Genomic DNA, 72089 nt, shown 5'->3' with positions numbered 1-72089 from the left:
CATTCAAAAGAATCTAATTGAATATAATCGAATCAAATCGAATTGAAGCAAATCGAATCGAATCAAATCGAAAAGAATCGAATTGAATAGAAAAAATCAAAGCGAATCGAAAACAATCGAATTGAATCGAAAAGAATCGAATCGAAAATTATCAAATCGAAAGAATCAAATACAATTGAATCGAAAAGAATCGAATTGAAAAGAATAGAATCGAATTGAAAAAATGGAATCGAATTGAATCGTATTCAAAAGAATCGAATCGAAAAGAATCAATTCTAATCGAATCATAAAAAATCGAATGGAATTGAATCGAAAAGAATAGAATTGAAATGAAAAGAATCAAATCGAATCGATTCAAAAATAATCAAATCAAATCGAATAAAAAAAGTCGAATAGGTCGAATCGAAAAGATTCGAATCAAATCGAATTGAAAAGAATCGAAACAAATCGAATTGAAAAAAATAGTATTGAATCAAATTGAAAGAATCAAATAGAATCGAATCAAATGGAAAAGAATCAAATCGAATCGAATCAAAAAGAATCAAATCAAATTGAATCGAATGGAATAGAATCATATCGAAAAGAATTGAATCGAATAGAATTGAATAGAAAAATTGAATCGAATGGAATCGAATTGAACAGAATCAAAGCGAAGTGAATTGAATCGAAAAGAGTTGAATCGAATCAAAAAGCATAGAACCGAAAAGAATCAAATCGAATCAAATCGAATCGAATCCAATCGAAAACAATCGAATCGAATTGAAAAGAATCAAATTGAATTGAATCGAATCGAACCGAAAAGAAACGAATCGAATCTAATAAAAAAGAATTGAATCGAATCGAATTGAAAAGAGTCGAATCAAATCGAACCAAAAATAATCGAATCGCATCGAATTGAATCGAAAAGAATCTAATCGAATCGATTTGAAGTGAAAAGAATCGAATCGAATCGAATCTAATTAAAAAGAATCGATTCGAATCGAATCGATTCGAAAAGGAAAGAATCGAATTAATCGAATCGCTGCAAAAATAATCAAATAGAATCAAAAAGAATCAAATCGAATCGAATTGAATCAAAAAGAATCACATCGAATCAAAGCAAAAAGAATCCAATCGAATCTAATCAAAAAGAAATGAAACGAATCAAATCGAACTCAAAAGAATCAAATGGAATCAAAAAGAATCGAATCGAATCAAACGAAAAGAATTGAATCGCATCAAAGAGAAAAGAATCGAATTGAAAAAAATTGAGTCGAACGAATCTAAAAGATTTGTATTGAATCGAAAAGAATCAAATTGAAACAAATTGAATCGAAAGAATTGAATTGAATGGAATCGAATCGAAAAGAATCGAAGCGAAAAGAATCAAATCAAAAAGAATTGAATTGAATCAAATTGAAAAGAATCAAATCAAAACGAATCAAATCAAATAGAAAAGAATGGAATCGAATCGAATTGAATCAAAAAGAATTGAATCGAATCGAACAAAAAGAATCGAAAAGAATCGAATCGAAATGAATCTAATCCAATAGGAAAGAATCAAATTGAATCGAATTGAATTGGAATCAAATTGAACAGTATCAAATCGAAATGAATCGAATCGAATCAAATAGAAAAGAATCGTATTGAAAAGAATCGAATCGAATCGAAAAGAATTGAATCGAATCGAAAAGAATCGAACCGATTTGAATCGAATGGAATCAAAACCAATCAAATCGAACAGTATACAATGAATCGAAAAGAATCGAATTGAATCAAATCGAAAAGATTCGAATCGAGAAGTATCGAATCAAAACGAAAAGAATCGAATAAAAAAAAAACGAATTGAAAAGAATCTCATCGAATCGAATCGAAAAAATCAAATAGAATCGAATCAAATTGAAAAGAATCAAATCAAATAGAATCAAAAAGAATCGAATCAAAAAGTATCAAATAAAAAAATTGAATCGAATCAAATTGAGGCGAATCTAAAAGAATCGAATCGTATCAAGTCAAATCGAAAAGAATCGATTCGAATCGAAAAGAATAGAATAGAATAAAAAAGAATCGAATCGAAAAGAAACGAATCGAATCGTATCGAATAGAAAAGAATCGAATCGAAAAGAATCCAATCGAAATGAAAAGAAAAGAAACAAATCGAATCGAATCGAATCGAATCTAAAAGAATTGAATCGAATCGAATCGTATTGAATCGAATTGAAAAGAATCGAATGGAATCAAATCGAAAAGAATCAAATCGAATCGAATTGAATCAAAAGGAATCGAATCAAATCGAATCAAAAAGAAACAAATCGATTCGAATCTAATCGAATCGAATCAAAAAGAATTAAATCGAATCAAAACCAATCCTAAGGAATCGAATAGAATGGAATCGAAAAGAATCGAATTGAATCGATCGAATCGAAAAGAATCGAATCGAATCAAATCAAATCAAAAAGAATCGAATAGGGATCCCTGGGTGGCGCAGCGGTTTGGCGCCTGCCTTCGGCCCAGGGCGCGATCCTGGAGACCCGGGATCGAATCCCACGTCGGGCTCCCGGTGCATGGAGCCTGCTTCTCTCTCTGCCTGTGTCTCTGCCTCTCTCTCTCTCTCTCTCTGTGACTATCATAAATAAATAAAAATTAAAAAAAAAAGAATCGAATATACTCGAATGACTTTGAAAAGAATCGAATCAAATCGAAAAGAATCGAATCGATTCATATCGAATCGAATCGAATCGAAAAGAAATAAATTGAATCAAAACCAATCCTAAGGAATCGAATAGAATCGAATCGAAAAGAAACAAATTGAATCGAATCGAATCAAATCAAATCAAAAAGAATAGAATCGAAAAGAATCGAATCGAATCGAAAAGAATCGAACCGAATCAAATCGAATTGAAAAGAAACGCATTGAATCGAATCGAAAAGAATCCATTCAAATCCAATTGAAAAGAATCGAATCAAATCAAAAAGAATCAAATTGAATCGAAAAGAATCATATCAAATCGAATTGAAAAGAATCGAATTGAATCGAAAAGAATCAAATCTAATCAAATCTAAAAGAATCAAATCAAATCGAATTCAATCTAATCGAATCGAAAAGAATCGAATCGAATCGAATCGAAACGAATCAAATCAAATTGAAAAGTAATGAATCGAAAAGAATGAAATCGAAAAGAATAGAATCGAATCAAAAAGAAATGAATCGAATCGAATCGATAAGAATCATATCGAATCGAGATCGAATCGAATCGAATGAATTTGAAAAGAATAGAATCGAATTGAAAAACTCGAATCGAATCTAATCGAATCAAAAAGAATCCAATCGAATCAAATTGAATCGAAAAGAATCGAATCGAATCAAAAGCAATCAAATCGAATAAAAAAACAAATCGAATCGAATCGAAAAGAATCAAATTGAATCGAAAAAATTTGAATCCAATCAAATCTAAAAGAATTGAATGGAATGGAATTGAATCGAATCAAATTGAATATAATCGAATCGAATTGAAAAGGATCAAATCTAATCGATTCAAATCGAATCAAATCAAATGAAATCGAAAAGAATCAGATCAAAAAGAATAGAATCGAATAAAAACAATCGAATCGAATAGAATCGAAAAGAATCAAATTGAATCGAGAAGATCAAATCGAATCGAATCAATTTGAAGAGAATCGAATTGAATTGAAAAAATCAAATCGAATCTGATTGAATCGACAAGAATCCAATCGAATCAAATCGAATTGAAAAGAATCAAATTGAATCGAAATCAATCGAATCGAAAAGAATCGAATCAAATCGAATCGAAAAGAATCGAATTGAATCGAAAAGAATCAAGTCGAATCTAATCTAAAAGAATCTAATCGAATCGAATTGAATCTAATCTAAACGAATCGAATCGAAAAGAATTGAATCAAATCAAATCGAAAAGTAACGAATCAAAAAGAATGAAATCAAAAAGAATAGAATCGAATCAAAAAGAATCGAATAGAATAGCATCGATAAGAATCATATCGAATCGAGAAGATCGAATCGAATCGAATCAATTTGAAAAGAATAGAATCGAATTGAAAAAATCGAATCGAATCTAATCCAATCGACAAGAATCCAATGGAATCAAATCGAATCGAAAAGAATCCAATCGAATCAAATCGAATCGAAAAGAATCGAATCGAATCGAAAGGAATCGAATCGAATAAAAAAAATGAATCGAATCGAATCAAAAAGAATCAAATTGTATCGAAAAAATTTGAATCGAATCAAATCTAAAAGAATCGAATGGAATGGAATCGAATTGAATCGAAAATAATCAAATCGAATCGATTTTAATCGAATCGAATCAAATCGAATGAAATCGAAAAGAATCGAATTGAAAAGAATCAGATTGAAAAGAATAGAATTGAATAAAAACAATCGAATTGAATAGAATCGAATCGAAAAGAATCAAATCGAATCAAGAAGATCGAATCAAATCGAATGAATTTGAAGAGAATCGAATCGAATTGAAAAGAATCAAATCAAATTGAAATCAATCGAATCGAATCGAAAAGAATCGAATCGAAACGAAAAGAATCGAATCGAATCGAATCGAAAAGAATCAAATCGAATTGAATCGAGTTGAGTCGAAAAGAATCGAATCGAGAAGATCGAATCAAATCGAATCCATTTGAAGAGAATCGAATCAAATTGAAAAAATCGAATCGAATTTAATCTAATTGACAAGAATCCAATCGAATCAAATCGAATTGAAAAGAATCAAATAGAATTGAAAGGAATCGAATTGAATCGAAAAGAAACCAATTGAATTGAATCGAAATGAATCGAATCGAATCGAAAAGAATCGAATCGAATCAGGACGAAAAGAATCAAATTGAAACGAAAAGAATCGAATCGAATCGAATAGAAAAGAATCGAATCGAATTGAATTGAATCGAAAAGAATCAAATCGAACAGTATCGAATCAAATCGAAAAGAATCGAATCTAATCAAATCGAAAAGAATCGAAGTGAAAAGAATGGAATCGAAACGAAAACAATCGAATACAATCTAATCAAATAGAAAAGAATCGAATCGAATCGAAAAGAATTGAATCGAATCTAATTGAAAAGAATCGTATCGAATCGAATCGAAAAGAATCGAATGAATCGAATCACATCGAAAAGAGTCGAAACGAATCGAAAAGAATCGAATCGAATCATATCGAATTAAAAAGAATCGAATCGAATATAATCGAAAAGAATCGAATAGAATCGAATCAAAAACAATCGAATCGAATCGAAATGAATCGAGTAGAATCAAATCGAATGGAAGGGAAAAGAATCAAATCGAAAAGAATAGAAACGAATAGAATTGAATCGAATCGAATTGAATAGAAAAGAATAGAATCAAATCGAATAGAATTGAATCGAAAAGATATGAATCGAATTGATCGAAACAAGAAAAAACGAATCGAATCGAAAAGAATCAAATCAAAATGAATCGAAAATAATCGAATCGAATCGATTCGAATCGAATCGTATCGAATTGAATCAAAAAGGATCGAATCGAATTGAGTCTAATCGAATCGAAAAGAATCAAATAGATTCGAATCGAATTGAATCGAAAAGAATCAAATCGAACAGTATCGAATCGAATCCAAAAGAATCGAATTGAATCAAATCGAAAAGAATCGAATCGAAACGAAAAGAATCGAATCGAATCGAAAAGAATCAAATCAATTCGAATGGAGTTGAAAAGAATTGAATCGAAAAGAATCGAATTGAATTGAAAAGAATCGAATCGAAAGTATCGAATCGAATCCAAAAGAATTGAATCGAATCAAATGGAAAATAATCAAATCGAAAAGAATCGAATCGAATCGATCAAAAAAATCGAATTGAATAGAATAGAAAAGAATTGAATCGAATTGAATCGAATCGAATCGAAATGAAAAGAATCGCATCCAATGAAATCGAAAAGAATTGAATAGAAATGAAGCAAAAAGGATCTAATCGAATAAAAAAGAATCGAATTGAATCGAATTAAATCGAAAAGAATCGAAGCGAATCGAATCGAAAAGAATCGAATCGAAAAGAATCGATCAAAAAATCGAATTGAATAGAATAGAAAAGAATTGAATCGAATCAAGGGAAACGAATCAAATAGAAAAGAATTGAATCGAATTGAATAGAATCGAATTGACTCGCATCGAATTGAATAGAAAAGAGTCGAATCGAATCGAATAGAAAAGAATCAAATCTAATTGCATAGAATAGAAAATAATTGAATCAAATCATATCGAATTGAATAGAAAAGAATCGAATCAAATGGAATCTAATTGAATAGAAAAGAATCGAATCGAATCGAATAGAAAAGAATCGAATAGAATTGAATCTAATGGAAAAGAATTGAATCGAATCGAATAGAAAAGAATCTAATCGAATCAAATAGAATAGAAAAGAATCGAATCGAATCAAATCAAATACATTCGAATAGAATAGAATAGAAAAATATCGAATAGAATAGAATAGAATACATTCGAATAGAATAGAAAAGAATAGAATAGAATAGAAAAGAATCGTATCGAATTGAATAGAATAGAAAAGAATCTAATCGAATCGAATAGAAAAGAATCGATTCGAATTTAATCAAATCGTATAGAATAGAAAAAATCTAATCGAATCGAATCAAATCGTATCAAATAGAAAAGAATTGAATTGAATCGAATGGAATAGAAGAGAAAAGAATGGAATCGAATCAAATCGATCCGAATAGAAATGAATCAAATTGATTCGAATAGAAAAGAATCGAATTGAATCGAATAGAATAGAATAGAAAAGAATCTAATCGAATCAAATTGAATAAAATAGAAAAGAATCGAATCGAATAGAAAAAAATCTAATCGAATCGAATCAAATAGAAAATAATCGAATCACAAAGAATCGAATCGAAAAGAATCGAATAGAATTGAATCACCGGCGCTCCAGGACTTCCTGATCCCAAATCCCTGGGTCTGTCTGCCAACAGACGCTGCCACCAGAGGTCATTTGCAATTGCTCCCTTAGGAGCTCTGGGGAAGGAGGAAGGATCTAGATAGGATGGGACCGGACCCGTTGAGGCCCAGACAATTAAGGCCATTCCACTTTAAGTTCAGCGTTAGCACATGTCCAGCCATCCCAGGCCCCTGCTAAGAAGAGCTGAAACTTACATTACTTCAGTTACAGGAAAATAACAAAAGTTTACAGCTTAATGTCCTAGAAAGCCCCACATTAGCATAAGAACTGAGCCCAGGCCAAGGGCAAGAAGCCCCTATTAGAATGAGAACAGAGCTCAATGCCCTTGAAGGCCCCATATCAAAATGTAAACAGAACTTGAGGAATTGCTCCAGCCCTCCTGGAGGTCCCCGAGACCAGCCCTTAAAACTAAGCTAAAACCCACCTGGGGTCCAAGTCCCTGCTCTGCTGTGTCGGGTGCACTTGGACGCAAGCTCTAGGCTGTAAATCAACCCTCGTGTGTTTGCATCCGTGTCGGCTCCTTAGTGGTTTCTAGGATTCGCAATCTTGGGCACAACACCCCCATGTCCCCTCCCACCCAGGCTGACCCTCAGTCACCTCCCTGCCCACAGCAGCTGGGCACAGGCCCTCACACAGGTCCCACCAGCACGGTGGGCACTCCCGCCATACCTGGACTCCCAGGGGAAGGAAGGAGGTTTCGGCAGGACACACTCCCATGGTGGCCCCAGGGCTCCCTGCCCAGGATGGCAGCTGGTGACAGGTCGGGGTCTGTGTCCCTGACGCGGGCTCCTCGTCCCCGGTTTTCCCGCAGAAAATGAAGGAGGCCCTGGTCTCCACCAGCGACATCACACAGATAGACCGGGACCTCAACAGGACGTTCAGCAGCCATATCATGTTTTGGGACTGCTACAGGGTCCGGTGAGGCTGAGGGGCCAGGGGGGATCCGACCCCGGGGGGAGGCCCGGGGGCTTCTGGGTAGGGAACAGGGGGCTTCTGAGGCCGGGGGAAGCAACAGTAACCAACAACACACGACTGTATGGTAGGGTGCTGGGGATGACCCCCGTGCCCCCACTCCCAGGATCTCAGTGATAAGGAGGTCACTAGGATGGGGCCTCCAGGGATTGACATGTGATCCGAACCCCTAAGGGATGAGGAACGGCCCCCTGAAAAGCAGGGGGCTGGATTGGGGGCCGTGGGGGGCAGTAACAGGACCTGGGGGCCAGGCGGCATGGCCGTGGCTGGATCAGGACACACATCAATCCGATTAGGGTCGGATGGGTCAGGGTGACACCCACCCTTGGTGCTTTATATATTTCTAAATTCTATGCATTTTATTTGAGACAATTTGCAATTTGTAAACATACATAGTATCATGGGCCCCAGATAATGCCCCCGGTCCAGCCAGGGCCCTGCACTGCCCACACGGGGCCCCAGGGGCAGGTGTCACAGCAAACCCCAGACTGGGGTCGCCTTTATCTGTAGACGTCTCCGTGTGCATCTTAGAGAAAGAGGATGCCCTGTGTCCGCAGGCCCCCCACGCCATCCCCCTCATTCCCCACCCCCACATCATCCCCCTACATCATCATCCTCCATGGCATCCCCCCTACACCATCCCCCTCACACCCACACAGCCCCACACGATCCCCACCCACACTATACCCCAAACCATCCCTCCTACACCATCCCCCACACTCCACCACCATCATACCCCTGCCCCCACACCATCCACCCCCACACCATTGGCCCCCAACAAGGACCCAGTGCAGCTGCCCCTGTGGGACATGCTCAGCCTCCCTGTGGTTCTCTGGATACCCTGCTCCCATCAGAAGCACTGGTGTTCCATAGAGTACCCAGGGGTTGCAGGAGGCAGGGAGCCCCCGACAGGGTGGGTGCAGGTGGGTGGAGCAGAGGATGCACTGTGCCCTGCCTCCTCCCACTGTCCCTACTGGAGGGCAGCACACCCTGCACAGGACACCAGACCCTAACCCAGAGGGACCTGGGCTGGCCTTGCCCTGGGCTCTGTGGGGGCTGGGATGATTTGAGCCCCCCCAGGCCCAACACAAAGACTAATGGGATCCACCCCCCATGGCCCTGGCCAGGCCTGGATTCTGGCCCCAGGCTGAGGGAGCCCTCTCACAGCTGGATGTGGCCTCCTGGGCCCTGGGTGTGCCCCACAGATCCAGGTCGCTGACCTAGGGCAGCCCTGGGGATCCCGGGACACCCCAGGCTGGGGAGAGCAGGGATAGGCCGGTGGGCCCCACCCACACCCACACCAGGAGGCAGGCTCCTCCAGGTTCTGGGGCCCCAGGGGGCTCGAGGCCGGGATCCAGATGCCCTGTGGACCCCAGCACAGGAGTCCATGAGCTGCAGGTCCAGGTCAGCTCTGCTGTCCTCAGAACCGTCTCTCAAGCTGAAACCTCAGGACACACGCCCCCACCCGGAGTCCACAAATGCTTCCAGGTGGGGGACTCCAGCACCAGCAACCCCACTCCGGTGATTCTTGCCCTCCCTTAAAGGACAGAAAGGTCTCCCTCCCCAGGGAAAGGTGCGCCCCCTCAGCTCTGAGCCCGTTTGCTGTAGAAAGTCCTTAAAGTGTTGTGGTGTGAAAATGCACAGCCAACACATTTCTGTGTCTCCCAGAACTCTGTGCACGGGGCATGGAGAGACCCCCAGAGAGGAGGAGGGGGCGCCACCCAGGCCCCAACAAGCCCCTACAGGGGCACCGCCAGGCACACACAGCTGACGTCCCCACGTGCCTATCAGGGGCCGCCAGATGCCAGGGTCAGGACCCCACAGAATTTACTGTGACTCAGCCTGTGCCCTGCAGGCCAGGAGGGGCTGGGACAGAGTGACAGCCAGGGAGCCTCAGGTCACCAGGGTCTGTGCAAAGCGACCTGGGAGGTCTGTGCTCCCTCTGTCAAGGGGGCCGGGGCTGGCCGGGTTCCGGGGCACTTCCTCCCCTCCCCGAATCCCCGTGCCTGTATTCCTGGGGCACAGAGGGCCTGCAGGGCAGTCAGCGTGACCCTGGAAGGTGTTGGGGCCAGGCGGGAAGGGAAACTCCTCAAGATGGCGGATACGCTAAAATGGCTGAAGTTCCTGTCACCACCTCCACTTGGGATGACAGCTTGAGCAGACCCTTACACCTCTCCTTTGGACTTCCTCAACCGAACCCAATGCCCTTCAAACCCCAGAGGAGGAAGTCACCTTTGACTGGTCGAATTGCAATCCTTCCTTTGCATAGTGAGGGTCACTCTGACTGGTTGGATTGCAATCCTTCCTTTGCATATGAGCCGACCAATAGGAAACCGTTCTGCCTTACAACGTTATGTAAACCCCCTACCACCTTGTCTTGGCGCGACTTCCTCGACTCACTCTCTTTCCCCCGTGAGTCGTGGAACCTCGCCCGAGGGTGCCTGCAATAAAATCTGTTCTTGGACCCTCGCTTGCCTTGGCGGTCTCATTTCCGTCTAGTTACTAAAAAAACTTAACATTTGGTGCCGAAACCCGGGAGGAGATCGAGCCCCTGCAACAGCACGGAGGCTCTCTCCTCTTCCGTCGGACTGGAACTCCGCTCTCTTTCTCTGCTGGGGTCACCGGACTCCTTGCGGTGAGTGTTCCCTGGTTTCCGACCCTCTCCCGGGGCGCCCTGTCCTAATCGCGGCCGCGTCAGGGCAAACCCTCCTCCGCCACCTGGTGGCTCCGCGGTTCCGGGGAGTAAAGGAGACGTCCTTATTCCACGGTGACCACTTCTGTAAGCAGCAGCTCAATTCACAGTCGAGGGGACGCCCTCCTCCAAGTCTTGAGCTGATACGGGAAGGAGCCATGGGAACCTCCCAGTCCAAATTCGATTCCAAAACGCCTTTAGGATGCCTACTGGCTAATCTCCGAACTCTGGAGTTAGACCAGGACTTACGAAGGCGACGCCTTATCCATTACTGTACCGTCGCTTGGCCTCAATATCGGCTGAATAACCAAGCGCAATGGCCACCTGAAGGCACTTTTGATTATCAGATACTTACGGACCTTGATAATCTCTGTAGACGCCAAGGCAAATGGTCTGAGGTGCCCTATGTCCAGGCTTTCTGGACCCTGCGCTCCAGACCAGAACTCTGCTCTAGCTGCTCAACCTTTCAGGTACTCCTAGCCCGCTCTCCCCCGCCGACTCTTCCCCACTCCACCTCTAGAGACTCCAACTTGGCCCCTCCATCCCCCCTCGTGGAGCCTCCTGAAGATCTCTCCAGGCCCCCTGTAAGGGCCCCACACCTGTCTCCTCCTCCCTACCAACCCGCTCCCCAACAACCTGTGTCCCCGACTCCTTCCTCAATCTCCGAAACTCCAGGCCCAGGCCCAGCCTCGAGCATACCCTCTCCAACCGTTCCTCTCCTCCCAGCCCCAGAACCTCAACCACCTTCCAGCCCCCTCCCTTCTCCTCCTATCTCTGCCCGTACCAGATCCAAAAACTCTTCCCCGGACCTGGTCTGCCCCTTGAGGGAGGTTGCAGGGGCTGAAGGGGTTGTCCGAGTCCATGCGCCCTTTTCTCTACAAGACCTATCCCAAATAGAAAAATGCTTAGGTTCCTTTTCGGCCAATCCGGACAACTACATCAAGGAATTCCAATACTTGGCGCAGGCCTATGACCTAACCTGGCATGACTTACATGTCATCCAGACCACCACCCTCACCACTGAGGAGAGGGAACGTATCCAGGCTGCTGCCCGGGGACACGCTGATCAGGTCCACCTGACCGACGCCACAATGGCGGTCGGTGCTCAGGCGGTCCCCGCCGTAGAGCCAGGCTGGGATTACCAAGACGGCCAAGATGGCCGCCGGCGCCGCGACCACATGGTCCGATGTCTCATCGCTGGCGTGCGGGCGGCCTCTAATAAGGCCGTAAATTATGACAAGATCAGAGAAATCATACAGGCCCCTGACGAAAACCCGGCTATATTCCTTAACCGGCTGACCGAGGCATTAATTCAGTACACTCGCTTGGACCCGGCCTGTCCCGCGGGGGCCACGGTTCTAGCCACACATTTTATCTCTCAGTCAGCCCCAGATATCCGCAAAAAATTAAAGAAAGTCGAGGAAGGCCCTCAGACCCCCATCTCTGACCTAGTGAGAATGGCATTTAAGGTCTTTAACTCCCGTGAGGAAGCCGCAGAGCTGAAGCGACAGGCCAGACTCCAGCAGAAGGTCCAGCTACAAACCCAGGCCTTGGTAGCAGCCCTGCGGCCGGCCGGCTCCAGGAGCCAGCAGAGAGGGGGACCCACCCGCACCCCTCCGGGGGCCTGCTTCAAATGCGGGACTGAAGGCCATTGGGCCCGTCAGTGCCCCACCCCGAGGGCACCAACTCGACCATGCCCTCTCTGCCATTTGATGGGCCACTGGAAACCCGACTGCCCTAGCCTCAGGGAATCCTCGGCGCCTCAACGCGGGGGAAGACCCGAGACGGTGAGTCCAGCCTTCCAACTGCTCGGGCTGGAGGAGACTGACGGAGCCCAGCCTCGGCCGCCCCTCTCACCCAGGCCGAGCCCAGGGTCATGCTCCAGGTAGCGGGTAAGTCCAGCTCCTTTCTGCTGGATACGGGGGCTACCTATTCTGTTCTGCCTTCCTACGCGGGACCTACTCAACCCTCACCAGTCGCTGTTATGGGGATCGACGGGAACTCCTCCACTCCTAGGGCCACACCTCCCCTTACTTGTAGCCTGGATGGGTTCCCCTTCTCTCACTCATTCCTGGTGATTCCCTCATGCCCAGTGCCCCTGCTGGGTAGGGATATCCTCCAAAAGCTAGGGGCAACTATTCATTTGTCCCCCTCTCCTCCCTCCTCACCCTCAGCTCGTCTCATCCTATATCTCTCCACTCCATCTACTCCTACTCCGGATCAATTACCCTTCGTGAACCCCCAAGTATGGGATACCTCGGAACCTGTAGTGGCCTCCCACCACCCTCCCGTCAAAATAAAACTCAAGGACGGTTCCAAGTTCCCCTCTAGACCCCAGTTCCCTATCTCCCTCCTCCATCGCCTCGGCCTCAAACCGATCATAGAACGACTAAAGCGTCAGGGACTTCTGATTCCCATAAGCTCTCCCTGTAACTCCCCCATCCTGCCGGTCCGTAAACCCTCCGGAGCTTATCGATTGGTTCAGGACCTCCGACTCATTAATGAGGCAATAGTCCCTCTCCATCCAGTGGTTCCTAACCCTTATACCCTGCTATCCCATATCCCTCCAAGCACCACTCACTTTACGGTGTTGGACCTGAAGGATGCCTTTTTTACTATTCCCCTACACCCCGATTCCTACTTTCTTTTCGCCTTCACCTGGGAAGACCCAGACACACATACCTCTGGACAATTAACCTGGACTGTCCTACCCCAGGGGTTCCGGGACAGCCCCCATATTTTTGGTCAGGCCTTGGCTGCGGATTTACAACAATGCCTCCTTAAGGCTAGTACCTTACTACAATATGTAGACGACCTCCTCCTCTGCAGCCCTGCCCTCACCATCTCCCAGGATGACACCACCTCCCTACTTAACTTCCTAGGGAGCAAAGGGTATCGGGTCACACCCTCTAAGGCACAACTCTGCACCCCTTCGGTCACTTATCTGGGAATCCACCTGACCCCCACCTCTAAATCTCTTACCGGAGACCGTATCCGCCTCCTACGAGAGCTCCAACCCCCTCAGACGGCAGATGAAATACTTTCCTTCCTCGGGTTGGCTGGCTTCTTTAGACACTGGATTCCAAACTTTTCTATTTTGGCCCGCCCCTTATACCAAGCGGCAAAGGACACTCCCCAGGGTCCTCTCACTGATCCCTCTTCGGTCCGCCGCCTGTTTTCCAAGTTAAGAGACTGTCTCACCGCTGGGCCGATACTAACTTTGCCTGACCCTTCAAAACCATTCCACCTTTACACTGAGGAGCGGTCGGGTTCAGCTACTGGCCTTTTGGCCCAACCGGTTGGACCTACTTACCGGATTATAGCCTATCTATCTAAGCAGCTAGACAGCACCGCCCGCGGATGGCAGCCCTGCCTTAGGGCGCTCGCAGCTGCTGCCTCCTTAACTAAGGAGGCTCTCAAATTGACTTTGGGACAACCCCTCGTGGTTTACTCCCCCCATCGACTTGGGGATCTTCTTAGCCACCGATCCCTGGCCCACCTAACCCCCTCTCGTCTCCAACTCTTCCATCTGCTATTCATCGAAAACCCTCAAATCTCCCTCTCTACCTCTCCCCGCTTAAATCCTGCAACTCTGTTGCCTACACCTTCGCCTACCTCTGAACCCACTCACTCCTGCCCGCAGCTCATAGAGGATCTCACCCCTCCCCATCCTGGACTCTCTGATCAGCCATTATCCAACCCTGACCGTATACTCTTTGTAGATGGCAGCTCCTTCCTGGCTGCGGATGGTCGGAGACACGCCGCCTATGCTGTAGTCACCCCAGAGACGGTAGTGGAGACAGTCCCCCTCCCAAATGGGACTACTTCCCAAAGGGCTGAACTTATAGCTCTCACCAGGGCTCTACATCTATCTAAGGGACAACGAGTCACCATCTACACCGACTCAAAATATGCCTATCTCATCGTTCATACTCATTCCGTCCTCTGGCAGGAGCGGGGATTTTTAACCACCAAGGGGACGCCTATAGTAAATGGACCTCTCATTGCCAAATTGCTTGAGGCCCTTAGTCTGCCCACTGAGGTTGCAATCGTTCACTGTAGGGGCCATCAGACTTCTAAAGACATGGTCTCCATAGGAAATAATAAGGCCGACTCAGTGGCCAGGGAAACGGCCTTAAGTAACCCAATATCTCCCATCCTCTTCCTTAATACCCCTCATCGACCTTTCTACTCTATAAAGGAAACTCAAGCCCTCCAGGCCCTGGGAGGAAAGGCAGAAAGTAAAGGATGGATTTACATCCAAGGGAAGATTGCCCTCCCAGAAAACCTGGCCCATACCCTAATTACTGATATCCACCAATCTCTCCATATTGGCCCAAGGGCACTGAACCAGTTTCTCCAGCCCCTGTTTTACTATCCATCCCTACCTAAGGTGATTGAGGCTGTCCATAGGGCTTGTAAAACCTGCTCGGCCGTAAATGCACAGGGAGGAATCCGCAGGCCGGGGCCTAACCATCAGCTCCGAGGCCATCAGCCCGGTGAAGACTGGCAGCTGGACTTCACTCACATGCCCCGCCATAAAGCCTTTCGTTATCTACTGACTTTGGTTGATACTTTTACAGGATGGATTGAGGCATACCCCACAGCCAGAGAGACTGCAGATGTGGTGGCCACAATCCTCATCGAGCACATCATCCCGAGGTTTGGGTTACCCCGGACCCTACAGTCAGACAACGGGCCGGCATTTATCTCCAGTGTGACCCAACAGGTGGCCGAGAGCCTCAACATTACCTGGAAGCTGCACATCCCCTACCACCCTCAGTCTTCGGGTAAGGTGGAAAGGGCCAACGGGCTACTTAAGGCTCAACTCACTAAACTTACCCTGGAGACTCACCTGTCGTGGCCCACACTGTTACCTATAGCTCTCACCAGACTCCGGGCGTCCCCCTGAGGACCATCAGGTTTGAGTCCCTTTGAGTTACTGTATGGTCGGCCCTTCCTTATCAACCACAACCTCCCGGCCATTCCTCCACCTCTTTTATCCTATCTGCCTTACCTTACCCTCCTCCGGGCCCTCTTGAGAGCCCATGCCGATGCTGTCATTCCGGCCCCGACCGACAGTGCCTCCAAGGAAGCCTCTCCACGAGACTTATCCCCAGGGGACCAGGTCCTTCTCAGAAATCTGCAGCCAGGCTCCCTGCAGACCCGATGGACCGGACCTCACATGGTCATCCTCACCACCCCAACCGCGGCAAAATTTCTGGGACATACCGCATGGGTGCACATCAACAACCTTAAACGGGCACCCACAGGTATCGAATGAACCTCCCAGATGGTGGGACCCACCAAACTCCGCCTGGCTAGGGCTCCTTCTCATACTTCTCCTGAGCCCCCCGATCCAAGCGGTAGAATGTGATTGCATGAAAGGCAGCGGTACCTCGCGCTACTTTTCATCTTATACCCACATGCCCAGAACTTGTTACTCAGGGAAGACACCCATCACCTGTACTTCAAGACATGCCGAAGGAACCTTTTGGATGTCTGAACTTTCTCAAACCAGCCGATCCCCTTGCAGCCGGTACCCCAAGACTGGAACGCCTGCAAGAACTCACCCGGGTATCCGTCAACCAACTTTTACTTCACCCATACTCTCGCCTGCCCACATCCGACTACCCCTACAACGACGCCCCACCGTCAGCAGGAAGTAGCCAGAGCAGAGTCGACGCCCCGACACCATTATATAAAACAAAAGGTCGGAATGTTGGGGCCAGGCGGGAAGGGAAACTCCTCAAGATGGCGGATACGCCAAAATGGCTGAAGTTCCTGTCACCACCTCCACTTGGGATGACAGCTTGAGCAGACCCTTACACCTCTCCTTTGGACTTCCTCAACCGAACCCAATGCCCTTCAAACCCCAGAGGAGGAAGTCACCTTTGACTGGTCGAATTGCAATCCTTCCTTTGCATAGTGAGGGTCACTCTGACTGGTTGGATTGCAATCCTTCCTTTGCATATGAGCCAACCAATAGGAAACCGTTCTGCCTTACAACGTTATGTAAACCCCCTACCACCTTGTCTTGGCGCGACTTCCTCGACTCACTCTCTTTCCCCCGTGAGTCGTGGAACCTCGCCCGAGGGTGCCTGCAATAAAATCTGTTCTTGGACCCTCGCTTGCCTTGGCGGTCTCATTTCCGTCTAGTTACTAAAAAAAACTTAACAGAAGGGATGTCAGGACAGCAAGCCCTTGTGTTGCGCCCAAGATTGCAAATCTGAGAAACCACCGAGGAGCCGACACCAATGCAAACACACGAGGGATTATTTACAAGCTCGGGCTTGGGTCCAAGTGCACCTGACACAGCGGAGCAGGGACTTGGACCCTGAGACTAAGAGGCGTAGCAGCTTTATAGGGGTCAGTGGCCCATGGGATACACAGAAAGCTGCAGTCATGTCGGTCCACACGCAGGTGGCCGATTGAATTACACCTTACCCTATAGTATCCATTTGAGCTGGCCTATTACTTTGGTCAGAATTGCGCGCAGTTTTGTGGGGCACAAAGCAGGGTTACATTGTTATGAGCCGATTTCCGATTAGGGTGTGCCCAGCAGCTTGACTAGGGTGGGGCAGCACCTTAAGCAATAAGCAGGTCATGTGGGTGTCATACGGGAGGGGGTGGGTGTAGCACAAAATGGAATCAGTCCTGCTCTTCTTGTCCAGGGGTAGGGGAGTTTTGTTAAATTTCCTGGGTCTCACACTTGCAGCTCATGCACCTGGGCCACCCTCACCAGGTGGACTCAGCCTGCACACATTGTGGTGCTGGATCTCTCACACCAGCATGTGGAGGGCACCCTCCTCACCCTAGTGAGTAGGGGTTGGGTGAGCACGGGGCTCGGCCTGAAAGCCAGGCAGCACAGGGGACCAAGGAACCCCAGCCCCGTCCCCACCCTGACTCCCACACACAGGCAGCCCGAGGGCTCCCCGCCATGGGCAGCCGGCTCCTCAGAAGCTCCCCCCAGGGTGGCCCCGAGGTCTGGCCCCCTGCTGGAGAGGCATTGGGGAGAAGAGAAGCAGCCGGCACTCGGTGGGACCCACTGCTGGACATGGGAATGTGGCCGAGCCAGACATTCCAGCTCAGCTGACCCTGCAGCAGAAAGTCACTGCATGAGCGAGCCCCGGGTCGGCCAGGAGAGCCCAGCTAGCCGCCCAGCGCCAGCACCAGAAATGATGTTGTGCCAACCATTTCGTCGTTTGGGTGACCCAGCCAGAGGATCAGATAGCTGCACGTGATAGCTGCATGTGATAGACACACACCCCTAAACCAACAAAAGTCGGAATCCCCCCAATGTTGTCAAACAGCAGCTGGATGGTTACATACACGATGCTGTGGTCCCCAATAGGATACATGGAAGACGCTATAAACCACGACTGCAGAGGTACTGGAGGCACAGAGATGTGTCTGCTGGGTTCCAACAAGGAGCACAGAGGGGCAGGAAGCATCCTATGGAGGGGGAACCCATCCTAGGAAAGGACACCAGGTCCCTGTGAAGGCTACAGATGGTGAAGATCTGTCCTCCTCTCTTTCAGCTTCTGGTTTTCCTCCTAAATGCCATTTTCCTCAATCATAATAGCAAAAATTTATTTTATGTTTTTAAATTTCTTTTTATTGGAGTCCAATTTGTATGAATTCTTTCTTCAGCAAGGGTGTCATTCAGGATAGAAGGAGAGATAAAGAGTTTCCCAGACAGGCAAAATATAAAGGAGTTCATGACCACTAAACCAGGCCAGTAAGAAATTTTAAGAGGACTCTTCTAGGGTGGGTGGAAAAGAGACCAAAAGCAACAAAGACTAGAAAGGACCAGAGAACATCACCAAAAACAACAACTCTACCTAACACAGAGGCATTAAGTTCATATCTTTCAATAATCACTCTGAATGCTGATAGACTAAATGCTCCAGTCAAAAGATATAGGGTATCAGAGTGGCTTAAAAAACATGATCCAGGATGCCTGGGTGGCTCAGGGGTTGAGCCTCTGCCTTTGACTCAGGGTGTGATCCTGGAGTCTGGGATCGAGTCCCATATTGGGCTCCTGGTGGGGAGCCTGCTTCTCTCTCTGCCTAATTTTCTGCCTCTCTCTCTCTCTCTCTCTCTTTCACTCTCTCATAAATAAAATCATTATTAAAAAAACAAGATTCATCTGTATGCTGCCTACAAGATGCTCACCTTAGACCTATAGACACCAGCAGATTGAAAGTCAGGGGATGGAAAATCATCTATCATGCTAATGGACATCAAAAGAAAGCTGGAGGACCCATACTTATATCATAAAAACTAGATTTGAAACCAAACCCTGGGGGACACCTGGTGCCTCAGTGGTTAGCATGTGCCTTTGGCTCAGGGTGTGATACTGGGATCCCAGGATCGAGTCCCATATCGGCCTCCCTTTGGGGAGCCTGCCTCTCCCTCTGCCTATGTTTCTGCCTCTGCTTCTCTGTGTATCTCTCATGAATAAATAAATAAAATATTTAAATTTCAAAAAAGAAAGAACAAATACTGTAAGAAGAGATGAAGAAAGGCATTATTTCATAATTAAAAAGACTCTTTATCAATATCAAACAACTAAATATTTATGCTGCCAACATGGGTGTACCGAAATATAGAAACCAATTAACAACAAATGTAAGGGAACTCACTGATAATAATACAATGACAGAGGATTTTAACACCCACTTATGGCAATGGACCAATCGTCTATGCAGAAAATCAACAAGGATACAATAGCCTTGACACACTGGACCACAGGGACACAACAGATATAGACAGAACATTTCGTCGTAAAGCAGAATACACATTCCTTTCAAGTGCGCATGGGACATTCTCCAGAACAGATCATATCATGGGCCACAAATCAGCCCTCAACAGGTACAACAGGTACAAGAAGGTTGATATCACACCCTGTACATTTTTGGACCACGACGCCATGAAACTTGAAGTCGACAGTGAGAAAAAATTTGGACAGACCAAAAATACGTGGAGATTATGAACATCCTACTAGAGAATGAATGGAGCAACCAGGATATTAAAGAGGAAATTTAAAACAAATGAAAATGAAAACATGTTTCTCCAAACCTCTAGGATGTAGCAACAGCAGTCCTAAGAGGGAAGTACATAGCAATACAGGCCTAGCTCAAGAAACAAGAAGTCTCCAATACACAACCTAACCCTACACCTAAAGGAGCTGGAAAAGGAATAGCAAACAAAGCCTAAAGCCTACAGAAGAAGGGAAAAAATAAAGATGAGAGCAGAAATAAACAATACAGAAACAACAAAACAGTAGAATGGAATAACGAAAATAAGAGCTGGTTCTTCAAAATAATTAATAAAATGGATCATTCCCTAGGCAGCCTTATCAACGAGAAAAGAGAAAAGATCTAAAAAAAATAAAATCACAAATGAGAGAAGAGAGATCACAATCAAAACCAGAAAAATAAGACAATCATAAGGGAATACTATGAAAGATTATACGCTAACAAACTGGGAGACCTGGAAGAAATGGAAAAATCCCTAGAAATGTGCAAATGAGCAAAACTGAAATAGGAAGAAATAGAAAATGTGAAGAGACCCATAACTAGCTAAGGAATTGAATCAGCAAGGCACCTGGGTGCCTCAGTGGTTGAGCATCTGCTTTGGCTCAGGTCATGATCCCGGGGTCCTGGGGGATCAAGTCCCACATCAGGCTCCCCGAATGGAGCCTCATTTTCCCTCTGCCTATACCTCTGCCTCTATGTGTCTCTCATGAATACATAAATAAAATCTTTAAAAAAGAAAAAAGATAAAAAGATGAGAAAGGACCCAAATAAAATCACAAATGAGAAAAGAGAAATAACAACCAACACTAGAGAAATACAACCGTTGATAAAAGAACATTATGAAAAATTATATGCCAGCAACCTAGAACCTGGAAGAAATAGATCAATTCCTAGAAATATATAACATAGCAAAAATGAAAAATGAAGAAATAAGAAACTTGAACAGACAGACAACCAGCAGAGAAATTGAATCAGCAATCAAGAATCTCCCAACAGGAGATGCTTAGATCAATAGCACAGAATGGAAGTCAAAAGAAGATACAAACCTGTAACTCTATGATCCATTAATCGACAACAAGGCAGGAAGGAATATCCAATGGCACAAAGACAGTCTCTTCAACAAACCCTAACCCTGACCCCAGGATAAGAACAAATGGTGTTGGGAAAACCAGGCAGCCACATGCAGAAGAATGAAACTGGACCACTTTCTTATACCATATATATAAAAAATAAATTCAAAATGGATGAAAGACCTAAATGTGAGGCCTGAAACCATAAAAAGAAGAAAAGATAGGCAGCAACGTCTTTGACATTGCCCATTGGATCTTCTTTCTAGATATGCCCCTGAGGTGAGGGAAACAAAAGCAAAAATACTATTGGGACTTCATCAAATTGAAAAGCTTCCGCAAAGTGAAGGAAACAACCAAAGCTCAAAGTCAACATACAAAATGAGAGGAGATATTTGTAAACAACACATCCAATAAAGAATTAGTATCCAAAATACATAAAGCAAATATAAATCTCAGCATCCTAAACACAAATTATCCAACTGCAGATGGGCAGAAGACGTAAATGGACTTTGTCTCTGACAAGACATCCAGATGGCCGCCAGACACACGGAAAGACACTCAGCGTCACCCATCATCAGGGAAACGCAAACCAAAACCACAATGAGATGTCACCTGACAGCCGTCAGAATGGCTAAAATTAACAACACAAGAAACAACAGGTGTTGGTGAGGCTATGGAGAAGGGGGAGCCCCCTTACACTCCTGGTGGGCATGCAAACAGGTGCAGCCACTGTGGAAAACAGTGTGGAGGGTCCTCAAGAAGTTAAAAGTAGAGCTACCCTACGATTCCAAAATTGCACAGCTAGGTATTTACCCCGAGGAAACAAAAGTAGTTTAGTAGATTCGAAGAGGGACACGCAGCCCAGTGTTCGTAGCAGCGTTATCAACAAGAGCCAAACTGTGGATACAGCCCAGATGTCCATCGACAGATGAATTGGCAGAGAGGATGTGGTAAATACACACACTGTGACATCACTCGGTCATCACAAGGGATGAAATGAAGCCATTTACAATGACGTGGGAGAAGTGGAAGGGACTTATGCTAAATGAACTCAGTCAGTCAGAGAAAGATACCAAATACCATACAATTGCATTCACATGGGAATTTTAAGAAACCAAACAAACTGGGAAAGCGGTGGAGGCGGGGGGATGAGAGAAGCAAACCAAGAAACACACTCTTAACCACAGAGAATAAACTAATCAATACCAGAGGAAGGTGGGGTAATGGGGAACCAGGGGATGGGGATAGTGGAGGGCACCTGTAACCAGTACCAGGCGTTGTATCCAAGGGTTGAATCACTATGTGGTAAACCTGAAACTATATCATACTATGTTTACAAACAGGAATTCAAGTAAAACTTTAATTGGTAGTATTGATGAAACATGTGCGCACAAGAGATAAAATCAGGAAGGCAACTGAAAATCCAAATAAAGAGTATTTAGAGCCACAAATCCCCTCCTTAGCTCAGCTCGGGTGAAGCCTGCCATGTCTATTCTCACCCCAGCAGAAGCCTGGATTTTGATTCTCTGGGGAGGCCACTGACTTGGTGGAGTCAGGCTATCTTTGAACCCAAAACCTAAATAGAGGGCATAAAACTAAACTGCCCAAGATACTAGAGTCCCAGTGCAGGCACATGCCAAGACCCAAACTCTAACCATACACAGACATAAACCTAACCCTACATTTAAGCCTAATGTTAACCTAACCCTTAAACAAGTCCTATCACTAATCGAAAACCAAACACAAACCCCAAGACCGAAACACATTCACTGAACCTTCCTGCCAACCCTCACCCTAACTCCTAAACCTATTCTAAACCCTTAACCCTGACCCCTACCTTAAATCTAACCCTAACCTCTAACCCTAACCTTAACTTGATGTCCTCAAATCCTATTCCTAAACTTAACCTGTACCCTAACCCTAACCCTCTAATACTAACCCTATCTCATGCCCCAAACTGTACCCTAACCCGTACCCTAAAACTAACCCCTAACCCACTCCCTAACCCTATCTCTTACCCTTTTCCAAAACCGTACCCTGACCCTGACCTGACCCTAACCCTAACCCCTAACCAAACACTAACCCTAACCCTAGCCCTAACCCCTATCCTAACCCTAACCTTTGCCCTAACCCTAAACCTAGTCCTAACTTTAACCCTAACCCCTAACCCTAACCCCTAACCCTAACTGCAAACCTAAGCCCAACCCTAACTCTAACCATAACCCTAACCCCCAACTCCTAACCTCCAGCCCTAATCCCTAAAGCCTAAACCCTAACCCTAACTCTAAATCCTGTCTTTAATGCTAACCCCTTTCCCTAATCCCTAACCCCCATCTAATTCCTAACCACGACCCTTACCCTTTTCCTTCACCCTAACCTCTAATCCATAACCATAAGCATAATCACTAACCCCTAACATCTCACCTAAACCTAACCACCAACTGCCTCCCCTCCCCTGACCCTAACATTCATTCTACCCATTCACTTACCTGGTGGTTGTGAGTAGTCCCTTCTGATGTGGATGTGGCCCCCAACGGCGCCTCCAGAGTCCTCCAAAGAACCAACTCCTATTTTTGTTGATCTGTTCCACACTTCTTTTGGTCTCAATTTCCTTGAGTTCTGCTCGAATCTTAATTAACTCTCTTCTTCTGCTGGGTGTAGGATCTATTTGCTGTTTTTTCTCTAGCTCCTTCAGGTGTAAGGTTAGCTTTTGTATTTGAATTATTTCCAGTTTTAAATGGATGCTTGTATTGCGATGTATTTCCTCCCCCAGGACTGCTTTTGCTGCATCCCAAAGATTTTGAACGGTTGTATCTTCATTCTCAGTAGTTTCCATGAATCTTTTTAATTCTTCCTTAATTTCCTAGTTGACCCTTTCATCTTTTAGCAGGATGGTCCTTCACCTCCACGTGTTTGAGGTCCTTCCAAACTTCTTGTTGTGATTTAGTTCTAATTTCAAGGCATTATGGTCTGAGAATATGCAGGGGACGATCCCAATCTTTTGGTATCGGTTCAGACCCTATTTGTGACCCAGTATGTGGTCTATTCTGGAGAAAGTTCCATGTGCACTTGAGAAGAATGTGCATTCAGTTGAGTTTGGATGTAAAGTTCTGTAGATATCTGTGAAATCCATCTGGTCCAGTGTATCATTTGAAGCTCTCATTTCTTTGGAGATTTTGTGTTTAGAAGACCTATCAAGTGTAGAAAGCACTAGATTGAAGTCACCAAGTATAAGTGTATTATTATCTAAGGATGTCTTAACTTTCATTATTAATTGATTGATATATTTGGCAGCTCCCATATTCGGGGCATATATATTGAGTATTGTTACGTCCTCTTGTTGGATAGATTTTTTAAGTATGATATAGTGTCCCTCTTCATCTATCACTATAGTCTTCGGGGTAAATTTTAGTTTATCTGATATGAGGATGGCTGCCCCTGCTTTCTTTTGAGGACCATTTGAATGGTAAATGGTTCTCCAACCTTTTATTTTCAGGCTCTAGGTGTCCTTCTGTCTAAAATGAGTCTCTTGTAGACAGCAAATAGATGGGTCCTGCTTTTTTATCCAGTCTGACACCCTGCGCCTTTTGATGGGGTCATTAAGCCCGTTCACGTTCAGAGTTACTATCGAAAGATATGAGTTTAGGGTCATCATGATATCTATTCAGTCCTTGTTTTTGTGGATTGTTGCACTGAACTTCTTCTTAAAGGGGAATTTTAAGAGTCCCCCTTAAAATTTCTTGCAGAGCTGGTTTGGAGGTCACATATTCTTTCAGTTCCTGCCTGTCTTGGAAGCTCTTTATCTATCCTTCCATTTTGAATGAGAGCCTTGCTGGATGAAGTATTCTTGGTTGCATGTTCTTCTCATTTAGGACCCTGAATATATCCTGCCAGCCCTTTCTGTCCTGCCAGGTCTCCGTGGACAGGGCTGCTGTTACCCTAACACCCCTCCCCATAAAATCAGGGATTTCTTGTGTCTTGCTGCTTTAAGGATCTTCTCTTTATCTTTGGAATTTGCAAGTTTCACTATTAAATGTCAAGGTGTTGAACAGTTTTTATTGATTTTAGGGGGTGGATCTCTCTATTTCCTGGATCTGAATGCCTGTTTCCCTTCCCAGATTAGTAAAGTTTTCAGCTATGATTTGTTCATATACATATTCTGGCCCTCTGTCCCTTTCGGCGCCCTCGGGAACACCAATTAAATGTAGGTTTTTCTTCCTCAGGCTGTCGTTTATTTCCCTTAATCTATCCTCTTGGTCTTTTAATTGTTTGTCTCTTTTTCCCTCAGTTTTCCTCTTTGCCATCAATTTGTCTTCTATATCACTCACTCTTTCTTCCACCTCGTTAAGCTTCATCGTTAGGACTTCTAGTTTGGATTGCATCTCACTCAATTGATTTTTAATTTCTGTCTGATTGGATCTAAATTCTGCAGTCATGAAGTCTCTTGAGTCTTTTATGCTCTTTTCTAGAGCCACCAATAGCTTTATTATAGTGCCTCTGAATTGGCTTTCTGACATTGAATTGTAATCCAGATTTTGTAACACTGTGGGAGAGAGGACTGTTTCTGATTCTTTCTTTTGAGGTGAGGTTTTCCTTCTATTCATTTTGCTCAGTGCAGAGTGGCCAAAAACAAGTTGTACTGGGAAAAGGAGAAAAAGAGAGAGAAAGAAGGAAAGAAAAGAGAAAATGAAAAAGGAAGAAAAAAATAGAAGAAAAAGAGAAAGAAAAAAAGAAAGGGAAAAAAGGGTGGGGGAAGCAAACAGAAATAAAAAAGCAAAACAAACAAACAAACAAACAAACAAACAAAAAACACCGGGGAATATCTTCTGATTCTGTGTACTTTATGTCCCTTGACTTCCCCTGGATCTTCTCCGTCAGCTGGTCTTCTCGGGGAGGGGCCTGTTGTGCTGATTTTCAGGTGTTAGCACTTGGGGGAAATGCTCAGCCCCCTGCATAGTGCAGGGCTCAGTGGGGATTGTTGTTTACCCCGTGAGGCCCCAGGAGGACAACCACAGTGGCGGCGGCCAGCTCTGGAGCCCTGGATTCAGCTCCCACAGTAACTACGGAGCTCTCCATCTGCAGGGGTCTGGAAGCTCCGGGGCAGGGCCGCTGATCTGCTCAGCTCAGGGCAGGAACTTCCTTGCTGTCCTGGGCCCTCCTGGCCTCTGCCGGTCCCGGAGGAAGATCGGATCCTGGGCTGTGTCCCCCCATGCCTGGGTTCCAGGGCCTGCGCTGTTGGATTCACGCTCCAGGCCATGCAGTCTCCTCCGCAGAGCACCCGCCCGAGCCCCTCCAAGCTGCTCCTAGGTCCAGTTGTGTGCCTGCTGCAGCCTGTTAGGGAGCTCAGCCGCAGGGTGTGGCACGCTCTCCCTGGGGCACAGGTGTCAGTGTCCCGGGGGAGCCTGAGGGCATCCCCACATGTCTGGGGTCCTGGTCTAACTCCCTGCCAGAGCCTTTCCACCCGGGAAGATTGGTGAAGCTCCTGCTTCTCTGGGACGGAGTTTCCTTTCCTGGGGGCACTCGCCTCTGCCTTACCCCGGCTCCTTGTGGGACCCCTTCGCCTCGGATGCCTTTTGTTTCTTTATTTCTATTTTCCCCGTCTTCCTACCTTGATAGAAGCGCTCACTCTTCTCACTGTAGCATTCCAGCTGTTCTCTCTTTAAATATCAGGCCAAATTCATAGGTTTTCAGGATGATTTGAAGGTTATCTAGGTAATTTGGTGGGGACAGGTGATTTGGGGACCCTTCTCTTCCCCCAAATTGCCCCTCTTCTGCAGATGGAGTTTTGAACATATTCACTAGTGATGTTTGTCAGAAGCTCATGTGATGCAACCAGAAAAATGCAGGCTTGGAAGGTATGTCTCCAGGTGCAGTAGAGCAGTATTCATGGAACCTCCTCACTGAGAATGCTCCTACATTCTCTCACCAATAAGTACGCAGCTAGTTGAAAGATAGCTTAACCCCTAACCCTAACCCTAAGCCGTAACCCTCCCTCTACCCCTACCCTCACCCTAACCCTACCCCTAACCCTACACCTAACCCTACCCTAACCCCTATCCCTAACCCAAAAACCTAACCCTAAACCCAACAAATAACACTAACAACCCAAACCCTAACAACAGTAACCCTAACCCTAACCCTAACAACCCTAAACCTAACCCTAACAACCCTAAACCTAACCCTAACCCTAACAACCCTAAACCTAACCCTATCCTCTAACCCCTGAAACTAACCCTGCTGCTAACCCTAACCCCTAATCTTACCCTACCCCTCCCTCTACCTCTAACCCTCACCCTAACCCTAACCCCTAACCCTAACACCTAACCCTACCCTAACCCCTATCCCTAACCTGAAAACCTAACCCTAAACCTAACAAATAACCCTAACAACCCAAACACTAACAACCCTAAACCTAACCCTAACCCTAACCCTAACAACCCTAAACCTAACCCTAACCCTAACCCCTAACCCTAAAACTAACCCTAAGGCTAATCCTAAGCCCTAACCCTAACCACCTAACACTAATCCTACCCCTAAGTCCTAACCCTAATCCTAACCCAACCCTAACCCTAACCCTAAACCTAAACCCTAACCGTAACCATAACCATAACCCTTAACTCTCACCCTAACCCTCACCCTAACCCCTAACCATAACATCTAACCTTACCCTAACCCCTACCCCTAACCCGAAAACCTAACCCTACCGCAACAAATAACCCTAATAGCCCTAACCCTAAACCTAACCCTAACAACCCTAAGCCTAACCTTAACAACCCTACCCTAAACCTTGCCTTATCTAACCCCTTAACCCTAATCTCCTAACCCTAAGCACCTAATTCTAACAATCCTAGCCCTAACCCTAACAACCCTACCCCTAACCCTAAACCTAACAACCCTAAGCCTAACCTTAACAACCCTACCCTAAACCTAACCCTAACACTCTAACCCTAACCCTAATCTCCTAACCCTAACCCTAACACCCTAACCCTAACCCTAACACCCTAACCCTAACAACCCTAACCCTAAAAATCCTAACCCTAAACCCTGACCCTAACCCCCAAACTCTAACCCTAAACCTTAACCCTAACCTCTAACCCTAACCCTAACCCATACCCTAACCTGTACCCTGACCCGTACCCTAACCCTAACCTGAACGCTAACCCCTAACCCCTAACCCGTACCCTAACCATAACCCTATGCCTAACCCTAACCCATACCCTAACCCATACCCTAATCCCTAACCCTAACCCTAAGCCTAGCCCAAACCCCTAGCCCTAACCCTAACCCATAACCCTAACCCTGCCTTAACCCCTAACCCTAAACTCTAACCCTATCTCTGACTCTAGCTCTAACCCTATTCCCTCCCCCTATCCCCTAACCCTCAACCCTATAAGCTATCTGGAACATAACCCTAATCCAGACCCTAACTCAGTTTCCTAGTCCCTAATACCGACCTTAACTCCTAACTCTTGTCCCTTACCCCATCCCTCACCCTAACCAGTAACTCGTACACATAAGCATGATCACTAATCCATAACATCTAACCTAACTCTAACCACCTATTGCTCACCTTAAACCCTAACCCTATCTCAATTCTCCCCGTTCACTTACCTTGTCGTTCTGAGTAGCCCTGCTGAGGTGGATGTGACTCTGAACAGCGCCTCCAGGGTCCTCCAGCGGGTCCTGAGGAAGCCGGACTCCTGTCATGGCGGACGTGGCCCCATGTCTTCCTGAGTCATAGACAGCGGGTCCTGAGGACGAGAGGGGTCCTGTCACTGTGGACTATGCCTCACATCCTCCAGAAGCCTCCCCACGGGTCCTGAGGAGGCCAGGCTCCTGTCAGCGTGGACGCAGCCCCACTTCATCCCGAAAACTCACCACGGGTCCTGAGGAGGCCCAGGGGCTCCTGTCAGTGAGGACGCGGCCCCAAGTCCTCCTCAGGCCTCCAGAGTGCAGACGGGCTCCTGTTAGTGCAGACGGACGAGGCCTCCTGTACACGCGCGCCCTCTGGTCCGGGCCTGGGCTGGCGTGGGAGCACCGCCTCCTGCATGGCCTCCTGTAGCGCCTGAGCCTAACATGTCTTCATGTTAATTTTTAGAAGATTTACTTGAGAGAGGGTGCAGCGGGGAGGGGCGGTGGGAGAGGGGGAACCTGGAGGGGACTCCTCACCCACCGGAGCCCGAGCCCCACACGAGGCTCCACGCCATAACCTCAAGATCCTGACCTGAGCCAAACTAAAGAGTTGACGTGGAACTGACTGAACCACCCAGGAGCCCCTCAAATGTTCTTAAATGCAACCCCATGCTGTGAACTCTGGGAGTCGGGGGAACATCTGTGACCCCCCAGTCTGCCTAGAAGGGCGGAAGGCCCGTAGGGCCCGAGGATGGGAACTGAGGATGTGGGAGGGTGCCTGCATCCCCTTCCCACCAGGCGTGGGGACAGGACCCTCCCCCGGGACCCTCAGCCTTCAAGGTGAAGGGCTAAGTGCTGTTTGGACCCCGCCCGCCCACAGTCATGATGCGGGACCCCACTGTGGGCGGAACTGTGCCGCCCCAGGGTTCCACCGCTGCCTGGCGCCCACTGTGCGTCCGCAGACCTTTGGAAGCACTCGTGCTTTGGATCTGGCTCACAGCGACCCGACTCTCCCGCTCTCCCCAGTACCCTAGTACTTCCGCTCTCCCCAGTACCCCAGTACCCCAACTCTCCCCAGTACCCCAACTCTCCCACTCTCCCCAGTACCCCAGTACTCCCACTCTCCCCAGTTCCCCAACTCTCTCACTCTCCCCAGTACCCCGGTGCATAAAGAGGAGGCGCTCACACAGTGATAGGTCACAGGTGAGTGGCTACTGATGCCTGCACAGGTGATTGGCCGCTGATGCCTGCTCCCCGCAGGCCTCTCTGGGCCTGTGGGTCCGGGTGGGGGTGCTGGCCTCCCGGGCTGGGGTCCAAAACACCCCGACCCCAATGCGATGACCATGAGCAGCTCCTGCAGCCCTTCCACAGCCCCACGAGGTGAGGGCAGCCCCCTAAGACCCCATCTAGGGAAGGAGGCTGCAGCTGGAGTTCGACAGCTCCCCTGGGACCCCCGCTCCCCTGTAAGGCCTGTGCTATGCAGGGATGCAGGGAGACCCAATATATGACCTTTCCAGCCCGTCCTAGACGCATGGACCCCGACAGGGGTGATACCCCCCGCCCCACCCTGTGGTCAGGGGAGGACGGTCAGGGCCTGCTGGGTCCCCCTGGCCTGTGAGCAGGCTTGCTCTTCACGCACTGGAACGTGGAGTCCCTCGTGCTCCCCCCAGACCCCCCTCAGGCTATTCACCCATCCTTGCCCTCAGGATGGGGAGTTTGGTCGCACTCTTGCTGGCATCAGGTTTTAATTTTGATGAAGTCCAGTCCGTTGCTTTCTCCCCCTGGTTGTTGTGTTTGTGGAATCTAAGAGAAACCTTCGATATCCCCCGGGCTGGGAGACATCACCCCGAGCATCAGATCGGCAGTTCACCAGAGCCTCCTGGGTCCCCCACCCGTGTGCTCCTGATACCAGAGTGGGAGCGCTCTGTGATCCCAGCATGACAGTGTGTCCTGGGACAGTGGCTAGGAAGGTGGACTGTAGGTGGGCGAGTGACAGACAGGCAGTGAGGGCCTATATGTGATGTTCCAGCCCAGCCTGTGCCCCTTGGGGTTATGGGGTTGTCTCCAGCTCTGGTCAGACAGAGGGGGACCTGCCCATAGGGAGCACCCTGACCCATGTGTCCTCGGAAGGTTTTCATGCACCGTCATTCTTGGATGTGTTTGGATTGCAGCACCATGCAGGAGGACTCGGAGACCCTGCTGGCCTTGCAAAGGGCCAATATCATGGCCCAGTACTATCAGGTGAGGGCCAGAAGGGACCATAGACACTACACACCCACGAGAGGGGGGAACCATACCTGCAAGAGCAGGGGAGGCCCAGGAGAGGATCAGAGCCAAGGATGAGCCAGGTCAGCCCAGACAAGGACTATAGTCACCAGGAACAAGTGAAACCCTGGGGATGGTCCCGGTGTCAGTAGTAACTAAGAGTCCATCCTGGATCCTAGTCATTGGTAGCTGAGGAGCCCAGTCACCAGGTATGGTGAGACCCAGGTGGGGACCACAGTCACCAGGTCCAGATGAAGTCCACAGCTACCATGTGCAGGTGAGGCCCAGGTGGGGACCAGAGTCACCAGGTCCAGGTGAGGTCAAGGTGGAGACCACAGTCACCAGGTCCAGGTGAAGCCAAGGTGGGGACTACAGTTGCCAGGTCCACATGAGGCCCAGATGGGGACCAGAGTCACTAGGCCCAGGTGAGGCCCAGTGGGGACTAGAGCCACCAGGTCTGGGTGAGGCCCATGTGGGGAACACACTCACTAGATCCAGGTGAGGCACAGGTGAGGAACACAGTCACCATGTCCAGGTAAGTCCAAGCAGAGGACCAGAGTCACTAGGCCCAGGTGAGGCCCAGGTGGGGACCAGAGTCACCAGGTACAGGTGAGGCCAGGTGAAGACCAAAGTTAACAGATCCAGGTGTGTCCCAGGTGGGGAACAGAGAAATCTTGTCCTGATGATGCCTAGATAGGTACCAGAGACACCGAGTCCAGGTGAGGCCCAGGTGGGGACCAGTTACCAGATCCAGGTGAGGCCAAGCTGAGGACCAGAGTCACCAGGTCCCAGTAAGACTCAGGTGAGGCCCAGGTGGGGATCAGAGTCATCAGGTCCAGGTGAGGCCCAGGTGGGGACCACAGTCACCAGGTCCAGGTGGGGACCAGAGTCACCGGGGCCAGGTGAGGCACAGATGGTGACCAGAGTCACCAGGTCCAGGTGAGGACCAGGTAAGGACCAGATTCACCAGGTCCAAGTGAGGCCCGCATGTTTACCTAAGCCACCAGGTATGGGTGAGGCTCTGGTGGGGACCAGAATCACCAGGTCCAGGTGAGGTGCAGGTGGCAACCACCCTCACCAGGTCCAGGTGAGGCCCTTGTGGGGACCAGAGTCATCAGGTACATGAGTAGCTAGAAACACTACAGCCACCAGGTCCACATGAGGTCCATGTGGGAACGAGAGTCACCAGTTACAGGTGAGGCTCAGGTGGGGACCAGATTCACCAGGTCCAGGTGAGACCCAGGTGGGAACCAGTGTCACCATGTCCAGGTGTGGCCCAGGTGAAGACCAGAGTTAACAGGTCCAGGTGGTCCCAGTTAGGGAACAGTGTAACCATGTTCTGATGCTACCCAGGTGGGTACCAGAGACACCAGGTCCAGGTGAGGCCCAGGTGGGGACCAGAGACATGAGGTCCAGGTGAGGTCCTGGTGGGATCCACAGTCACCAGGTCAGGTGAGGCCATGCTGAGGATCAGAGTCACCAGTTCCAGGTGAGGCCCATGTGGGGCCAGAGTCACCTGGTACAGAAGAGGCCAAAGTGAGGACCAGAGTTACCAGGTCCAGGTGAGTCCCAGTGGGGAATAGAGTAACCATGTCCTGATAATGCCCAGGGAGGGACCAGAGTCACCAGGTCCAGATGAGGCCCAGGTGGGGAGCATATTCACTAGGTCCAGGTGAGGCCCAGTTGAGGACCAGAGTCACCAGTTCTGGTTGAGGCCCAGAGGGGTACCAGAATCACCTGGTCCAGGTGACATCCAGATGAGGACCAGAGTCAGCAGGTCAGGGTGAGGCCCAAAGGGGTTCCAGAGTCATCATGTCCAGGTGAGGCTCAGGTGTGGAACAGAGTAACCAGGCCCCAATGATGCCCAGGTGAGAACCAGGTCTGGGTGAGGCCCAGATAGGATCAGAGTCACCAGTTTCAGGTGAGGCCAAGAAGGAGTCCACAACAATCAGGTCCAGGTGAGGCCCAGGTGGGGACCAAAGTCACCAGGACTGGGTGAGGCCCATATGGGGACCAGATTCACCAGGTCCAGGTGAGGCCCAGGTGAGGACCAAAGTTAAATGTTCCAGAGTCTCACTTGGGAAACAGAGTAAACATATCCCAATGATGCCCAGGTGGGTACAAGAGTCACCAGGTCCAGGTGAAGCGCACGTGAGGACCAGAGTCACCAGGTCCAGGTGATACCTAGGAGGGGACCAGAATCACCAGGTCCAGGTGAGGCCCAGGTGGAACAGAGTCACCTAGTCTGGGTGAGGCCCAGGTGGGGACAAAAGTCATAAGACCAGTTGAGGTCCAGGTGGGAACACAGTCACCTGGTCCAGGTGAGATCAAGCTAAGTACCAGGGGCACCAGGTCCAGCTGAGGCCCAGTTGGGGACTGGAGTGACCAAGTATAGGTTACGTTAGATGGTACCACAGTCATAAGAATGCAGCTAGTAGAAAGCTGGCTTCTAGGGATGCTTCCTTGTGAGAGCTGAGCTGAGGGCAGGACCCTCCCACATCCTGACTGCCTGTAGACATAGCTCCTAACATAATGTTAGGAGCTGGAAGATGTTGGGTCAAAAGCATGTGGAAGTGTCAGGCCTGTACTCACGTGTATCTGCGTTCAACATAGCGATGTCGAACGGCCTTGTTCAATTAGAGAGGTGCTACGTTCTAACTCCCATAAATGAGAGGCTAGCAGACATCTGCCTCCAAGGCTTACACACTTCCAAGAGTTGAGCTTATGGCCTGTACCTCCACATCCTGCCTGCATGTACACTTCACTTCTAAGAGGCCTAGGTTCGATGCGTGACAGAAGTGGTGTGAGAGGAAAATGGAAGGTGCAGGCCCACAAGCCTAGTGTCTCCAAGCTCAATCCAGTGATTCCCGAGGAATTCCTCTCTTAGATTGGTGCTACATACTAACTTCCATCCATGAGAAGCTAGGTGAACACAGTGTTCAAGGGTAACTTGCTTCTGAGAGCTGAGCTGGCATGCAGTCCCTCACTGTTCCACACTGCCTGCAGTTTGAGTTTCGAACATCCTCACTAGAGATGTTTGTCAGAAGCTCATGGGAATCAAGTGGAAAAATGCTGGCTTCAAATGTGTGTCTCCAGGTGCTGAAGAGTGTTATGCAGGGAAACTCCCTACGTAGAATGATGGATGCTACGTTCTCACTGCAGTAAGAACACAGCTTGTTGAAAGCTGGCCACTATGCATGAATCCTTGGGTGAGCTGACCACAAGGCAGGACCCTCCCACATTCTGACTGCCTGTAGACATATCACCTAACATCCTTATGTTAGGACCTGGAAGACGTTGCGTGGAAAGCATGTGGAAGTGTCAGGTCTGTACTCACATGTATCTGCGTTCAACAGGTCGATGTCCAACAGCCTTGTTCAATTAAAGTGGTGCTAATTTCTAACTCCCATAAATGAGTGGCTAGCAGATATCTGCCTCCAAGGCTTACACACTTCCGAGAGTTGAGCTTATGGCCTATACCTCCCACATCATGACTGCATGTACACTTTGCTTCTAACAGGCCTAGGTTCGATGCGTGACAGATGTGGAACTTTTCAGGGACCTCTCTTTTTACATACTTTTTGCTTATCTCCTCTAGAAGGGGAGGAGGGCGGGGGGTGGGGGTGAATGGGTCATAAATCAGGTCTTAACTGCTACCAAAAGATTGGGATCATCCCCTGCATATTTTCAGACCATAACACTTTGAAACTAGAACTAAATCACAAAAGAAGTTTGGAAGGATTTCAAACACATGGAGGTTAAGGACCATCCTGCTCAAAGATGAAAGGATCAACCAGGAAATTAGGGAAGAATTAAAAAGATTAATGGACACTAATGAGAATGAAGATACAACCGTTCAATATCTTTGGGATACAGAAAGCAGTCCTGAGGGGGAAATACATTGCAGTACAAGCATCCATCCCAAAACTGGAAAGAACCCAAATACAAAAGCTAACCTTGCACCTAAAGGAGTTGGAGAAAAAACAGCAAATAAATCCTAACCACAGCAGAAGAAAATTAATAAAGATTCAAGCAGAACTCAATGAAATAGAGACCAGAAAACCTGTGGTACAGATTAACAAAACCAGGAATTGGTTCTTTGGAAGAATTAATAAGATAGATAAACCATTAGCCAGCCTTATTAAAAAGAAGAGAGAAAAGATTCAAATTAATAAAATCATGAATGAGAAAGGAGAGATCACCACCAACACCAAGGAAATACAAACGATTTTAAAACTTATTATGAGTAGCTTTGTGCCAATAAATTAGGCAATCTAGAAGAAATGGACACATTTCTGAAAAACAACAAACTACCCAAACTGGAACAGGAAGAAATAGAAAACCTGAACAGATCAATAACCCGGGAGGAAATTGAAGCAGTCATCAAAAACCTCCCAAGACACAAAAGTCCAGGGCCAGATGGCTTTCCAGGGGAATTCTATCAAACATTTAAAGAAGAAACCATATTTATTTTACTAAAGCTGTTCGGAAAGATAGAAAGAGATGGAATACTTCCAAACTTATTCTTTAAGGCCAGCATCACCTTCATTCCAAAACCAGACAAAGAAGCCACCAAAAAGGAGAATTACAAACCAATATCCCTGATGGGCACAGATGCAAAAATTTTCAACAAGATACTAGCCAATAGGATCATTGGAAGATTAAGATACATTAAGAAAATTATTCACCATGACCAAGTGGGATTTATCCCTGAAATGCAAAGCTGGTTCAACACTCATAAAGCAATCAATGTGACTGATCATATCAGCAAGAGAAAAAAACAAGAACCATATGATCCTTACAATAGATGCAGAGAAAGCATTTGACAAAATACAGCATCCGTTCCTGATCAAAACTTTTGAGAGTGTAGGGAGAGAGGGAACATTCTTCAGCATCTTAAAAGCCATCTACAAAAAGCCCACAGCAAATATCATTCTCAACGGGGAAACACTGGAAGCCTTTCCCCGAAGATTGGGAACAGGACAGGGATGAGCACTCTCACTACTGCTATTCTACAGAGTAGTAGAAGTCCTTGCCTCAGCAATCAGGCAACAAAAAGAAATAAAGGGCATTGAAACTGGCAAAGAAGAAGTCAAATTCTCCCTCTTTGCAGATACAGTATCAGTACCTAGAAAACGCAAAAGACTACACCCCAAGATTGCTAGAACTTGTACAGCAATTAGGCAGTGTGGCAGGAAACAAAATCGATGCCCAGAAATCAGCGGCATGTCTATACACTAGCAATGACTCTGAAGAAAGAGAAATTAAGGAGTCAATCCCATTTACAATTGTACCCAAAAGCATAAGATATATAGGAATAAACCTAACCAGAGAGGTAAAGATTCTATACCCTAAAAAATACAGAATACTTCTGAAAGAAATTGAGGAAGAGTCAAAGGGATGGAAAAATATTCCATGGTCATGGATTGGAAGAATTAATATTGTGAAAATCTCCATGCTACCCGGGGCAATTTACACATTTAATGCAAACCCTATCAAAATACCATGGACTTTCTTCAGAAAGTTGGAACAAATTATCTTAAGATTAGTGTGGAAACAGAAAAGACCCCAAATAGCCAGGGGAATATTAAAAAAGAAAACCATAGTTGGGGGCATCACAATGCCAGATTTCATGTTGTACTACAAGCTGTGGTCATCAAGACAGTGAGGTACTGGCACAAAAACAGACACATAGATCAATGGAACAGATTAGAGAATCTAGAAGTGGACCCTGAACTTTATGGTCAACTAATATTCGATAAAGGAGGAAAGACTATCCATTGGAAGAAAGACAGTCTCTTCAATAAATGGTGCTGGGAAAATTGGACCTCCACATGCAGAAGAATGAAACTAGACCACTCTCTTTCACCATACACAAAGATAAACTCAAAATGGATGAAAGATCTAAATGTGAGACAAGAATCCATCAAAATCCTAGAGGAGAACACAGGCAACACCTTTTTTGAACTTGGTCACAGCAACTTCTTGCAAGATATCTATGAAGGCAATGAAACTAAAGCAAAAATGAACTATTGGGACTTCATCAAGATTAGAAGCATTTGCACAGCAAAAGAAACAGTCAACAAAACTAAAAGCCTATAGAATGGGAGTTCTGATTTGTAAATGAACTATCAGATAAAGGGCTAGTATCCAAGATCTTTAAAGAACTTACCTAACTCAACAGGAAAGAAACAAACAATCCCATCATGAAATGGGCAAAATACATGAACAGAAATTTCAGAGGAAGACATAGACATGCCCAACGAGCACATGAGAAGAAGAAATGGGTGGGAAATATCAGAAAGGGAGACAGAATATGAGAGACTCCTAACTCTGGGAAACGAACTAGGGGTGGTGGAAGGAGAGGAGGGCAGGGGGTGGGGGTGACTGGGTGGTGGGCACTGAGGGGGCACTTGACAGGATGAGCACTGGGTGTTATTCTGTATGTTGGCAAATTGAACACCAATAAAAAATAAATTTATTATTAAAAAAAAGAGAAAATGCTCTGCATCACTGGGCATCAGGGAAATACAAATCAAATCCACAATGAGATACCACCTCACACCAGTGAGAATGGGGCAAATTAACAAGACAGGAAACAACAAATGTTGGAGAGGATGCGGAGAAAGGGGAACCCTCTTGCACTGTTGTTGGGAATGTGAACTGGCACAGCCACACTGGAAAACTGTGGAAGTTCCTCAGAGTTAAAAATAGATCTGCCCTACGACCCAGCAATTGCACTGCTGGTGATTTACCCCAAAGATACAGATGCAGTGAAACGCCAGAACACCTGCACCCCGATGTTTCTAGCAGCAATGTCCACAATAGCCAAACTGTGGAAGGAGCCTCGGTGTCCATCGAAAGATGATGGATAAAGAAGATGTGGTTTTTGTATACAATGGAATATTACTCAGCCATTAGAAACGACAAATACCCACCATTTGCTTCAATGTGGATGGAACTGGAGGGTATTATGCTGAGTGAAATGAGTCAATCGGAAAAGGACAAACATTATATGGTCTCATTCATTTGGGGAATATAAAAATTAGTAAAAGCGAATAAAGGGAAAGGAGAGAAAATGAGTGAAAATATCAGTGAGGGTAACAAAACATGAGAGACACCTAACTGTGGGAAATGAACAAGGGGTAGTGGAAGGGGAAGTGGGCGGAGGATTGGGGTGACTGGGTGATGGGCAATGAGAGGAGCACTCGGCGGGATGAGCACTGGGTGTTATGCTATATGTTGGCAAATTGAACTCCAATAAAAAATTTTAAAAAAAGAATTTATATGCAATCCCCAAGTCTGCTTGAATGATATATGCCACAGTAAAAACTATCCCCAATTTAAACAAGAAAATTCAGAGTATACATAACAAATATTATCTTAGAGATGAAATGCATCATTTCGGTATAGAATTGAATCAAAAGAGATCTGAAATAGATTCAGAGACCTACATGAAGGGAACATATGGAAAGTGCTAGAGGAAAATGCTACAGTTTCCTAGACTGGAAGAAACACCAGCAACTGGTTATGCTACTGGCACAGGTGGAAAGAGAGGCCATATTTTTCTAATAGATTTAAGTAGTCAAAGGCACTGAACATTCCAGTAGATTAAGGAAATGTAAAACCCATTTTTTTAACCTTGGTAGAAATTATTACAGAGTTCTGAGAGAGGAATTGCTAAAGGAATTGGTCATAAAGAGTGACAGAACCATTAGCCACATTTCTGGGCCATACAGAAGACATTTCCTTTAACTACACTCCTGAAAAGAATTAACGTGTGGGGATTTCAATTGAAATGGAGCTCTACCAGGGGAATGTGTGTGAGAGTAGGGCAGTTTTTAGGAATTCAGCCCTCTTCTCTCTGTAAAATTAAGAAAAAAGAAATTGCAAGTGACCTGAAATTCAATGAGACAGTGTGCCTATTTCAGTGAAAAAGTTCATCTGGTTCACAATGGAAAATAATTGAAATGAGATTTTTGCTGAAACAAGCAACATTTATAATCACATGAGATATTTAAAAAGAGTGAAGAGAAAAGCATTCTAAATAATTCTAAGAAAATAAGATGTAGCCAAAAAAATCATAGCAATCCTTTCCACGTTCCTGCTTAAGAGCAGGAAGTCAAATTACAGCTAAGAAGGTGACCAAGGCAAGTGTGGACAGGAAAAACTGCTGAGGCCTCTGCTCCTTTCCCAACCGAGGATTCTACAGCCTGGAAGATAGGTGGAGAAGGACAGAAAGGCAGTCAGCCCTGCTGACATCCACCTTTAGAAACACAGATAATGAGACATAATTATTTTCTGTCTTCTAGTCTACCCTCCTCCCAGGTCAGAGATCAGAGTTTTAGGTATAAGGAATAGCAGTCCCAAAGTGTTTAGGAATTGTTGATTAGAGTAAGATTTAAGAACAAACAAACCAACCAACCCTCCAAGTCAATTTAACATGATGAAGTTATATACTAAACCAATTCTAAAATATTTTTTTCCCACTGTGCTTAAATGTTATTCCTATTCAGTAGAGGAACAGGGATTAAGAGACCATCCCTTAAATATCAATATTCCTCGGGGCTCTGTGCTGGATCTTATTTTATTCTTTCTCTCCACACTCTGGGCAATGCTATGCAGCCCAGTGCTTCAGCGACCACATACTGATCACCTTCAAATCTATATTCCTCTCTCAGATCTATCTCATGAGCTTTTTTTTTTTTTTTTTTTTTTTTTATCTCATGAGCTTTAAACACACAGCACACACTTGAAAGCTCTTCATGGATTCTTACAGGCAGCTCAAATTTAGAGAATAAAATAAACTCATTATTTATACTTTCCAGATCCTTTACTAAATTTATAGCTCCTTTGCTGCTGTGTGGAAACCTTGGTTATCAGTGTTTTGTTTCTCCTCCTGGTCCTATACTTGCTTTTCCAATGGATATTTTAAATTAAATGTTTACTTTACTTTTATCTTGTTTGTATATCTTGTAAGCTAACTTAAATCTATTATGGAACAATAATAAATCAATGAACTCATAAAATGAAGTATAAAAGCAAAACACTACAATCAATATGTCAGGGAGGGAGGGCACATGCTCAAGTTGGGATGCTATCTCCAGGAGATGGCGCTCACACTGTATTTTTGCTTTAGGATTTTTACATTGAGAAAAATGTCACAATTTTCTTATATAGATAATGAAGTCGCGGGGGGGGAGGAGCAAGATGGCGGAAGAGTAGGGTCCCCAAATCACCTGTCTCCACCAAATTACCTAGAAAACCTTCCAATCATCCTGAAAATCTATGAATTCGGCCTGAGAATTAAAGAGAGAACAACTGGAATGCAACAGTGAGAAGAGTTTGCGCTTCTATCAAGGTCTTCGAAGCACAACATCTCCAAAGAAACGAAAGCTTTAAATGATACACTGGACCAGATGGATTTCACAGATATCTACAGAACTTTACATCCAAACTCAACTGAATACACATTCTTCTCAAGCGCACATGGAACTTTCTCCAGAATAGACCACATATTGGGTCACAAATCGGGTCTGAACCTATACCAAAAGATTGGGATCGTCCCCTGCATATTCTCAGACCATAATGCCTTGAAATTAGAACTAAATCACAACAAGAAGTTTGGAAGGACCTCAAACACGTGGAGGTGAAGGACCATCCTGCTAAAAGATAAAAGGGTCAACCAGGAAATTAAGGAAGAATTAAAAAGATTCATGGAAACTAATGAGAATGAAGATACAACCGTTCAAAATCTTTGGGATGCAGCAAAAGCAGTCCTAAGGGGGAAATACATCGCAATACAAACATCCATTCAAAAACTGGAAAGAACTCAAATACAAAAGCTAACCTTACACCTGAAGGAGCTAGAGAAAAAACAGCAAATAGATCCTACACCCAAGAGAAGAAGGGAGTTAATAAAGATTCGAGCAGAACTCAACGAAATCGAGACCAGAAGAACTGTGGAACAGATCAACAAAACCAGGAGTTGGTTCTTTGAAAGAATTAACAAGATAGATAAACCATTAGCCAGCCTTATTAAAAAGAAGAGAGAGAAGACTCAAATTAATAAAATCATGAATGAGAAAGGAGAGATCACTGCCAACACCAAGGAAATACAAACGATTTTAAAAACATATTATGAACAGCTATACGCCAATACATTAGGCAATCTAGAAGAAATGGACGCATTCCTGGAAAGCCACAAACTACCAAAACTGGAACAGGAAGAAATAGAAAAGCTGAACAGGCCAATAACCAGGGAGGAAATTGAAGCAGTCATCAAAAACCTCCCAAGACACAAGAGTCCAGGGCCAGATGGCTTCCCAGGGGAATTTTATCAAACGTTTAAAGAAGAAACCATACCTATTCTCCTAAAGCTGTTTGGAAAGATAGAAAGAGATGGAGTACTTCCAAATTCGTTCTATGAGGCCAGCATCACCTTAATTCCAAAACCAGACAAAGACCCCACCAAAAAGGAGAATTACAGACCAATATCCCTGATGAACATGGTTGCAAAAATTCTCAACAAGATACTGGCCAATAGGATCCAACAGTACATTAAAAAAATTATTCACCATGACCAAGTAGGATTTATCCCTGGGACACAAGGCTGGTTCAACACCCGTAAAACAATCAATGTGATTCATCATATCAGCAAGAGAAAAACCAAGAACCATATGATCCTCTCATTGGATGCAGAGAAAGCATTTGACAAAATACAGCATCCATTCCTGATCAAAACTCTTCAGAGTGTAGGGATAGAGGGAACATTCCTCGACATCTTAAAAGCCATCTATAAAAAGCCCACAGCAAATATCATTCTCAATGGGGAAGCACTGGGAGCCTTTCCCCTAAGATCAGGAACAAGACAGGGATGTCCACTCTCACCACTGCTGTTCAACATAGTACTGGAAGTCCTAGCCTCAGCAATCAGACAACAAAAAGACATTAAAGGCATTCAAATTGGCAAAGAAGAAGTCAAACTCTCCCTCTTCGCCGATGACATGATACTCTACATAGAAAACCCAAAAGTCTCCACCCCAAGATTGCTAGAACTCATACAGCAATTCGGTAGCGTGGCAGGATACAAAATCAATGCCCAGAAGTCAGTGGCATTTCTATACACTAACAATGAGACTGAAGAAAGAGAAATTAAGGAGTCAATCCCATTTACAATTGCACCCAAAAGCATAAGATACCTAGGAATAAACCTAACCAAAGAGGTAAAGGATCTATACCATAAAAACTATAGAACACTTCTGAAAGAAATTGAGGAAGACACAAAGAGATGGAAAAATATTCCATGCTCATGGATTGGCAGAATTAATATTGTGAAAATGTCAATGTTACCCAGGGCAATATACACATTTAATGCAATCTCTATCAAACAAAATACCATGGACTTTCTTCAGAGAGTTATAACAAATTATTTTAAGATTTGTGTGGAATCAGAAAAGACCCCGAATAGCCAGGGGAATTTTAAAAAAGAAAACCATATCTGGGGGCATCACAATGCCAGATTTCAGGTTGTACTACAAAGCTGTGGTCATCAAGACAGTGTGGTACTGGCACAAAAACAGACACATAGATCAGTGGAACAGAATAGAGAATCCAGAAGTGGACCCTGAACTTTATGGGCAACTAATATTCGATAAAGGAGGAAAGACTATCCATTGGGAGAAAGACAGTCTCTTCAATAAATGGTGCTGGGAAAATTGGACCTCCACATGCAGAAGAATGAAACTAGACCACTCTCTTTCACCATACACAAAGATAAACTCAAAATGGATGAAAGATCTAAATTTGAGACAAGATTCCATCAAAATCCTAGAGAAGAACACAGGCAACACCCTTTTTGAACTCGGCCATAGTAAATTCTTGCAAGATACATCCACGAAGGCAAAAGAAACAAAAGCAAAAATGAACTATTGGGACTTCATCAAGATAAGAAGCTTTTGCACAGCAAAGGATACAGTCAACAAAACTCAAAGACAATCTACAGAATGGGAGAAGATATTTGCAAATGACATATCAGATAAAGGGCTAGTTTCCAAGATCTATAAAGAACTTATTAAACTCAACACCAAAGAAACAAACAATCCAATCATGAAATGGGCAAAAGACATGAACAGAAATCTCACAGAGGAAGACATAGACATGGCCAACATGCACATGAGAAAATGCTCTGCATCACTCGCCATCAGGGAAATACAAATCAAAACCACAATGAGATACCACCTCACACCAGTGAGAATGGGGAAAATTAACAAGGCAGGAAACAACAACTGTTGGAGAGGATGTGGAGAAAAGGGAACCCTCATACACTGTTGGTGGGAATGTGAACTGGTGCAGCCACTCTGGAAAACTGTGTGGAGGTTCCTCAAACAGTTAAAAATATACCTGCCCTACGACCCAGCAATTGCACTGTTGGAGATTTACCCCAAAGATACAAATGCAATGAAACGCCGGGACACCTGCACCCCGATGTTTATAGCAGCAATGGCCACGATAGCCAAACTGTGGAAGGAGCCTCGGTGTCCAACGGAAGATGTGGTTTATGTATACAATGGAATATTACTCAGCTATTAGAAATGACAAATACCCACCATTTGCTTCAACGTGGATGGAACTGGAGGGTATTATGCTGAGTGAAGTAAGCCAGTCGGAGAAGGACAAACATTATATGTTCTCATTCATTTGGGGAATATAAATAATGGTGAAAGAGAATATAAGGGAAGGGGGAAGAAATGTGTGGGAAATATCAGAAAGGGAGACAGAACGTAAAGACTGCTAACTCTGGGAAACGAACTAGGGGTGGTGGAAGGGGAGGAGGGCGGGGGGTGGGAGTGAATGGGTGACGGGCACTGGGGGTTATTCTGTATGTTAGTAAATTGAACACCTATAAAAAATAAATTAAAAAAAAATGAAGTCAAAGCAACATTGATGTTTCATGTTCTGCCATTTTTAGGATGGTCCTCTGGGCTACCAGGACTTTACCTAATAATTTCTTATGTTTATTTTACAGATGTTGGTAGAGTTTGGGAGTGAAAGTGCTAGAAGGAATAAAATTTTGGGTGAGGAAGAATTTGTGATACAAGGTGAAAGAAAGGACACATCTAAAAGCTCTTCCAACAAATAGAAGGTCATAGTCTTATTATCACAGGGTGGGAAGCATACAAGCAGAGAAGCAAAAGGGAAGATAGAGATTTAGGTAGAGGAAGCTAACAAGTGAATATATATCTAGGGCTATCTGAAAAAAATGAAGTGGCAAACCCATAATTTAAAAGGAGTTACATAATATAGTCTTGGTACTTTATTTATAAGATGTGTGATCATGGGGAAGGTTTGTTTTGTTTCCTCTCTGGGCATTGAGCTGGATAATCTTTATGGACACTACAATTTTAAAATTCTACAACTGCCATATAGAACTACATAGTAAGGGGGAAAGTAATTGCAAGTTTAACTGGTGAAAGATATAGGTTGAGATGGTTTTCATTCCTTATGAAAAGCTAACTTACTGGCTCTTGCACAGAACTAGTTTGTAGATGGATTGTAACTCTGGCTCACTATTATTAACCCTGGCTTCTGATTTGGTTCACTGGGGAGAATTCTGAATAATAGCAAGGGCTCCACCCAGACCAACTCAACAGAAGGGTGTCAGTGGTTGTTAATAAGTGCTCTGTGCAATTCTAGGGCACAGAAAAGATTAAGAACCACTGATCTAGACAACCAGGAAGATAATAAATGTAAAAACCTTTACTGGAGATAAACAACATTCTTAACTCTAGGGAAAGATGTAGGCATAATCCTGGGTGGGGGGGAGGGGGAGAGGGAGACACAAAAGAAAAAAATGAAAAAGAAGAAAGAGAGTGTAGAAGATATAGACTATAAATCTGGGAAGAAGACAGAAAAATAGAGTGTCACCTGTGGGGATCCTGCTAATTCTACTTGTCACTGTATCTAGAAAATTTAATGAAGACAATTGCTCCATTGAAAAAAGAAGAAACAGTGACTCTGTGGTCACTGTTGAGAAATGAAAATCCTGAATGTGGATAACTGTTGGGAGTAAGAAATAACACAATCATGTTTTTATAACTTACATCATGCTATCTAGACTATCTTTTCTCCTCTACCCAGATGGTAAGGGCAAAGTTTAAGGAATCTCTGCTGACTGTGGAGGCCAGGGAAAAATTAAGGCCATCCCACCTAAAGTTTAGTATTAGCACAAGTACAGCCATCTTAGGCCCCTGTGAATAAGAGCTGAACTTTATGGGAAAAACTGCAGGGAATCCCATATCAGAAAGAAAACAGAGCTCAGAATTGCCCTAGGCAGAGAATCCCATATCAGAAAGACAACAGAGCCCACCCCATGGTAGAAAGTCCCATATTAGAATGAGAAGAGAGCTCAATGCCCTTGAAAGCCCCCTATCAGAATGTAAACAGAACTTGAGAAATTCCTCCACCCCTTCTGAAAATCCCCTAGACCAGCCTATAAAAAAACCCAGCTGTAACCCACTTCTGGGTCCAAGTCCCTGCTCTGCTGTGTCGGGTATACCTGGACCCAAGCTCGAGCATCAGAGTTGGCTCCTTGGTGGTTTCTCGGATTCGCAATCTTGGGCACAACACTGACAGTATGCTTCTATGATCTCTTCTTTGTTGTATTTTTTATTGAATTAGGTTGCAAGTGACTATTATGGTTCTCTACTTGATTTTAGTGCTTTGTCCCAAATAAGTCTGCCTTGCTCTTTTTTTTTTTTTTTTTTTTTTTGAGTATAAAAATCATTCTAATATCCTTTTCTATCATATTGCTTGGCTCAATTTTGGGTAGAGAGAAACTATTTGTTGCTTGGGTCATTGTACTTAGAAGCACTAACAACAACAAAAAAGTCATGTGTATTTGTTTCTTTGTAAACATGAGATTGCTACTGTTGGGGAAATTACAGACTAGAAAGTTTATACTTGAATGAGAATGCAGAGGAAATCCATAATGATCTCTCAGAGAAAACTACATATAATAAAAATTTCATTTAAACCACACTCATGGGGCTTCTGGGTGGTTCAGTGGTTGAGCATCTGCCTTCAGCTCAGGTCGTGATTCTGGGTTCCTGGGACTGAGTCCTACATTGGGGTCCCCACAGGGAGTCTGCTTTTCACTTTGCCTATGTCTGTCTCTGCCTCTCTGTGTCTCTCATGAACAAAATCTTTTAAAAAAAATAATAAAGCACTCACACACACGAGTTTTATATGTAATTTTAAGGGATTCATTATCATTTTGAGGCCCATGCATGGTTTTTTATTGGGCCCTGGGTCTCAGAATATAAACAATAGGAATCTGGATTGGACAGATTGCTGTCTTTGACTTGCTAAATGAGTATACACTTACATGGCTTTGTAGGTATGAGTGAATTTCTCTTGAAAGACACAGAGGTAGACTTGGGCAAAAGAAAAAAATATCCCCTGTTCTTGGTAAGATGATGCACCATCATGAAGTTTTCAGGATTCCCTAAATTATAATTTTAATTCAATTCAATAAAAATCCAGCAAATAGTTTATGGATTTGACAAATTGGTTCTAAAGTTTATATTAAAAAACTCAAAAGTAGCCATGAAAACACTAAAAGGTAAAATTATGAGATGGACTAGCTCTACATTAAAACACACTCCAGGGAACCCTGGGTGGCGCAGCGGTTTAGCACCTGCCTTTGGCCCAGGGCGCGATCCTGGAGACCCGGGATCGAATCCCACGTCAGGCTCCCGGTACATGGAGCCTGCTTCTCCCTCTGCCTGTGTCTCTGCCTCTCTCTCTCTCTCTCTCTCTTTGTGTGTGTGACTATCATAAAACACACACACACACACACACACTCCAAAGTCACCATAATTAAATCAATCCAGTACTGCCTCTTGAATAGACAAGCAGACTAAAGGAATAGAACTAGAAAAAAAATCCAAAACTAGACATAGCACATATGAAATTAGTATAAGATAAAAGTGGCATCTCAAATTACCACAGGAAAGATGGATTTTATAGTAAATGGTGTTGAGACAATTGGGTAACAAAATAAAGAACAAAATCAGATTTTAGACTTTATGCTATACACAAGAATAAGCTGCTATACTAATCTAAACATACTGTACACAAGAATAAATGGAACAGGGATAATAATAGATAACCATACAAATAATAGAAGCAAACACAGGTAGATTATTCTGTTAACCTCAGTATTGGGAAAGCCTTTTAAAAATATTCAGAATCTAGAGGAAATAAATAAGTTGATACATTTGACTACACAAAAATAAAATTATTTGCATGCAAAGAATACCTCTAACAAATTAAAGGACAACTGAGGCTTTTGCATGTAAGGAGCTTGGAAATTGCCACCCCGTCCTAACAAGTAAAAGCTGAACAGGCTGAAAAATCAATTCTTGAATTCTTAAGAGAAGTGAGGACACAGGTCAAATCCCCAAACTGAAAAGACAGGTGAATACAAGGAGTCCTAGCTCACTGGAACAGACTCATGACACTAAGTTTTCTTAACAAGCCCTGCCCTCAGGAGAAACTAGTTAACCGGAGGCTATCTTGCTGGGATGTTATCAGAGACTAACTAATGTGGGGGAAGGAAAATACTCCAGCCTACTCCAGTCAGCCTCTTCCACCTAAAAGGGGGGGGAAAAAACTCTGAAAAATACTTGTGAAGTTCATAGTCCAGAGGTTATAGGCTCACTAAAAGATTGAGACTTAATCATAGGAGTATAGAATGCCTCCCTTTCCCCCACACTTTTCTACCACAATACTAAAGGACTATTTATAGTAGTTCCTTTTATTCGGTACACATATCCAGCTATTAGGAAATAACTACATGGGCTCCTGGGTGGCTCAATCAGTTAAGCATCTGCTTTCAACTTAGGTCATAATCTGAGGGTCCTGGGATCAAGCTCCATGTCTGGCTTCCTGTTCATCAGGGAGTCTGCTTCTCTCTCTCTCTCTTGCTAACCCCCACCTCATGCTCTCTCTCTCTCTTTCTCAAACTAATAAATAAAATCTTTTTTTAAAAATATAAGACAATCAAAAGGCAAAAAATACAGTTTCAAGAGAAAGAGCAAGCATTAGAACCAGTCATGGAATTAAAGCAACTATGGGAATCTAAAACAAGTATGGGAATTTAAAACAACCATTATTAAAATACTAAAGGCTCTAATGAACAAAGGAGACAGCATGCAAGAACAGATGGCACTATAAGAGATGGAAATCTTGAGAAAGAACCAAAAAGAATTGCTAGAGGTTAAAAAACAAAACAAAACAAAAAACACTGAAAGAGAAATGAAGAGTGCCTTTGGTGGACTTATAAACAGATTGGACATGGCTGAAGAAAGAATCTCTGAGCTTAAGGATATCTTTTTTTCTTTTAATTGAAGTTTGATTTGCCAACATATAGTATAATACCCAGTGCTCATCCCATCAAGTGTCCTCCTCAGTGCCTGTCACCCAGTTATCCCATTCCCCCTCCTGCCTCCCCTTCCACAACCTTTTGTTCAGTTCCCAGAGTTAGGAGTCTCTTATGGTTTGTCTCCCTCTCTATTTTTTCCCACTCATTTCCCCTCCTTTCTGAGCTTAAGGATATCTTTATAGGAACCTTCTAAACTTCAAACCAAAGAAAATAAAGACTGTAAAGAGATAAAACAGAATATCCAAGGGCTGTGGGACAAGTACAAAGGTGTAATGTTCAAGTAATGAGAATACCAGAAGGAGAAGAAGGGAGAAAGAAACAAATGAAATATTTGAAATAATAATGAATTTCTCCATATTAATGTTAGACATCCAGCCACAAATCCAGGAATCTCAGAGAACACCAAACAATAAATGTAAAAATAATAACAGTAATAAAAGCTACATTTAGGAATATTATACTCAAACTACAGAAAATCAAGGGTAAGGAAAAAAAAAATCTTGAGAGAAGCTACAGGGAGAAAAATACCTTACCTACAAAGGAACCAAGATGAGAATTATATCAGATATTTACTTAGAAAACATGCAAGCAAGAAGAGAGTGTAGTGAAATATGAAAATATTGAGAAGAAACCCCCTTACTAGCCTAGAATTCTATACTCTGTGACATTATCCTTTGAAAGTGAAGGAAAAATAAAGACCTTGTCAAACAACAACAAAAAAAAAAAAAAAGGAGGGAATTTGTTGCCAGTAAGCCTGCCTTGCAAGAAATCTTAAAGATCTTTAGGAGAGGTGAAATGATATAGGTCAAAACTTGATTTAAAGAAAGGAAGAGCATCAAAGAATGAATAAGGGAATAAAAGTTTTTCTTATTCTTCTTCAGCTAACAAACAAGAGTTTTGTTTTTGTTTTTGTTTTTGTTTTTTGGTTTTTTTGGTTTTTTTTTTTTAAAGAGAGAGTGAAACAAAATCTTTTATTTTTCTTATTTCTAACTAATCCAAAAGATTATTGTTTTTCAAAGTAACAACAGCAATAGTATGTCGGGTTGTTACAGCACATGGATGAATAACATGAATGACAGCGGTGTCGGGGGCTGGGGAGACGACCAGGGACGCTGGTTGTAAGCATCCGCACTTCCTATGAAGCAGTGAGTTACTTGAAAGGGGCTCAGGCTAGCTGTAAATATATATTGCAACTGCTAAAATATTTTTCAAGGAAGTATAAATGATATGCTAAAAGAAATTGAAATTAAATAAGATGTTCAGTTAAACTAGAGAAGGCAGAAACAGGGAAAGACTTTTTTTCTTTTCTTTTCTTTTCTTTTCTTTTCTTTTCTTTTCTTTTCTTTTCTTTTCTCTTTTCTTTTCTTTCCTTTCCTTTCCTTTCCTTTCCTTTCCTTTCCTTTCCTTTCCTTTCTTTCCTTTTCTTTTCTTTTCTTTTCTTTTCTTTTCTTTTCTTTTCTTTTCTTTTCTTCTTCTCTTTCTTAAAGTAGGCTCCACGACCAATGTGGGGCTTGAATTCATCACCCTGAGATCCAAAGTCCCGTGCTCTCCAGACTGAGTCAGTCAGGCACCCTGGAAAAGATTTTTTTTTTAAAGGAACAAATGCAATGAATGAAAAACGGTTACAAACATGCTATATATTAACCTATAATCTTCTCAAGCTCTCATGGAACAGTCATCAAAATAAACCACATTCTGAGCCATAGAACACAACTCAGCAACTTTAAAAGGATAGAAATAATACAAAACATGGTCTCAAATCACAGTGAAATTAAGCTAGACATCAATAACAGAAAGTTAGATAATCCCAAAATATTTGGAGATTAAACAATACACATGTAAAGGACAAATGGTTAAAAGAACATCTCAAGAAAAACTCTTAAATGTTTTAACTAAATAGAGGTTAATATCCAAGTTGTCAAAATGTGTAGATATCAACAAACAGATTCCAAAGTTTGTAAGGAAAGGCAAAAGAGGGACGCCCGGGTGGCTCAGCCGTGCAGCGCCTGCCTTCGGCCCCCAACATGACCCTGGTGTCCTGGGATGGACTCCTCATCAGGTCCCTGCAGGGAGCCTGCTTCTCCCTCCACCTGTGTCTCTGCTTCTCTCTCTCTCTCTGTGTCATCAATCAATCAATCTTTTTTAAAAAAAGGAAAGGCAAAAAGACTCAATAGCTAACAGAATACTGAAGAACAACAAAATCTAAGCACTGATTCTACCCAACTTTAAAACTCTGTATAAAGCTACAGTAATGCAGGCAGTGTGGTGTTGATGAAACAGGAGACAAATAGATTAATGGAGCCAAATACAGAGCCCTGAAATAGACTCCCACAGAGAGAGTCAATTGATCTTTGATACAAGAGAACAGTTTTTTTTAATTTATTTATTTATTTTTATTTTTATTTATTTTATTTTTTATTTTACTTTTTCAGGTGAGATTTATTTATTTATTTATTTATCTATTATAATAAATTTATTTTTATTGGTGTTCAATTTGCCAACATACAGAATAACACCCAGTGCTAATCCCGTCAAGTGCCCCTCTCAGTGCCCGTCATCCATTCACCCCCACCCCCTGTCCTCGTCCCCTTCCATCACCCCTCTTTGGTTCCCAGAGTTAGGAGTCTTCATGTTCAGTCTCCCTTTCTGATATTTCCTACTCATTTCTTCTCCCTTCCCTTCTATTCCCTTTCACTATTATTTATATTCCCCAAATGAATGAGAACATATAATGTTTGTCCTTATCTGATTGACTTATTTCACTCAGCATAATACCCTCCAGTTCCATCCACATTGAAGCAAATGGTGGGTATTTGTCATTTCTAATGGCTGAGTAATATTCCATTGTATACATAAACCACATCTTCTTTATCCATTCATCTTTTGATGCACACCGAGGCTCCTTCCACAGTTTGGCTATTGTGGCCATTGCTGCTAGAAACATCGGGGTGCAGGTGTCCCGGCATCTGTATCACTGCATCTGTATCTTTGGGGTAAATCCCCAACAGTGCAATTGCTGGGTCGTAGGGCAGGTCTATTTTTAACTCTTTGTGGAACCTCCACACAGTTTTCCAGAGAGGCTGCACCAGTTCACATTCCCACCAACAGTGCAGGAGGGTTCCCCTTTCTCCACATCCTCTCCAACATTTGTGGTTTCTTGCCTTGTTAATTTTCCCCATTCTCACTGGTGTGAGGTGGTATCTCATTGTGGTTTGGATTTGTATTTACCTGATGGCAAGTGATGCAGAGCATTTTCTCATGTGCATGTTGGCCATGTCTATGTCTTCCTCTGTGAGATTTCTGTTCATGTCTTTTGCCCATTTCATGATTGGATTGTTTATTTCTTTGGTGTTGAGTTTAAAAAGTTCTTTATAGATCTTGGAAACTAGCCCTTTATCTGATACGTCATTTGCAAATATCTTCTCCCATTCTGTAGGATGTCTTTTAGTTTTGTTGATTGTATCATTTGTACCATTTGAATGGTAAATGGTTCTTCAACCTTTTATTTTCAGGCTCTAGGTGTCCTTTTGTCTAAAATGAGCCTCTTGTAGACAGCAAATAGATGGGTCCTGCTTTTTTATCCAGTCTGACACCCTGCGCCTTTTGAGGGGGTCATTAAGCCCGTTCACGTTCAGAGTTACTATCGACAGATATGAGTTTAGTGTCATCATGATATCTATTCAGTCCTTGTTTTTGTGGATTTTTCCACTGAACCTCTTCTTAAAGGGGAATTTCAAGAGTCCCCCTTAAAATATCTTGCAGAGCTGGTTTGGAGGTCACATATTCTTTCAGTTCCTGCCTGTCTTGGAAGCTCTTTATCTCTCCTTCCATTTTGAATGAGAGCCTTGCTGGATAAAGTATTCTTGGTTGCATGTTCTTCTCATTTAGGACCCTAAATATATCCTGTCAGCCCTTTCTGGCCTGCCAGGTCTCTGTGGAGAGGTCTGCTGTTACCCTAATACTCCTCCCCATAAAAGTCAGGGATTTCTTGTCTCTTGCTGCTTTAAGGATCTTCTCTTTATCTTTGAAATTTGCAAGCTTAGCTATTAAATGTCGAGGTGTTGAACGGTTTTTATTGATTTTAGCGGGGGGATCTCTCTATTTCCTGGATCTGAATGCCTGTTTCCCTTCCCAGATTAGGAAAGTTTTCAGCTAGAATTTGTTCAAATACATATTCTGGCCCTCTGGCCCTTTCAGTGCCCTCGGGAACCCCAATTAAAAGTAGGTTTTTCTTCCTCAGGCCGTCGTTTATTTCCCTTAATCTATCCTCATGGTCTTTTAATTGTTTGTCTCTTTTTTCCTCAGTTTCCCTCTTTGCCACCAACTTGTCTTCTATGTCACTCACTCGTTCTTCCACCTCATTAACCCTTGTCGTTAGGACTTCTAGTTTGGATTGCATCTCATTCAATTGATTTTTACTTTCTGCCTGATTGGATCTAAATTCTGCAGTCATGAGTCTATTGAGTCCTTTATGCTTTTTTCTAGAGCCACCAGTAGCTGTATAATAGTGCTTCTGAATTGGCTTTCTGACATTGAATTGTAATCCAGATTTTGTAGCTCTGTGGGAGAGAGGACTGTTTCTGATTCTTTCTTTGGAGGTGAGGTTTTCCTTCTAGTCATTTTGCTCAGTGCAGAGTGGCCAAAAAACAAGTTGTATTGGGAAAAGGAGAAAAGAGAGGAGAGAAAGAAGGAAAGAAAAGAGAAAAAGAAAAAAAGAAGAAAAAAGAAAAAAGCAAAGAAAAAGAGAAAGAAAAAGAAAAAAAGGGTGGGGGAAGCAAACAGAAATCAAAAAGCAAAAAAAACAAAAAAGAAAAACCAACCAAACAAACAAACAAACACGGGGGAGTATCTTCTGCTTCTGTGTACTTTAAGTCCCTTGATTTCCCCTGGAACTTTTCAGTCTAGCTGGTCTTCTCGGGGAGGGGCCTGTTGTGCTGATTTTCAGGTGTTAGCACTTGGGGGAGCTGCTGTGCCCCTGCCTGGTGCAGGGCTCAGTGGGGGTTGTTTACCCCGTGAGGCTCCAGGAGGAACAACCGCAGTGGCGGGGCCAGCTCTGGAGCCCTGGAGTCAGCCCCCGCAGTAACTCCAGAGCTCTGGTCTGCAGGGCCTGGAGGCTCCGGGGCGGGGCCGCTGATCTGCTCAGCTCGGGCAGGAGCGTCCTTGCTGTCCTGGGCCCTCCCGGCCTCTGCCTGTCCCGCGGGGAGGCCGGATCCTGGGCTGTGTTCCAGCGCCCTGTGCTCCCGGGCCTGCGCTGTTGGATTTGCGCTCCCAGCCGAGCAGCCCCCTCTTGCAGAGCCACCGCCTGAGCCCCTCCGAGTTCCTCCCGGGTCAATGCGTGCTGCAGTCCTTTAGGGAGCTCGGTGCACTCTCCCTGGTGCGTAGTTGCTCTGTTAGTGTCCCCGGGAGCCTGAGGGCATCCCCGCCCTCCTGGGGTCCTGCTCCACCTCCCTGTGAGCGCCTTTCCATCCGGGAAGGTTGGTGAAGCTCCTGCTTCTCTGGGACTGAGCTTTCCTGTCCTGGGGGCACTCGCCCCCCCTTAGCCCGGCTCCTCGTGGGGCTCCTCCCCCTTGGATGCCTTTGTTTCTTTAATTCTCCCCACCCCTCGTCCTACCTTGATAGAAGTGGGAACTCTTCTCACTGTAGCATTCCAGCTGTTCTATCTTTAAATCTTAGGCCAAATTCATAGACTTTCAGGATGATTTGAAGGTTATCTAGGTAATTTGGTGGGGACAGGTGATTTGGGGACTCTACTCTTTCGCCATCTTCCCCTCCTCCGAGCAATACTTATTTAATAAAACCAAAGAAACAGAAGAAACAAGCAACATAATAACCATAAGACAAGAAAAAAAGTTTGTTTCAAAATTTTGTTATAGTATAACCATATTATTCTACCAGCACTTTTGGGAAAACAAGAGTTAAGAGGTTAAAAGAAAGTATAATGTAATATATAGTAAGAATAACTTAGCAATCTTTTTTTTAAGAATATTGAGGTCAGAATTTATCATTGTTAATAGTGACCTATATACATTTTCTATTTATCAAACTAGAGGTATTTTAGGGTTATGTAGTATGTTTCTGAATATATTTATAAATCACATTTGATGCCCTCATATCATGTCTCATCAGTGCAGAGGTATATACAAGTTAGTTGACAGAGAGCTACTAGTCAGCTTGGAAATACAAAATCAGAAATTGAAAGTAAAGTTCATCAATCTTCAAAAAACAACTGTGGATATTTCCGCAGCTCTACATAGGGATTTGGGAAATGATTGTTTTATATAAAGGATAGGTATAAGAATTAGCTAATCTTAGAATCACAGAATGTTAAGAGTACAAAGGTTGGCCTAAGTGGTCTGAGTCCATTATGTTGTAATGAGGTTAGAGTCCTTATCCAAAATAATGGCTTACCCAAAATCAGAGCCGATTAAGGCAAAGCCCAAATCAAGCCATAAATCCTGCGTTTTGGATAAGTTTCCTTTCCATTCTACTATTATACCACCATATGCCAGTTTCCAGGAGATGGGCTCCTCTGATGCAGGGAACAGTCCCCTCATATAACTGTGCCTGAGCAAAGCCGATATTGTTTGTCTCTCCTTGTTTCAGTTGCCCTTTCCAGGCCCTCACAAAACCTTTCCTGCTGTGACCCTGCTCATTCCTTCTCTGCTGAAGCTCATCATTCCTTTTATCTGATCCCCCTAAGGAGTCCAAAGTGGCAGCTCACTTGTCTGTTCCATTAACCAGGTAAATGTGTCCAGAAAGAGATTTAAAAAATAAAATTTCCCCCATATATCTGCTTCAGTGTGGCCTTCATAAAGTGGTGTACTACATGGTAAGCAACTGGCATGAAGGTTTATTTGAGAAAACAAAAAAATGTTTATAGACTCCTTTTATTTTTCCAGTTCGTCTGAAAATAACTGAATTAACTTCAGTAGTCAAAATATATGCTCTTATAATTTAGACCACATTATATACTTTATTAAGTAGAAAAGTATTTTTAAGAAAATAGCATCAATTTTTTTAATATTTCATTTATTTATTCATGAGAGACAGAGAGAGAGAGAGAGGGAGGGAGAGAGAGAGGCAGAGACACAGGCAGAGGGAGAAGCAGGCTCCATGCAGGGAGCCTGATGTGGGACTCGATCCTGGATCTCCAGGATCAGGCCCTGGCAGAAGGCGGCGCTAAACCGCTGAGCCACCTGGGCTGCCCAGTAGCATCAATTTTAACCAAAAATATTAATGTATGGGCATATTTGAGAAGATTCATTCATCCTTCTAATCTTTTGTCCAGAAATTAGATCATTAGCCATGTGATCTATTTATAGGGCTGATGAATACACATTATTATAAATACATATTACTTATCACTAGCAATCTACTGAGGATTTCAGTACCAGGAATTCTAAACCAGATATATAAGGAAGGCAGCCTTCTGGCAGCTGAGTGGCAGATATTTATTGCATGGGAGGGCTGACAGTATCTTCCTGAACCCCCGAAAATACATTCCACATATGCACAGATTCTGCCTCGATGATTATTTGATATTCTGTAAACATCAGTGGAAACAAAACTGGGCCCTCACTAAAAGGTTGTGAATCTCTATTCATGGACAGCACATAGAGGGATTCAGCTTTAACATTAACAAAATCATCTAACAAGGTACACCTGCTCCTTTATCTTGCTTATTTTCTCAGCAATGTTTTACTTGGCTAGGATAAAATATATACATACACACACAAACACACAAAGATAGAACAGTAAAGTCATCCAATAATAGAGAAACAAAGGAAGGACAGAATGTCAACAGACATTTTAAAATTTTAGTTGGCACATGTACAAAAAGTCATCGTCCCAGCCATGTATTCTGACCACATGCCTATAATGTGGTCAGAGCAGAAGGCAGAGCCTTCTCTGGGAATGAATCCAGGGCTCCAGTCTACCACTCTATAATTTGGATTAATAATTTATTGTATTATTTGAAAAGGTTGCATAATATACCTAGTCAGCTGAACCATAAAGAATAACACATCCCAAGTTACACATATAGTGTTCGGTGTTAACCATGCAAAATAAGTCCCCACTTTCACCTGCCCATGGTAATACCCATTTGCTTAATGAGAATGTAAAAAGAAGCATCTTTTAACAGGTGATTTGGCAAGAGGTGGTGCAAAGAAGAAAGAGAGAGAAGAGAAGAAATGAGGATGATAAGAAATCAATATGTGTTAGATTCCTGCCATGTGCCAAGCACACTAGGAACATGAAATCTTCACAACAATTCTGTGAAGCAGGTAATAGTACTCCCATTGGAGAGATGAGGAGATAAGATTTAGGAAAGATAAGTAAATTGCCTGTATTAGTTCATCTATTTGGGTAGACTCCAAATTCTTTGTGGGAATGACCAGCTGAGTGGACAAGGAAACATACGAAAAAAAGAGAGAGAGAGAAAAAAAAAAAACTACATAAGAGTTCCAAGACAACATATGAGCAGACATCTGACCTGTGGTACAAAATGATTACACAAGTGCTAAGGACATTTCAAATAATATTAATCAAATAGTGCTAGTAACAACTAGTCAGAATGCTTCATGGAGTCAAGGCTTGACATGATTCCAAAGCTTCCCAACTTTTTAAATAAGGAGTTGCTCTATATTTAAATGCTGACCTAATTCCTGAAGCTGAGAAACACCAGATGAGTGAAAATTAAAAGTACTTGAGTTGGAACAGGAGGAGATCCAGGCTGGCCAGAGTAAAAGTTCAAAAATAGCATCTGTATGAGGAGAGAGGAAGGAAGCAGACAAGACAGCTCCTTCTTCCAGCACAAAGCTATCTAGCTGGCTGATAGATCACATCTGCAACAAGAGGCATCTTTTACTTCTTTACTGTGTAAGTAATTACAATTCATACATGCAGACATATCAGCATTGCCAACTTTAGACATTCATTGGTACTAAAAAAGGGATTTTACTGGTGTCAAATCTTTCTTGGTTCTTTTTTTTTTCCTGCTCTACAGAGTTTATTGGGTTTATAACTGGACAAAGTCACACATGTACAAAATGAAGCTCACACTATCCCAAAGCAGAATAGGGATTGAGGGCTGGGGATCCGTTACTGGCCTTTGGGGGAGCTCTGAGGTGAGGGGCAGCCAACCCTCTTGCTCCAGAGAGATGTGGCCACAGGGGAGAGGAGGAGAGGGAGCCCACCTGGCTTTGGTCACAGAACACAGAGCCTGGCACTGGGCCAGGGCTGACAGATGGATGGTGGAGTAGGAGCCCCAGAAACCACCCTGCCCAGGGAGCCCAGGGAGCCCAGGGAGCCCAGTGAGCCCAGGGAGCCCAGGGACTGTTCCACCAGTCCCTCTTGCAACGTGATTGGTCCAGACCTAGACTCAAGGGCTGGTGCAAAGGGAAGGCAGCAAAGCAGGAGGTAGGAGACACTGAAGTGTGGTGGCCCAGGGCACCCAGACCTGTGGAAAAGGGCGGGTAGGGAGGCAGGCTCACTGCTACTAGGCAGCTAGCAGCGGGTCTCATAAATGCCGCTGTGGCCAATGTAGTGCACCCATTTGATGACATCATGGTAGCTGTAGTTCAGCTTCGGTTCAAACACCTTCAAGTAGCGCACCTTGAGGCCAGAGAGTGCGAATGGCACCTCAAAGTTCATGGAAATGGGGGGTCAAGCCCATTTCTTCTTGTCATTGGCGGGCAGAAGTTCAATCTCTGCGTTGATCTGCGATTCCTTCAAGCCTGCCATGCGCTTTATCTTCTACACGATGGCGTTCTCGCTGGCCTTGCACTTGGCCTTCCCCTTCATGCAGATCACCTGTACCCCGCTTGTATTCAGTAGAGTTGGGATCCTCACCTCAATCTTCTGAACCAGTAAAGAAGGTTTGAAATTGGATTTGATGACCACCTTGACCTCCAGCTTGGTGTGTCCCAGTTCTCGCACTAGTGGGATCACCCGGAAAGGAAGGATGATGTCCTTGGTGGTGCAATACCTTATTAGCTCAAACTCTCCATCTGGTGGGATGAAGCTGATGCTGCGTTCAGAGTCAAACTTGCTGAGTCGCACACACTGGTGGAAGGTGCAGTCATCGATGGCAATTGATTGCTTTCCGCTCTTGCTTGTTTCATCAGCTGTGACTTTGCCTTGTTTCTCAATGACAATCTTGTCATTCATCCCAAACTTGCATTCAGGCATGCCACTCAGGTAGCTCTTCATCACCACCCGGCCTGACACATGGGCACTTAGCACCTGCCCCTGTGGGGACATGAGGAGGTTCACACTTTCCAGCACATCCAAGAAGAGCTCATTCCGGCGATACTTGATGCCCTCCCGCTGCCAGCCAATCTGCCCAGTCACCTGGCTGGTGATCTGGGATTGCTCTTTTGTCTGATGCTGGCTCTTGATACCCTGCTGAGTGATGAAGATTTTCAGTGCTCCTGTCTCTGAATTCTGTGGATAGCCAAAGTCCAGATTCTCATCCAGCAGCTCATATATGAGCCCAAAATTGTTCTTGATGTTCTCCTCACTGATCTTGCCAAAGTAGGCAGCCATTACATCATACATCTTATAGAGGAATTCGAAGACCATGGCAGCATTGACATTCTGCTTGGTGACAGCTGCCAACCAGACGTTGGACCGGTTAACATGGAAGAAACTGGTGCGAGCGATGTTGGTGATGGGGCTGCACACCTGCTGCCAGGCGTGGATAACATTGACCCAAAAGGCATCCACTGCATTCCTCCCGGTGTCATCTCGGTAGACCTGGGAGAGGAGCACCTCCCCCTTGTGATTATAGATGAATAAGCCTCCAATCATGGCAGCAGCTCAGTCTCCAAGGCCCATCGCTCTGAGAACAGACCTGGTGTCCACGGTTGCCTGCTCGGCCCCCCCAGCCACTCTCCAGATCCCAAGATCTTTCTTGATTCTTTAATATCTATTTTTCTTTGTAAAAATAAATTAATTTCAAAATTATAGAAGTACACACTTTTTAAAAAAACCTAGCTCCCATAAAGTTCATAAATGAGACTCATTAGACAGGCAGACCAAAGTCATTTTCTCCCTGACCTCCTGTTGAAAGCATTTCACTTTCACTATCATGAATTTTCACTTATTTCTCCTGGTAGGGAGATGGGCAGATGAATAGTGAAGTCTTTTGGCAACATGACATTTCATTTCTTTCCCTTCACTATAGAAGCACTGCTGAGAGTGATGGGGAAGGAGGATGTCTTGACTCACATCTCCAGTTTTTGTATGATTGATTGGAGGGGGCTAGAGGAGATGATGTAGAAGATTTTTCCTAGATGTAACACTCTAGGAAACACTAGAGACCAAGACAGGTAAGGACTGAAAAATATCCTTGGGATTTAGCAGGTAGGCAGCCAGTGGTAATTCATTAGAGAGCAATTTCTGTGAAGGAATTTGGGATAAGGAGTAAGAGTTAGGTGAGTCAGGGAGTGTCAAGCTGAGATGAAATTCATTAAGGAATGAATGGGGCATGAGCAAGTGGTTAGCATGGCCCTGAGAAGAAGGGAAGGGAATTGGAGGGAAGGGAATATCCATTTGGTGAGATAGAGGAGGTTGATTGCTTGCTTACGTTTAATGATGGGAGAAATATAAAGACATTTAAATATTGATGGGAAAGACCTTCTAGAGAGAGATAAGAAGAAAGTATGTAAAAAGAGAGGTCCCTGAAAAGTTACACATGGAGGGATTTCAGAATATAAGAGCAAGGATTCACCTTAGAAGGAAGGAAGTAATAAAATAGTTCATTAAAATGGTTAACTCCATTGAGGAGGAAGGGAAAAGAAAGGAGTTGAAATAGTGACTCTACAAAAAATAAAGCTTCATAGAACATCAACAATTCTACCCCTTTTCATACCAAGATTAGCTCTCCATGCATTCAGGCACCAAATGACAGGATCTGAATATCGGCATCACATCTGAATGAATGCACAGAACTAGGTGGAATCAAAATATATTTAAATCTAAATTTAATGCCATGTATCTTTCCTTTCTTTAAACTTTCCCTTCTCAATATCACAGCAGTGCCCTCATGAGTAACAAGAGCAGAAATGGATTCTAAAATTGGTCATTAACCCTCTTTCTTCTCTCTAATAATCACTTTTTTTTTTTAAATTTAACCAAAGTACAAAGAGTATACTTAATAATCCAAATACAAACATATTTTAAGTTTCCCTTTATGGTCTGGGTAACATTGGCCAAATCAGTATAGCATTCTAAGCTCAGGGTGGACTTAGAGAACTGTATAAAGATCTTTTCAGATCTAAGAATTCTCTGACTCTAAATTAGAGAACATTTTCCAAACAGTGAACAATTTGGTTTTAACCAGGAAAATAAATAGAGGAAATGTTTCTCTTGGATTTTCACTTTGAAATTTGTGCTTAAATTAAAACAAACAAACAAAACAAAATAAAACAGAGTTAGATTTCTTTTCTTGTTTTAGATTTCTTTTTGAATAGTGTTTATATTTTACACAAAGTTCTTCTCTATTATTGTTTAGTTTTCTGTCTGAAGTCAAATACCATTAATATCATTTTGCTCTTTAATATATTTTATAATACATCAAGCTGTTTTCTCTATTAAAATAATGGAGCTTGGGGTGCCTGGGTGGCTCAGTGGTTGAGCGTCTGCCTTGGGCTCAGGGCAGGATCCTGGAGTTCCAGGATCAGGTCCCACATCAGGCTCCCTGCATGGAGCCTGCTTCTCCCTCTGCCTATGTCTCTGCCTCTCTCTCTGTCTGTCTCTCATGAATAAATAAATAAAATCTTTAAGAAAATAAAAAATAAAATAATGGAGCTTAATTAAAAATAAAATTGTTATTTTTTTGCCTGTTTCATTTCTATAGTACACTTAAAATCAATCCAAATATCCAGAGAAACTGAAGTACATGTACTAATAAATTTGGCAGAATCATTGGTCTTTTTCAAAAGTCCTGATTTCTTAAAAAGGCTCAAGATAAAGATCATAATTTGATAAGATCAAATTAAATAAAGATCAGATTATGATTTTTATTCATGTGAGAACCATTTTTCACCTCCATGAGAAATGAAATGGGCCTCTATGATTGCTTAGATAGAACTCTCATGCAAAAAACCGAAACCTACTCAAACTAGCCCAAGTCAAAAACTTGCAGTGTTGTTAAAAGGATACAAAGGAGTCTCATAGAAATGACACAACAGGGATCTCAAACAGAATAAAAGTAAAAGTTGGTCAGAAGCAGGCCCACCCCTGATATCTGTAGCACATGGCACAAGAGTACAATGAAGATTTATACACCATATGAGCAAATATTTAAAAGTGATAAGTCAAAATACTAATATATTTGTTAAGTAAGATATATTTGCTCTTTCTAGTAGACAAACCTGATAACTTTTTAAATGTAAACCTATGGTCTATTATGACTGAAAGTTAGCAAGATATCACATATAAATGAATTTAATTATTATTATACATATCTGGGTTTATTGCTGGTCAGCAGATGTTTGGATGACTACTAAAATGTATATAAACAATAAATAACATTTACTCTAAAAAATTAATTCTTGCTTTTGTTCCAGCAAAACTGCTGATTATGTTGTCAACTTTATGACAACACAATCAGCAGTTTTGTTTTTTATTATTATTATTAAATATTCACTTAATATGTTTTATCGATGGTAATGCTTAATTAGACAAACCACACTTGAGTCACTGTAGTTCTTAAATAATATATTTGTTTGTTTCAACTTGGACAACCATTGTTCTTATGAGGCAGTGGCAACGGGAATTGTCAATAACTCAGAAGTAAACCAAGGATTTTATATCCCATAACTTAAAATTTAAGATTGCATATGAAAATTATTACTCCACAAAAAATACTACAAAATATACTAATTTCATATCAATCTGTAAAATTTATATTTCAACTCTTTTTACAATATCTAGAACCTCTTAGTTATATAAAAAAATAGTATTATGTATGTTACAACACATTTATATACATTTATAAATGATATGAATTGTTTAATATTATAAAATGATCCTTTTCCACCATGTACAACTATTCTAATACTATGCTAATTTGTGAATTCCTCTGGAGTCACAAATTGGAACATTTGAAAAAAACAAAAAAATATACATCCTGCACTATTGTAAATGACATTTTCTTGTGCAACAATCCTATTGCACTCATGCTGGTTTAGACAAACATTTGACAAGTAAGCCAGTCTTTTCTCTTACTCAAAAGCCTCTACCTGCCCCAGGATGCCCTGTATTTTGAAGCAATGCCTGTCTCTGACATCAAAGAGACACAACAACTGGTACCACTGCTTTTGTTTTCAAAGACACAGGGCAGAAGATACAGAGAAGCATTTCTATTAGGACTGAAGCATTAGTTGTGTTAGTCACAAGACTGAATGTTCAGAATTTAGGGTCTTGCTGTGCCAATGTGGAGTATTGGCTACTGAATTTTAGAAGTGCCCTTGAGTTCTCTAGTGACGTAATTTTCCTTGTGTGAGTTTGTAATATGTGGACCCCACATACTTTAAATGGTCCATGGCAGGACCTTTTATTGACCTTTTCTGTCAATCTTACAGCAATCCTACACATGAAGTTTGGAAGATCTGGAAGCACACAACTCTATTTCTCAATGAGGCACATGGTCTTAGTGCTGCTTCTTTGCATTTTTGCCATATTTTCTTTTTTTTTTTTTTTTTTTTAATTTATGATAGTCACACAGAGAGAGAGAGAGAGGCAGAGACACAGGCAGAGGGAGAAGCAGGCTCCATGCCAGGAGCCCGACGTGGGATTCGATCCCGGGTCTCCAGGATCGCGCCCTGGTCCAAAGGCAGGCGCTAAACCGCTGCGCCACCCAGGGATCCCTTGCCATATTTTCTTGCCACTTTCTTCAAACTGGCTCTCTGTGCTTTATATGGTTCTACCTAAATTTTACATGGTTTGTGGCTTTGGCATGCAAAGGCTCTCACCCCCTCTACTGAATCTTTCAGTTTAGGTTCCATTCATCATGTGATAGTCTGCCTGGCCCATCATGGATGAGATGTCCACCTCTGGTTCAGCTGGGGCTAAGAAAAGCATAATTTGTAGAGTGATGTCCAATTTACATATTAATCTTTAAATTTTTTCATATTAATCTTTTAAAAAGTCGGAGTTTATGACCTATTAGCAATTGGAATCTTCTTTGTACCCAGGATTAATATCATGCAAAACTTAAAGATTTCATCGTGTGCTTTATACTTCAAAAAGTGAATATTTCAATATGAAGAAAACAGTAAGAATATAAACTTATTAAAAGGTAATTTAACTCCTGAAAATATCGGATGTCAAGGCAGTGGTTTTGCTGTTTTGATTTTTGTATTTCCAGTGGAACATATTAAATAAATGAAGGGGTGAATGATGAATCTCTTCTACCTTCTATCAGATATGTTTGATGATGTTACACAAAGTGAGCCCTATGTCTTCTAGCACTAACTAGTTGAGTGTTTCCAGAAAAGTCATGTACTGTCATCTTTCTCCCAGAAAAGGTCAAGCTCTCTTTCTTGGCTTAACATTTATTATCTCTGCCTAGACTACTCTTCCCAAAATTGTAGAACCCATTCATTCTCGAACTTGTGGTCCATGGTCAACTGTGAACTCCTCAGAGGCCTTCTCTGACTGTTACTGGTTACTTCAAGTACTTTCTCTCTCATCTCTTAGCTGTTGGCTTCAAAATAGTTATCCAAATTTGTAATTATCTTATTCATCCAGCTGTTTATTTTGTCTTCTCTGCCATGCCAAAAGTTCTACATCCTAAAACCCAGCTATTATCTTAATATCCAGGTATCATTTTGGCATATAATAAGTGCTAATTAGTATTTGTTCAATGCATGAGTTTTGAAATAAGGCTGAACTATTAGATCACAGTACTAAGATCAAAGTTGCACAACATTAACAATGGCAGACAACAATAATTAAACCGATTGTAATTTCTACTTAAAACATAGTCATGGGACAAAACTGTTACCAAGCAAGATGGAACAAATTGTTCATTGCATAAGATCTAATGTTGCTTAATCAAGAAACAGGAATTTCACAAAAACTTCATTAAGTAGACCAACATCATACAATTTGTGTTGTGTAATATGTAAATTTCAAGTGTTCATGATTCTGTTTATAATCTAATCATACAATAAATATTAACTCAAGGATAAGATGGTGCAGGGTCAGTGCAAGGCTACCCCATGAAAATTGCAAACATTGATCTTTCAATTGGTTGTTTTGTCCTTTAAAAGTAGATAATTGCATTGACCGGGCTAGATTGACCAACTACTTCCAAACTATAAGAAAATTGCCTAATTATAGCAATTACCAGGTCAAAAGGGGTGAAGCATTTTATAGCTTTTATTTCATGTTGCTCTGTGGCAAGAAGTGATGCAATTTGCCTCAGCATCAGGAAGAGAATCATGAATACTTATCAATTGGTCAATTGAAATGGAGATGATTTTCTGGTTGAGATTTTTTTTCACCTCCTTATAACAGTGGTTTCCTTAATAGCCATTTTTAAAATTACAAGCAAGTGCTTTCAGTATTTCCTGACTACAGTAAGTTTTGGAAGTCTATTTCAATGTCACTTATTAGACTCTGAACCCCTGAATTGGCAGACCGTCATATTTGTCCTGAATCTCCCAATCTTGTCTAACACATTTTAGATAGTAAATATTTATTGAATTAAATAGAAAATAACTGTGAAAATAAATAGATATAAAATGATATTTTTTTGGGACTACTGTGAAATTAAGAACTTCAGTCTAAGCCTAAATGGTCAGTTAAGTTTGCCAAGTCAGTAAAACAAAAGCCTCACATTAATGGTTCAGGATTATGTAAACAAAATAACTCGTTGAATCCTATCTTTTTTACTTTTCAATGAGTTCTTTGGACATGGTCTCCAATATAGATTCAGTTCTTTCATTTGATTACTTTATTAAAATTTAAACATTATAAAAGCACTAAAAGCAAATGCTTTTTATCTTAAGAATTAGGTAATGGAATATTTAATAAAAAAATAATTATGCTTTATAGAAACCCCATGAGTCAGAGTAGGAGTTATCAAAAAGTTTAAAAGTCTACTGTAAGATAGGGAGAGCAGAGGGCACTTTGGCATCTATGAAAATTATTAACATACATTTCTTTTGATCAAAAGTTCTTTATCTTTGAATATGGAAATACCTGAACATGCGTGAAATAGCATATGGACAAGGTAATTTATTTAGCATAACTTGTAACAACATGATATTAGAAATAACCTAAATGTCCATCAATAAGTAACTAGCTGGGGGCACCTAGGTGGCTCAGTGTGTTAAGTGTCCAACTCTTGGTTTCAGCTCAGGTCATAATCTGGGGGTCATGGGATCAAGCCCTACATTGGGCTCCACACTCATGCTCTCTCTCTCTCTTAAATAAATAAATAAATAAATAAATAAATAAATAAATAAATAAATAAAATCTTAAGCAACTAGCTAAATGCATTAGAATATATTCACATGATGGAATGCCTTACAGCCATCAAAAAATTAAAATAACCAACATGCAGAAAAATTAAGGTGCAATATATGTGTTTCCATGTATGTAAAATAAGAGAAAAAGAATATATGTGTGTGAGTGTATGAGTGAGTGTTTATATGTATAGGCAGAAAATATCTTTGGAAGGACACAGGGGAAACTTGATCTTGCCTTTCTGACCAGAGGAAACTGAATAGCTAAAGGGTAGATGTGGGAGGAAGATTTTTCTCTATATTCCCTTCTCTGGTTTTGGATTTTGGTCTATGTGACAATATCACCTAGACAAAAACAAAGAAATGCATTTTGAAACACAGAAAAATAAAACCAAGTAAGAAATATTTTCCTCATATAGTCATAGCCTAGATTGCACCGATTTCTCCATAATCTTCCTCTCATTTGATTTGCCAACTTGCGATCACCATTGCCAGCTTCTTAAAAATAAACTTCTAGGAACAAAAAAAGGAGAGAAAGAGAGCATATAAAACAGAGACGAGATGAAGGATGGTGAAAAAGAAAAGCAGAAGGAGAAGGAAGGTGGGAGGAAAAGGAGAAGAAACAGAAAGATGGCTTTATATAAGGACAGAGAGAAGTTCCTTTGGATCCTTTTAGTGAGGGTTTTGAAAAAAGTACAACTTCAAGGTGTATTATTCATTCCACTTGTTAATTTCCCAACAGCTCACACCTTTCATCTGAAACTCCTATATTTTTTTAGCTTTTAAAAGTTTCACAATGTATTCACAATGTAGATTTCTGTGACTTAAGTGACTCATACTGAAGTCTAAGAAGCAGTTGCCCAGAAAATAAATTCAGAAACGTGCCCTACCCTGTCTTGCCCCAACCCCTTTCTTTTTTTCTTTTTTTTATATTGCCCCAACCACTTTCTTAAACCCACTCACAAAACCATGCTCAAGTTAAGTAAAGAATACAAATTAGAAAAGTAATAAAGCCAGCAATTATGTTTTTGTTTTGTGGATTGGTTAGTTGGTTTCTATTTCAGAAATAACCTGGTGTAGAGTTAAGAATATCAGAGCAGGCACCAGTACTGGTTGTCACACTAGCATCTATTGGGCATTACCAGGCACTAGAGAAATAGTCTGTGAGGCTCTGGAGATACATCAGCAAAGAGAACAGTTTTTGCCTTTGAAGAGCTCATTCTCTAGTAGGAGGGAGAGATTTGCATATAACCAACTGAAGCACAAGGTGATAAGCATCATACTGGCAGCATCTGGTGCCATCAAGAGCTGAGAAGGGAGAGCGAAGTTCTGCTAGGTTGGGGGAGGCGAGCTGCTGGTAGAAAGGAAGTGATGTTGGCGCTTTGCTTTGAAGAATAAGCAGCTTTCTTTTTCCAGGCAGGCAAGGGGTGAAGAGCATCTCAGACAGAATTATGAAACAGTAAGTCACTTATGGGCTGTGGCATGGATAAGACCAGGCATATGAAATTCCAAGCATACTAACTATATGTATCTTTCTTTCCCCCACTGAAGAATGGTAATGAAATGAAAGTGAGAAGTTATTATTAGCAGTAATACCCTCTGCCTTACCAAAAACAAACAAATAAATCTGCAAAGCAGTACTTTATTTTTTGAAAGACTTAAGTTGTGACTTTGGTATTTGAAAACACTTCCAACCAGTCTCTAAGATCACTCCATCTCCACCATATTAAGATTCAGATGAGAGAAGAATGTGTTGTTTTGTGTCATTTCAACCTCTTTCCACCCCCACCTCTCACCTCCTACTCCTCTCTTTTTATGTGTCCTGAAGATACAAGGAAAGTGATGGTAAGAATCTCCCTGTTTTTCACCAGGTAACACTAACACTGTGACTTAAGATCTAAAAGAAGTGCTAAGAACTTTGGCAGGTCAATGAATTACCATGATCTCCTCACCAGAGACTAAAGCCTGGTGCTTATGGTACACACAGATCCCCAGGGCTTGACATACCAGAAAGAAGGTAAAATATTCCATCTTGTATGCAAATGGTATTCATTAGCCACAAGCACCTGGCCAAGTGGATCTGTTGTTATAAAATCTCAATAGCAGTATTGTCAAGGAGTGGTCCTGGTAAAAGGCACTTAGCTTCAGCATGGAGAAATGGATTGCTGGCCACAGATTCCCCTAGCCTGATCCAACTTGCTTATATCTCCAAAAGAAATGGAGGGAAAGAATGTAAACAACTCTGAACAGCATATTTTCACACTAGCAAAATGATTCAGAGGTTATACCAACAACTCAATGATTCATTCATAATTTGAATGGGAAAAGAAATTTGTCAATAGGAATGTGTTTGGTGTGGAGTAAAGAATCCTGGCAATGTTAGCCCCAGGATGAAGTTATTATAGTATTGTCTTCTTCTCTTCATGGTCCCAAAGATGAATGTATTTAACAACTTAATTTTAATAATACACTGATGAGAAGGACAAGCAGGAAGGATAGTATAGGAATATGTTACTTCTCATGAAACAGTTTCCTTATTTTCTTTGTTTCTGGAGAATGTATTGTATTTCTTAATAACTGAAACCTAGATGAATCATCGGTCTCCTAAATACCTTGTAAGCTAGTCTACCACTCTGTCTACATGACTACACCTGTTCCCCAGCTCACCCTCATCAACTTCCCAAGGAAATGTACTTGGACATGACATTGAATCAGCATTTCTAAAGTCCTATAGTAGAGAATGACATGACATATCACTTCAAATAAGCAGTAGCTGAAAACAGTCCTATAACCTGGGGCTAAGAGAACCAGGATTATTGTTTTTTTTCCCCATACTCTCACTCATCAGATTCACAGTCTCAGGTATTCAAGTCCAAAGGATTTGTTCTGGGGGGAAATTATACCAAGATAGATTTTTATATATTCATATATCATATAATATGTGTAATTTTATACTATATTATAAAACCATTTCATGTATATAGATAGCTGTATAGAAGAATGAAGACAGTGAATTTTACCAAAAAATAAAGCCTTCCACTTGCATACCAACAACTTGTTAAAGCATGTATACTGATTTTTTAATGGAATTCTTTCTAAAAGAAATTACATCTTGTCCTTATTAAGCAGTAGTTCATGGATATCATTTAAATTTTTCTTGCTGATTTGGAGTCTTAATTAACTATCAATCTCATTAAGAATGTATGCATATGAAATCTGTCTCCTTTTTTATCAACTCTTCTTGCCTTCCTTTGAGTTTTTTGTTCTCAATGTTCTATTCACAGAGAAAATAGATACATTTTTTAATACTTTCACACACACACACAAGATGAAAAGTCGATAAGCTCAGTTTTGTAGAATCAGTAACTGCAAAGGACATGGATTTAGTGCAGAGATTTTGTAAAAATTGTCTAGAGAACTTAAAAGCCTTTATCACCTAATTACAATTCAGAGATCTGGCCCAGAAGGTTTTGGTACTGGCAAGGTGTTGCTGTAATTTTATACTAAATATAAAAGACTTTAAAAAATTTTTGGTACACCTACAAAATAAAATAAAATAAAAGGTAAGTGGCATTTTTTCTTAACTTGGTAAGGCTTCCTTCTCCACATACCAATCAAAGATGCTTTAAATGAAAATGTCACATGAAATATTATAATATTTCTGGCTCCGTAGTGGACTGAAAATATACTACAGAAACTTGAAAATATTTGGTTTCCTATTCAACAAGATTTAAATTTAGGAATTATCAACAGAACCTATATTATTCCATCTGTAGGTTCATAAGCAAAAGATAAGTTCTAAATTATCACTCCCAAGGATCATTCTGATGTAGTCTAATTTTGAATAATATTTGAATAATCTTATTTTTAATATACTTGAATATATGAATTTTTAGGTAAATAAAATAAGCATCAGTTTCAGTAATCATTTGTAGTTTTTCTGATATGAATCCATATCTAATCAGAAATATTACTTGCTTACTTATACTTAACCATGTTTCTAAATTATTTCCCTATTTGCTGTACAAAAATACAGTAACAAGGGTGCCTGGGTGGCATGGTCAGTTGAGCATCTGACTCTTGGTTTCAGCTCAGATCATAGTCTCAAGGTCGTGAGATCTAGCCCTGCTTCCTGCTCTGCACTCAGCGCAGAGTCTGCCTAAGTCTCCCTCTGCCTCTACCCTTCCCACCTCAACCATGCTCTCTCTCAAATAAATACATCTTTAAAAAACTACAGTAACAATATTTAATAAGCAAACATGTGAATGCTTATCAGAAACAAACATTGAACAACCTTAACTAATCATCTTCATTTTAATTTTATCTAGCTCTCTTTGAAGCAATGGTGGTGCTGAAAAATTCACAACTCAGTTCACAGACCCAGTGCCAAATATTTGAGTATTCTAGCTTTGAGAATTCTGAACTTCATTATATTTTGTTTCTTTTTTTTTAAATAATAAATTTATTTTTTATTGGTGTTCACTTTGCCAACATACAGAATAACACCCAGTGCTCATCCCGTCAAGTGCCCCCCTCAGTGCCCATCACCCAGTCACCCCCACCCCCCGCCCTCCTCCCCTTCCACCACCCCTAGTTTGTTTCCCAGAGTTAGGAGTCTTTATGTTCTGTCTCCCTTTCTGATATTTCCCACGCATTTCCTCTCCCTTCCCTTATATGCCCTTTCACTATTATTTATATTCCCCAAATGAATGAGAACATACACTATTTGTCCTTCTCCGATTGACTTACTTCACTCAGCATAATACCCTCCAGTTCCATCCACGTTTCATATGCTTACAGATGGTTAAGTTTGATCTGAGAAGATGCTCTCAGGAAGAGACTAAAACCTCATCTTGTTGCATAAATAGAGTGACCGTATATTCCATTTGTCCAGGACAGCCCCTATTTATGCTAGTCATCACAATCTAATTTCAATAGGGCCCCCATGTCCCTCAAAATGTCCCATTTTAAGCTATAAATTACAAGGTCATCCTATCTATTAGGTTAATTCAGAGACAATGGAATGATTTTGCTTCTTCAACTAAAACTTGAGCACCTTGGATTCTTAGGAGAAGGTAGAAGAGTCAAGAAAGACAAGAGAAGACAAGATGTTGGGGAAGATTCTTTGGTTTCCCATTTGTAAAAAGAAAGTGAACATCAAGTTGGAAGACTATATTATCATTCAACATGTCTTATGCCTGCTTCTAACCTGGCAGTTCAGTAATATCTGGTGTATTTTCCAAAAATTGAAATAACATATAGGGTTAGAAGATATTTAGAACTAGGTGACTTTGAGACACACATTTTTGAGGATCTCTGAGTTAAATTCTTTTTTTGTCAAGATTTCATTTATTCATTCATTAGAGACACACACACATAGAGAGAGAGGCAGAGACACAGGCAGAGGGAGAAGCAGGCTCCACGCAGGGAGCCCGACGTGGGACTCGATCCCGGGCCTCCAGGATCAAGTCCTGGGCCGAAGGCAGCGCTAAACTGCTGAGCCACCCGAGCTGACCTCTGAGTTAAATTCTTGAAGTGATATTCCACACTCATCATTTTGGATAGTGCCATTTCCTTTATAATATGCTGCCTTCTAATCCATGGATATATGAAATAAAAAAAGATAATTACTTAATTTTGTCCTGGGGTTCTTAAAGCTTTAATAACCTACCTGCACTTTTACTGGCAATTTTTGATAAATAGGACCCTGCAAGGGCCAAGCCTTAATGGCTGCTGCCACTGCTAGCGAGCCCAGTGGTCCTATAAAGACTGATTTCCTGTCATACAGCGGGGCAGATAGCCAGACACACATTTGGGGAAAGTGACCAGGAATAACCTCCAGAGACTCGGAGTTAAACTATGCCATTTGCTAGTTTTGTAAACCTGAACAAAATCAAAATCAGATCATAGCAAACTGAGGTTTTCTACAATTTTATTTGTAAACAGAGAGCTAGACCTCTAAGATAAGATCCAGCTCAAACAACTTGGAAATACCTTGAAATTTGTTTTAATGGCTTAAGCAAAATACATATATTCTCTGACTCTGAGGAAGATTAGCAATCAGATCTTCTTCATATCCAGCATGTCAACCTCCAAATTGCAGAGTTTCCTATGGGCCTCTCTCCTAAAAACAATTACACTATGTAGTATTTTCCTACCAGGAGTTGAGTTTTGTTTGATTATTTGTTTTCCACTCGTTCCTTTTTTCTTCATTGAAATTCTAGAGTGAATCCAACTTCTTTGTTTCCAATTGTCTGTTCCATATTATGTCACTAAGGTATCGGTTAGTTATTATCTGTGATATTTTCTTTCCAATCTCCTTCCTGACCTTTGATCTGTCTCCATCTCAAATTTAAATTTTGGTTTTCTGAGGCAGAAACTCTATCTAAAGCTCAGTATTTAGTCAACACTATGCTTTCTCTGAAAATGTAGCTTCCTCTGACATTTTTTTAAAATATAAGATTGATTCCTTTATTTATTTCCAGGTCCACTTCAGTATCATAACTTTTC

General features: G+C 42.7%; 1 protein-coding gene, 1 long non-coding RNA gene and 1 pseudogene across 2 annotated transcripts; 2 read left to right on the top strand and 1 right to left on the bottom strand.

Moving 5' to 3' along the window:
* The first annotated feature begins 12286 nt into the window (after nt 1-12286).
* On the top strand, nt 12287-15713 carry LOC144283050 (protein NYNRIN-like). Its single transcript, XM_077846672.1, has 2 exons — nt 12287-12531; nt 14362-15713. The coding sequence occupies exons 1-2, from the start codon at nt 12516-12518 to the stop codon at nt 15549-15551; spliced, it is 1206 nt and encodes a 401-aa protein (XP_077702798.1). The 5' UTR covers nt 12287-12515; the 3' UTR covers nt 15552-15713.
* A 13639-nt stretch (nt 15714-29352) lies between these two features.
* On the top strand, nt 29353-57121 carry LOC144283049 (uncharacterized). The gene is made up of 3 exons (XR_013351393.1): nt 29353-29588; nt 54700-54837; nt 56240-57121. It is a non-coding gene; the product is annotated as an uncharacterized LOC144283049 (long non-coding RNA).
* A 312-nt stretch (nt 57122-57433) lies between these two features.
* On the bottom strand, nt 57434-59000 carry LOC144283048 (AP-2 complex subunit mu pseudogene; annotated as a pseudogene).
* Nucleotides 59001-72089: the final 13089 nt, after the last annotated feature.

The sequence above is a fragment of the Canis aureus genome, chromosome 14 (genome assembly GCF_053574225.1).
Source record: "Canis aureus isolate CA01 chromosome 14, VMU_Caureus_v.1.0, whole genome shotgun sequence".
Lineage (NCBI taxonomy): Eukaryota > Metazoa > Chordata > Mammalia > Carnivora > Canidae > Canis > Canis aureus.
Note: the sequence above shows the minus strand (reverse complement) of the source record. Positions and strands in the feature narration are given on the sequence as shown.